Source organism: Protopterus annectens, chromosome 2.part1 (assembly GCF_019279795.1).
Source record: "Protopterus annectens isolate FY-2018-M chromosome 2.part1, PAN1.0, whole genome shotgun sequence".
Lineage (NCBI taxonomy): Eukaryota > Metazoa > Chordata > Ceratodontiformes > Protopteridae > Protopterus > Protopterus annectens.
The window spans coordinates 1,308,009,708-1,308,081,796 of record NC_056729.1 but is presented as its reverse complement, the minus strand read 5'-3'; the positions used below and the strand labels follow the sequence as shown (position 1 = coordinate 1,308,081,796).

The following is a 72,089-nucleotide window of genomic DNA, read 5'->3' as shown; positions in this document are numbered from 1 at the left end:
AGAATGCTTTATTACGTACAGTGGAGGTAGATGTCAACAATATCTGAATACTGTCTCCAGTAGCAGTGCTGATAAACTGAAATAGTCTGTAGTTCTGCACTTATATTCTTCATTTTCCTTTTTTCCTGAATAGTATAATTAATATTTTGGAAAGCTGGATATTTGACCTGACTTCTGTACTCATACTTGAGTGTCTGTACTGCAATGACTTTCTGCATATCAGTCCAAAATGAACTAACTTAACTGGCTGTGTTTGAAGTATTTCCTAATAATACCAAAACCCTGCAAATCTTTACATACCTCTTTAGCTTTGGTTCCCAAGCCTTGTACCATACAAGCAATGTGTTTGTACTAAATGTACTGCACATTCTGTTCTTATCAGTATTCTTCACTGAAGCTTTTCATTGATTGAAAGTGCATTCTCTGAAACTGTATGCACACTGTGAATGCCTGTTTTAATATGGTTCCATTTCTAACTTATGCAAAGAGAATGTTGTAATTTTGTACATGCAAATTATATTTAATCTTACAGAAATCATCGTAATTGGAAACCCCATCCATATATGTGCACAGCAGATAGCTGTTTGACAATATAATTACCTACCTGTACATTCACGGGTATAGTTGCAACAAGTGAGTCTAAGGAGGAATAGGTGGATTAGAACAGACTATCTAAAATCACAAGGTACAGAACACTGCCTCAATCACAAGCACCACAAGAGATGTTTTTTTTTTACAATTGACAGTCCACATTTGAATGGATGACATCAACATTTTTTCATACATTGATATTCTTGTAAATAGTATGAAGGTGGTTGATGTGCGCATTAACACTACACAGCTACACATACTAAATGCATTAAAAGCCTTCACTACACAACATGACAAACACACACAGACAGTAGTTCATGATTGTGGGATTCAAAACTCCTCCCTCTGTTCTTACACAGTATAGACAGCACAGTATCAACAGCCAGCACCACAAGGTAATTCATACAAGTACTTCAGTGTGATTTGTTTTTGATAGCATGATGGAAGCATTTTGTTTCCACAAATGTTTATTGCCTGGGGATAATACTAATCTATAGGGTAATCCTCTGGCAGGGAAAATATGTCACTAAAGTGCAACTATATTGTTGGTTTATTGAAGGATAAATGGTATTACTTGTGACAGAATGGCATGTTGGAAGTTGGGCACTAGTAAGATTGAGTAGTACCAGCTGAGAATCAAACCCAAGTGAAATAAAATAGATAAAATGCTAAACTTTACTGATTAGCTGTCAATGTCTCAGGACCACTTACATATTAACTTGGTAATTAGAGGTATAGTAATTTAAAAGTGATTGTACACATACCTAAGACATGCCTGGTACGTCTGTGACTTTACTTAATCATGTGACTGCATTTCTTTGTAAAAGGCACTTCTTGTATTTGTAAATAAATCTGAGATGCATGCAATTGCATGATCTAAGACTTGGTGGGTAAGGTTACGTACATACTTCATAACACATACTGTCATAAACATATACTTATGATATGTGAGAACTCAATAATTACAACAAAATATTGTGCACATCATACCTATTAAATATCATCAGTGTCATGTTTTACATAATTTACACATATGTAAAAGTATCTGTCAGCTGGATTCAAACCCTGCATCTGCTGTCTTTCCTCTTTATGATCACTGCACTTACAACTTGAGTCTCAGGGAAAGTTACCTGACAGGATGAATTTATTCACTGAGTACTGTCCAGAGTGCTGATGGCCATTTACTGCCACTGGGTTTGTTTGCATAACAGAAGGCATCCTAAATTAAATCTTTCACTTTTTGTCTTAGGCAATCAGCCATGTTTTCATGCTGCTGAGTGGAGCTAAAATGCAAAAGGCATTACAAAAAAAATATGAGAGTGAAAAAAGATGACACTAAAATGAAACAAATCACTGGGTATATCTAGCAATGAACAGAGCCAGAAGTGCATTCGAGTGACACATTCATCCTTCTCACATCTCCTTGCTAAATCAGAAATGTAGTTTGTGGGCACATTATCAGACTTGTACTTAATGGCAAGTAATATGAAAGTGGACAAACAACAGCTGTTGTTAGCAATACCCAAAATATTTGAGTTTTACACAAGACAGTGTTCTAAAAAGTGTGTAAATATGTATTCAGACCTCCCTGTTAAATGATCAGTTAAGAAAATTCAAACCCTGTATCACCTGTCTTATTTCTCTCTATTCACTTACTTCACTTATATCTTGTGACACAGGGATAGCTATTTTAGAGCTGCAATGTATTCATTAAATACTATCCTGAGTGCTGATGTCTACACACCAGCACTAGGCTTGTTTGTGCTACAGAAAGCAGCCCAAATTAAATATGTCACTTTTTTCCTGAGGAAATGAATTGTGTTTGTGCACCGCTGTGTGGAGAGAACAAATGCAAAAGGCATTAAAGAAAATTAATTGACAGACAGAAAAAGCTAAAAGGAAAACTTAACTCAAGCTTAGGATATACCTAGCAATAACCAGAGTAAGAAGTACATTACTGTAACGATATCATACTTGTCACATTTCCTTGACACATCACCAATTTAATTTTTGGCACAAATTATTTGAACTGCAGTTAATGCCAAATATTGTGAAAGTGGACAGACAACAGCTCACATGCTGTTAGCAACACAATGATATCACAAAATGTCTGTAAATATGTATTCAGACCCCTCTCAGTAAAACTACCAGGTAACTGGATTTGAACCTTGCATCAGCATTCCTTTTTTCTTTAAGCTCACTACACATATATCTTGTGCCACAGGGAAAAGTATGCAAGAGGTGCATTTTCTTCATTAAGTAGAATACACAGCATTGATGGCAGTGCTTGTTTGCACTAGATAAATCAGCCCATATTATGTTTCCCCTCTGGAAGTGACCTATAGTTAAATGCTGGGTAGCTCTGCCAGTCTGAATTATGTAATAACAAATGTCATGCAAAATATGAAGTGGAAAAAAATAAAGGTACTGAAATAGGGGAAACATTATACAAGTAGTTAAAAAGTGTAATTTTAAAATTTATTTAACTTTGTTGTTTTTTCAACATGAACATATTCTCACTAAACCTTATGTTCACACAAACAACACGATCTGCAGATTAGAACCCCAGGACACCAAGGCTTTCACAAGGCACAGATTTTAAACAATATTTTCTGCAATCAGTATACTGTGAAGGTAAAAAGAGTTTATCTATACTTGGTATGTAGCGTATTATTAATTGACATTACAGGCACAACACCAATTCCTGACCTTTGTTCAAGCACTTTGCAGTTAGATGTGTGGATGGCTGTCATACTGGAAACAGAGAAGATAAATCTTTCCTCACACAATATTACAAAATGTTTGAACAATGCACCTCTTTGCTTCTCTTTATTTTGTTAATATCATTCCCATATCTATGCTTCTCTAACAAGAAATGGCTCGCAAGGGCAGTTAGCCTAGTACTAATCTATGAACCTATGAACCTAAGACTGCTATGTGCTTTGGCTTGCAGATGACATATGTTTCAATGAGCAATCTACTTCCTTCGAATTGCAGACACAATTGTATTTAGAGTCAGAAACTGTTGTCAGAAACAATTGATATAAATGTTAGAAATGTTGCACTTCTAAGTCAGGTAATGGTAGCCCCTTCTCCCTGACACACCCTGACTGATACTGCAGTCAGACTAATCATTTACAAGTGCAAGCACTCAGCAGGTAAACTTCTCAGCACTCATCCTTGCAGAAGTAAAGTGTGTTCATGCAATTATGTAGGTTCTTATACCATATTTACATTCCCTGCACTTAGTGCAGACTGTGGAATTCATAAATGCTAATAAGTTCACACCTCATTTGTGTATTCACAGTGCTGAGAGGGCTGGATCTGCCCTATATAAAGGTAACTGTATAGTTAAGGAACTTGTATTGTACTAGAGGAGTCTGTTTGGATTTAGAGAATTCAATACTACTACTTACTGTTTCTTAATTTTGCAAACTGATTTCTACTTTCACAACAGACTTGATGCAAAGGTGGGTTGCTGTTATGAGCACATTTATGTATTTGAACCTTAGTTACAGTTTGCATTTCATACTACAAGTATTGCTGTACTGTCTACATTATTCTCAGCAGTTGTTGTCATGAGCATCTATCCCACAGTTGTTTCTTAACCATATGGTATTTTTCTGCACAATGGTGACATTATGAATGAGGGATTTGTTCATAAGATTGTTGTATTAATTGTTGCTAAAGTCATGGATTCTTGCATTATTATCAGTGACAATGTTGTTAAGACTTTCTGATGTCTACCTGTCTAAATTCCATGGAAGTGCATATCAGACCAGTAAGTGCATTAATTGTTCTTTCACAAGTGTATATTATTTTTTAATGCTGCGTTGTACTGTAGAGTGACAGAAATGTTTGTCTTGTTATGAATCTTTTGTCTAAGTTCTTTCTTTGATTTGCATTTTTGGAGGAAGAGAAAAATCTGTTATTAATTTATGTGTATTCATATGAAGCCTTCTCTTTTTTATGTATTTGTGTATGAAGGATAGATGGATGGAAGGATGGATGGATGGATGGATGAAAACAGTTATATGAACAAACTGATGTATTTGAACCTTACTTACGGATTACATTTCACAATACAATCATTGCTGTCCTGTCAGCATTAATCTCATTAGCTACTGCCATGGGCATGTATACCACAGTTATTTCTTGACCATTTGTTAAGGCTCTGATGTCTACATGACTGACTTCTACAGAAGTGCATATCAGACCAGAAAGTGTTAATCATTTTTCCTTGACAGGTGTATATGTATTTTTAATGCTGCAATGTACTATGGAGTGACTGAAATGTTAGCCCTGCTATGAATTTTTTATCAAGTTCTTTCTTTGTTTTGCAGTTGGGAGGGGCATACATTTACTGAATTGTGTGTACTCATATGAAGCATTACTTTTTCATGTATTTTGTGTATGATGGCTATATATTTTTTTATGTTCAATCAGCTTTCATTTTTGTAATTATGGATTTTATCTTTCCTATTATGTTTCCTCTCATGCAGGGCTATGGTGCCCAAGACATCTCCACACTATAAACTGCCATACATAGAAGTAGAGAATGATGTGATCATTCAGACCGTACATCACCATGGGTCATTCTTGTTAGAGAGATGCAGAAGGGACAAGTCTTCTGTGACTGCATCTTGGAGCAGGTGGTGAATGATGTTAATGCAGTTGGAGGCCATGGATGTACATATTCCAAAATAAGACATAGGACCAGTGATACAATCACAGTGGCCAGATGTCATGCAGCTGCAATTGCCTGTGAGTATATGGCTGTGGGGATGATCTCCCTACTGAGCTGCCACTGACTGAAACAGAGGAGTTCCTGTCCACTGTCAGAGATCCAGACTCAGCACAAGATTCACACAGATTCCTTGATGTTGGGGATGACATGGAAGACACTCCAAGTATGTCTGCTATAGAAATGGAAGGTATGTTATTCAAATAAGTAATTGGCATTATATATATATATATATATATATATACATATATATATATATATATATATATATATATATATATATATATATATATATATATATATATATATATATATCCGGCACCACAAATGAAACCAAAGTGATTTACTCTTAAGGTAAAGTGTCCAAAATGAACCACAATAGGCTGAAATTAAAGATTATTTTATTTAAAAATAATCCACAGTGTGTAGTTGGCCACCATGACACCGTGGGTTATTTTTAAATAAAATAATCTTTAATTTCAGCTGATTGTGGTTCATTTTGGGCACTTTTTTGTTTTTTCTGCATTTGGTTTGGTGCAATCACACAGCGTGCACCAGAAGGTTGTGTTGGGGTGTATGTATATATATATATATATATATATATATAACACACACACAATGGGATAGAAGAGACACAGATGAAGAGGGGAATGGGGGGTAGGCCACTGAACAGTAAAGATTTCTATGACATGAGTCTTATTCTGCAACTGTAAAAGCAATTATCTTCTGTTTATTCTGTCATTTGTTTGGGGGTGCTTATTATCACTGTTTCGTCTCTCTTTTTATATTTTAAAAACTACAAGAAAAACCTAGCCAATCTAGAGTTTTCACTGCATGATACCTTAAACCTCCTGTGATAGAGACCCATGGAACATATGACAATGACCCTTAAGGACATCGTGTTTCAGTTATATGGCTTCTAAATGTCCATGACTTTTACTTTTTCTGTGGACATGCATGTTTTAACCTTCTTATAACCTCATCAGCATAGTATAACTGGAGTGCTTGACTAAACTATAGAAACACAGTGTCTTTACACCCATTTGATATCCATTACCATTAAGGTGCCTGCAAAATATGCCAACTATCATCTAAAACCAAAATGTAAACAGATCACACAGACAAACCAATTAGTAAAAAACTACAAAAAAGACCTAGCCAAGCTAGAGTTTTCACTGTGTGGTATCTTAAACCTCCTGTGATAGGGGCCTATGGAATATATGCAAATGACCCTTAAAGACATCAAGTATTTCAGCTGTATGGCTTCTGAATGTCCATGACTTTTTACTTTTTCTTTTTAGGTCTTTGTGGATACATTCAGACCAATAAAGCCAAAACCCAGTAGCTGTGAACATGCATGTTTCTGCCTTTTTATGACCTGGTTAGTACAGCATAAGTGGACTGTTTGGTTATAATTCAGAAACATAAGGTGTCTGCAAAATATTCCAACTAACATCCAAAACCAAAAAGTACAAAAGGTTACACAGATAAACCAATTAGTAAAAACTACAAGAAAAGCCAAGCTAGAGTTTTCACTGTGTGATACCTTAAACCTCATCTGATAAGTTCCCATTGGATATGTGCAAATTGCCCATTAAGGACATCAAGTGTTTCAGCCATGTGCTTTCTGAATGTTCATGACTTTTTACTTTTCTTTTTTAAGTCTTTGTGGATACATTCAGGTCAATAAATGCAAGTCCCACTAGCTGTGGACATGCATGTTTCAGCCCTCTTACGATCCTGTCAGCACAGCATAAGTGGACTATTTGGCTATACTTCAGAAACACAGGGTTTTTACACCCAGCTCATATCCATAACCATTAAGGTGTCTGCAAAATAGTCCAACTACCAGCTAGCTGATCCTGCCAGTGACACTGTGGAATTCCTGACACCTGATGTCAGAATATCAGTAGGCTATGATGATGATGGTGGTGGTAACGAAGAGGCACAGTCTGGAGAACAAAGGGTTAGTTGAATATTGAGGCTGTGCCTCCAACATCTCCTGCCCTTATTTCAGGCATAGTTGCTATACCTACACATAACCATGACAAAGAGACCTTAGACATAGGACAGGTTGAGGGTGATGAGGGTAGCATGGTTACTTCAGTTGCAGAACTGGTTGTTTCTCCCAATATAAGTCATGAAGGCAAGGTGCCTCACAGGTGGGTTTTAGAAGTGCTGAGAGGAGACCTGCTGTCCACCACATTCCTAATGTTAGTGTGTCAGTATGTGCCACACAATGTATGTGTAGGGACATCAGAGAGGTACAGGCATGTTCCACAAGTGCCTCTGAAGATATAGTGTAAGTACTAAGCATTGTGCATTCTGATGAGTGGGACTGCCTGAACCATGTGGCTGACTCCTTGGACAGGATGACTGACATAATGGATTTAACAGTGTCTGTAACGGAACATTTGGTGAGGGAGGGTCATCATTCAAGTGGCCATAGAGCTGCTATATCATCCAGTGTTACCCAACATGATCATATAAAATCCCACTCCTGTAGTGGCACTACTTTCACTGCTCCATTAATGTGTGTGTGGTGTCCACATTTACCTGTGGTAGGCTACATTATCATGGTGGTGGATATAGACATGATGACAGCTTGTCCAGTAGACATCAGTCATGGTCAGGTAGCACCACAGATTCTAGCTAGGGCCATGGAACTAGCAGTTCAATTCCTGGAAGACATAGGTCTCAGCATAGGTCTCTTACCATGCATGGATCATACCTGTCAAAGATGCCAGGATGTAGTGCTAGCACAGTGCTTGATTGCGCTCATGCAGACACACACATACACACACACACACACTCTACATCTCTAAGCAGTGCTGTTGACTTCAAAACATACCTTACTACTTGCCCTGCAAATTGGACACTTAAAAAAATAGATGTTGTTCATGTTTCACTGTTGCAGTCATCACACTTGGGTTATCTGCCTGCAGGTAGCCCTCAGTCTTATCTGCCTGCAGGTAGCCCTCAGTCAGCCCGAATACCAGAGACTTATAGGTTCATAGGTTCATAGGTAGATACTAGGCTATCTGCCCTAGGGCATTTATAAGTCTAGCCAGAGTGTATTTGGCTTCCGCCTCCCTATTAGATTAGCCTACTGTGCCTCTGTAAAGTAGGTCACAGAAGGTACCCTTTTAAGATTAGTTTACTGTGCCTCTGTCTAGCAGGGAAACAGAAGAGATCCCAGGGGTGAATTTGTGATTTCCCATCCACGCGTCCAGATTTCGCTTGAAGAGGGTCAGCGAGGGGCTATGTCTAACATGAATTGGGATTCTATTCCAGAGTGAGGGGAGCCTCTGGGAAATGAATCTGTCCCTCCAGCATGTCCTATTTATTTTTGTGCTGAGGTTTAGGTCCCTGGACCATGTAGCTCTAAGGGACTTGGATTTTTTTGAGGTGGAGCATGTCCATTAATTCTGGGTTTGACATGGCTTTGTACATCAGGCATAGATTGCCTCTGAGTAGGCGGTAAGCAACTGAGTAGAGCTGGAGTTTCTTTAGTCGAGCTACATAGGACATCTGTTTGTAGCCCATGATCCTCTTGGTGAGGTAATTTTGGGGTCTCTCCAGTTGCTGCAGGTGTCGGGTAAGGTACATCCCAAAAGGGGCATTGTATTCAGTTATGGGCCTGATGAGTGACGAGTAGAGGGGCGCAATGACCTCTCTTGATCTAGATGCGAACCCTTTCGTGATAAGGTGGGCTATATAGAAGGTCTTTCTAACCACTTTGGCAATGTAATTATCAAAGGAGAGATTATTATCTACGTTGGTCCCCAAATCTCTAATTACTTCTTCCATACTTAATGGATTACCACCTATGTGGTAATTTGTGGGCACCTTGTTTTTCCCAAAGGGGATGACTATGCACTTTTTAGTATTTAGCTTGAGGCCATGGCTCTGGTACCAAGCATCCGTCTCTGTTAGACCCTTTTGTAGGATGCTTGTGTCAGCTGGAGATTCGATTATGGCCCCCAGTTTGCAGTCATCTGCAAACTTTGTCAGCCATAATCCCCCCGTGTTAGCCTGAACCTCAGAGAAGTATATACCGAAAAAAAGAGGTCCCAGAACTGAGCCCTGTGGGATGCCACTTGTAACTGGTTTGGATTCGGACATGGCACCTGCGATTCTGACCATGTGGGTTCTATTTCTGAGCCAGTTTGCAACCCATCTTGTGATATAGGGGTTAATATTTAAGCTGGTAAGCTTATTCATGATGCCTGAGTGGTGTATTGCGTCAAAGTCTTTTGCGAGGTCCAGGTAGGGTGTGTGGACTACCTTGCCCTCATCTATGGCTTTGGTGACTGTTTCAAAGAAATCATCTAGGTTTAAGAGGCAAGATCTACCCTTAACAAAGCTGAATTGGGTAGGGTCCAGTGTCTGGAGGCTCCCAATGTCTTTGTTTATGAGTTCTATGATAATACGCTCCATAGCTTTACAGACAAGACTAGTCAGGCTTATGGGGCGATAGCTTCCAGGGTCCGTTGTGGCACCACCTTTGTGGAGTGGGACCACTGTAGCTGTACCCCATTCTTTGGGTACATATCCTGTAGTAAGGCTAAGTTTGAACAGTGACTTAATGTGAGGGTTCAGTTCTTCTTGAAGCTCGTGTAAGACACAGCCTGGGACACCGTCCAGTCCCATAGATGCTGTGTTTTTTGCTTTGGAGAGGGCAGTTTTTACCTGTGCATCTGTGATGTCAGGGAGGTTACATTCAGTTGGGATAGGAATTTGCTTCTTTGGGGGGGAAGGGGGGAGAAGTTTGCACTGAATCTGTCTGCCAGGATGTTGGCTATGTCTGTAGGTTCGGTATATTTTGTACCATTATGCAACAATTCAGAGCATATCTGGGAGTTTCTGCCCATGTTCCTGACATAACTAAAGAAGGCCTTGTGATTATCTTTAGTGTCTAGGGCAATTTTTCTTTCAAAGCTGGCCTTTGATGATTTTATGAGGGATCAAAGTTTCTTGTTAATACTGATTAGAGATGCCTTCCCTTTTGGGATTTTGCTCTGTCATGTAGTAGCTTCTTCCTTCTGTTGTATAGCTTATTTATGGCCAGGGTCCACCAGACCGGTCTCCTGTTTTTGGAGGAGTGAGTCTTGGTTTTATTTGGGATAGCACGATCCATGCATTCCTGCAGGTGCTCATAGAATGCATTTGTAAAGGATTCTGTGGATTGGGCTGTATAATCCTCTGGCCCAGGGGCTTTGAAGGATTCCACCTCAGCCTTGAGAAATGCAAAGTTGGCTTTTGAGAAATTCTTTACAGTGATTTCCTTGTCTGGGGGTGGGGACGGGATATGGATGTCCAGGGAAATTTGTTTATGGTCTGATCTTACCAATGAGGGGTTTACCTCTAGTGTGGAACATAGAGTCCCCATGTTGGTGATGACCAGGTCCAATATGTTGTTCCCTCTTGTGGGAGTGGTGACCAGTTGTTCCATTGTGTTAGAGTTTATAAATTCAAGGAACTGTTGGGCGAGGGTGTTTGGGCTTGAGTAGTTTTCCCAGTCAATGCTTGGGTAGTTGAAGTCACCCAATAACATAGTGTTTGGAGAGACCTTCATATTCTCCAGTGTTCTCAGGAATGCCAAGTGGGGTTCCTGTAAGAGGGAGGGTGTTCTGTAGCAGGCTACAAACTGAAAGGCAGTTTTGCCCGCTGTTAGTTGCACATGGATGGTTTCCGGTGCTTCGTGCCGTGCCACTAACCTGGAGGTGTAATTATCTTTGATGAATATAGATACTCCCCCTCCTTTTGTGCTTCGGTCCAAGTTTTGGGGCCGAAGCGCATGGTATGAGTTATAACCTGGTAGTGCTGGGGTGCTCTCAGGAGCCTTGAACCAGGTTTCTGTTACTGTACAGACATCGATTTTCTCCATACTGAGGAGAGCCTCGAGTGCGTGCATCTTGAGGTTTAGACTTCTGGCATTGAGTAGCATTACCTTTAGTTTTTTTATCCTTGAGTTGTCCATGGAGGTGGGTTTGTCCTTTGAGCCTTGCCTAATAAAGGCATTATGGGGGTGGCAAGAGCCTTGGCCAATATACGAAAGCCTAAGGGTGACAGGTGCAAGCCGTCCCTAGCGAAGCAACGTGGCTTGTCGAGCATGTCATCCCAGGCTGACAGACACTGGATCCCCTTTGAATGACACCAATACTTTAGCCAATTGTTGAAACTGATCATTTGTCTTTATACTGTGGCATCATTCTTGGTGAGGGTAAGATGCTACTCAAGGTCAGGGTCATACCAGCCTGGGCTACATGGTCAGAGAGCTCCTCTATATCTCTTACTTAGTATTTCTGCGTCAGTTGCTGTCACTCCAGGTTGTCAGGGGTATAAAAACAGGCAGCTGACGCCATTACATCAGTCTTTCTTGCTGAGGTGCTCATAGCAGAAGCATTTTGCATGAGTGCCAGTTGGCTGCTACCTGAGTTTTTCATTTATGAATTGAATCATCCTGAAGTCTTCTAAAGCTAAGTACCCCATTGGGGATCCTTTTTTTCTTGCTCTAACCGATGTCAGAAAAAGTTAACAATTGTCTTGCCTGTGGAAAGCAAATACCTCATAAAGATTTTCATTCTTACTGCATCACCTGTTTAGGCCCAGACCACAATGTACCTCACTGTCAGTTTTGTGCCTTGCTCAATGCCTGAACCATCCATTGTCGGGCACTTTATGTCACTAAATACTTTCATTCTCGATATCTGTATTCTGAAATGGCTTTAGTAAGCCATCCGACTACTGATATTCTAAAAAAATGTAAGGATAAAGACAGAGACAGACTGCATTGGTCCAAAGCTGCTGACGATGCTTTTGTTAAGCTAGTCGCCAGTCTGCTGGTACTCAGTGAGGCACTTTCGCAGCCCCTGATGCCCACTTCAATGGATTTGCAGGCTCTACCGAGACCCATTCGGAGTGACTCTTCTTCGACTATGGAACCTACGGATGTCTCTACCTTGGATGGGTTTGGAGCTGCTGAGCAGGCACCAGCTTCTGAGGAAGTACTTCTCATTACTGATGTTCGACACAAACTGATGACTTCTTTCACATCTTCAGTTCTGTCTAAAACTACCAAGTTTCTAAGGCCAAGAGTACGCACTATGCCTAGAAAAAAGAAGACCCAAGCGCATGCACCTGCTCCCTTGCCACAACATCAAATGCTTAAAATGGCAGAAGACCTTATTATGCTGATTAGGGGAAGCCAGCATTCCCCTGCTAAGAGGAAAAGAGACCAGTCCCCAGCTGCCTCAACAGGCCAAGAGTCCAATGACTCTGAGGCATCTGATTATGAAGACATGCCCTTATCTGCTTATGAGGATTCAGATGCAGAGGAATCCATTCCCTCTGCCTCTCCTCCAGAGGACTTTTCTTTTGGTGAGACCCTACATACTTTAAGAGGGCATTTCCATTGGGAATACCAAGACTATCCTCAATCCAAAAAGAGACTCAGAGAATTTCAAGATTTGCCACAATATAGGCCTTTAGCAATACCCCCAGTCCTAGATGTTGTGGATGATGTCTTTATGGAATCCAGTTTAACTCCTGAAACTTTACCCCCTGCTCCTAGGAAACAAGACAGGTACTACAGAGTACCTGACTCTCACAAATTCCTTTTCAAAAATCCTACTGCTGACCCAGAGGTCATCTCCCTGGGGCCTAAAGGTATCAAAGCAACTGCAGCTAAGAATCCCATCCCTTCAGACAGGGATTCAAGAGCTTTGGACAAATGGGGTAAGAAAGTATATACCTCTGCAACTCTCACCATTAGGGTTTTGAATTGTCAATTTCACATGCTGAAGTACCAACAACATGTTATGGAACTTATTAAGCAAAAAATAGCTACCTTTACAGACTGTGCAGAAAATAAAGAATTGCAAGAGCTTATGCATTCTGCAAGCCAAGTCAGGAAGCATACATTGCAGTGTAGTTTTGACACCCTAGAAGCTTCTTGAAGGGCAGCAGTCACTGGATCTGTACTGAGAAGGCATGCCTGGTTTAAGGAGCAGACCTTGCCAGACCATGTCAAATCAAAGTTACTAGACGTTCCTTTGAACAAGGACAATCTGTTTGGCACCAAAGCAGAAGAGGTTCTAAAAAAGATGGAAGAAAAAGCTAAATCTATGCAGACAGTCAAAGAATTTTTGCAAGTACAGCCTCCTAGATTCAGTAGGTTCATAGGTTCATAGGTTGGTACTAGGCTATCAGCCCTAGGGCCTATACAAGCCTAGCCATAACAATTCCTTGGCTATTTCTTCCCACATTATTTACTTTCCTGGACCCCTGTCTAGCAGGGCAACTGACATGATCCCTGGGGTGAATTTCGTTTCTCCCATCCAATCGTCAAGCTTCCTCTTGAAGAGGTCCAAAGAGGCACTCTGCTTGACATGTATGGGCAATCTGTTCCAGAGTCTGGGGAGTCTCTGGGTCAGGAACCTATCCCTCCAGCATGTTTTGTTTATTGTGATGACAAGATTTAGATCCCTGGAGCGTGTAGCTCTGAGGGATTGGGATTTCTTTAAGTGTAGCATGTCCAACAGCTCTGGGTTTGACATGGCCTTGTATGTTAAGCAGAGATCGCCTCTGAGTAGACGATATGCGACAGAGTATAGCTGGAGAAGGCGGTCAGCGTAGGGCATCTGCTTTAGGCCTGTGATTCTTTTAGTGAGGTATTTCTGAGGCCCTTCCAGTTGTTGCAGATGTCTTGAGAGGTACATACCAAATGGGGCGTTGTATTCTATAATGGGTCTAATGAGGGATGAGTACAGTGGGACAATGACCTCCTTTTTCTGGATGAAAAGCCCTTCGTGATGAGGTGTGCCACATAGAAGGATTTCCTGACTGTTGTGGCGATATGGTTATCGAAGGTGAGACCACTGTCCACCTGTGCCCCTAAGTCTCTTATCACACTTTCTGTGTTTAGTGTACTGCCACCTATATGGTAATTCATGGATACATGTTTTTTTCCCAAAGGGGATAACAATACATTTCTTGGCATTGAGCTTGAGCCCATGGCTCTGGCACCAGGCATCTGTTTCTGTAAGGCCCTTTTGTAGAATATCCACATCATTTGGGGATTCAATAATGGCTCCCAGTTTGCAGTCATCTGCAAACTTTGTTAGCCAGAGTCCCTTAGTGTTGACCTGTACTTCAGAGAAGTAGATGCCAAACAAGAGCGGCCCCAGGACTGAACCCTGAGGTACTCCACTTGTCACTTGTCTGGAGCTGGATTTGGAGTCGGCTACTTTTACAGTGTGGGTTCTATCAGTAAGCCATTTAGCAACCCATTGGGTGACATAGGGATTAATGCCCAACTTAGTAAGTTTATCTATGATTCCAGAGTGGGGGATGGTGTCAAAGGCCTTGGCAAGGTCTAGATAGACTGTGTGGACCACCTTACCCTTGTCCATGGCTCTGGAGACTGACTCAAAGAAGTCAATCAGGTTCAGGAGACAAGATCGGCCCTTCACAAACCCAAACTGGGTGGGGTCCAGTGTTTGAAGGTTGCCAATGTCTTTGTTTATAAGTTCCATGATAATACGCTCCATGGCCTTGCAGATAAGGCTTGTCAAACTGATGGGACGGTAGTTTCCGGGATCCAAGGTGGATCCCCCCTTGTGGATTGGGATAACTGTAGCTCTGCGCCACTCAGTGGGCACGAAACCTGAGGTGAGGCTATGATTAAACATGACACTTAGGTGAGGTGCCAGTTCATATTGTAGTTCATGTAGTACACAGCCCGGGATGTCATCTGGTCCCATGGATGCTGTATTCTTGGCTTTAGATAGTGCGTTTTGTACCTGTGTGGCCATTATTACTGGAATTTGGCAATCTTCCAGTACTGAGATGGGCCATTTAGGGGGTGAGAGGGGGGTGAAGTTGGCACTGAATCGATCTGCCAGGATATTGGCAATATCCTTCGGATCAGTATATTTAATGCCATTCTGTTTTAGCTCAGAGCAGATCTGAGCATTGCCATTTAGATTCTTGACATAGTTATAGAATGCTTTGTGGTTGTCTTTGGAATCTTTGGCAATTTTATTTTCGTAACTAGCTTTGGAGGATTTTATGAGGCATCTCAGTTTCTTACTGAGGCTAGTAAGGGACTTTTTTGCATCCTGGGATTTTCCTCTTTTCTGCAAAAGTTTCTTCCTTTTGTTGTAAAGTTTGTTTATGGCAGGGGGCCACCAGATTGCCTTCCTTTTTGGATGAGAGCATTTTGGTTCTATTTGGGATGGCACGATTCATGCATGAGTGGATGTGCTCGTACAGTGCCTTAGTGTAGGATTCAGCAGTTGAACTTTCAGTTCCCGTCTGCATGAGTGTCATGAAGTTTGCCACTTCTGACTTGAGTAGCATGAAGTTGGCTTTGGAGAAGTTTTTTATGGTGGTTTCTTTACTGTGTGTGGCGGTGGGATGTGGATCTTAAGGGTGATTAGCTTATGGTCAGACCTGACTAACGAGGGGGTGACCATAGGTATGGAGCATTGATTTCCCATGTTGGTAATGACCAGGTCTAGGATATTGGAGCCCCTGGTGGGACTATGGATTAGTTGATCCAGGGCGTTGGAATTTATGAATTCCAAGAACCGTTGCGCAAAGGTGTTGGGACATGAGTAGTTTTCCCAGTTAATGGCAGGGTAGTCAAAATCACCCAGTATTAGGGTGTTTGGTTCTATCTTAATATTTTCCAGTATGTTTAGAAAGGTGTAGTGAGAATCTTGGGGTATGGTGGGGGATCTGTAGCAAGCTACAGTTTGGATTGCAGTCTTACCTAGTGTTAGTTGCACTTGAAGAATTTCAGACACATTGTGTTGGCCAACTAGCCTGGTGGTGTGAATATCCTTGGTGAATATTGACACTCCTCCACCTTTAGTGTTTCGGTCCTGGTTTGGTGGCCGAAAAGTGTGGTAAGAGTTGTAGCCTGGTATTGCAGGGGTGCTCTCTGGAGCCTTGAACCAGGTCTCAGTTACTGCACAGATATCAATGTTCTCCATTTTTAGGAGTGCCTTGAGAGAGTGCATTTTGAGGTTTAGACTTCTAGCATTGAGTAGCATTACCTTCAGATTTTGCATGCTTGTACCTGTTACGGTGGTGGTTTTGTCTTTGAGGTTTGCCTAAAAAAGGCACTATAGGGGTGGCAAGAGCCTCAGCCAGTAACCTGAATCCCAGGGGCGACAGGTGCAGACCATCTCTGGCAAAGCATCGTGGTCTGTCAATCATGTCATCCCAGGCAGACAGATACTGCATCCCCTTTGAATGACACCATAAGCTTAGCCAATTGTTGAAGTCAATCATTTTATCCTTATATTGTGGTATCATTCTGGGCAAAGGCAGGATGCTACTCAGGGCTAGGGTCATACCTGCCTGGGCCACATGATCCGAGAGCTCTTCCATGTCTCTTTTCATGTAGTCCAGGGAGGTACGTCTCAAGTCATTCACTCCAACATGGACAATGACAGAGTCATATTTGTACTTGTTGTGGAGTGACTTGAGTGCATGCGTTATGTGGCGGATCCTGGCACCCGACAGGCAGCTGACTGTAATTTTCTCCTTATTCAACCTGGTGAGAGGGATATCAGTGTGCCGGACTATAGAGTCACCTATGACTAAAGTGTTAGGTACATTGTCTTGCCTTAGGTGCTGTTGCTGGGTGGCACACTGGTGTTGTGAACTATGTGACACATTGGTTGTGATTGGTGTTTGTTTGCATTTCAGCTTCAGAGGTCTTTGTTGCTTGGGCAGGTTACAGTTAAGGGCCTCTGCATATGTGGATTTAGTGTTGCTATATGTGGGTGTTGGTGGTGCGGGTTTAGAAGGGCTATGTGTTGCTTGAGGTGTAGTGTGAGTGTTAACCTTCTCCTCTTGACTGTTTAGCACAATCTTGGGTGGAGAGAGCTTTGCTTCCATTTTGGTTATGTAAGTGCATCTCTCACAGGTTGTAGTGTTGGGTGGTAGGAGGAGAGGGTTGTCTGTGTACATGAGGCAATTGCTGCATTGCCCCAGTATGCCCAGATTCACCAGGTGGACAGGAGAAATCACCAGAAGCTGACCCTTGGACATGCCTGGTTTGGGGCTTTTTTTTTTCTTTGTAAAGTATAGGAGCTGTTTCCTTAGCAAGGTACTTTGTAATTATAGGCTGTTTAGTGCCTACTATTAATTTCTCCTTGTTAACAAGGAGAGTTCAGTGTTTGTATGAGTTTAAGGCTTCCTAGTGCTTTCCAGCAGGTATTAGAGAAAGTGCTAGTCACAGGGATGCTTAAAGGTAAGATTGAAAAGAATGCACTCTGCAGTGTGCACTAGAGAAGTTAGATGTGAAAGTGGGTAACTTGAGTTTTACCTGTTTAAAAAGTTAAGGTTTAGTGGAGAGTTACTATTTTTAAAACAGCAAGATGGATTGAAAGGGGTGGTCACTTTTGTATTTTGGTACTATGAAATACTGTAGGATGGCCAATAAATTTAAATAATTGAAGGGGTGGGATTTTAAAAATGATGATTTTGTGATTACTCACATAAGCCAGTGAAAGTAGAGAGAAATGAGATATATGGTCAGATTAACATAAGAGGCGGGCAACTAGAAAGACAGTGGTATTTAACAAGACAACTTAAATGGGTGGGAGGGCAGGAAAATTTCTGCCTGACTCAGAACAGAGAGAGCTGTGATCTCTTTTGAAGTTTTAATATGCTGTTAAAACAGAATGCAAGCAAAACACAAGGTAAAGAAAACAAACCACAGTATTCAAAATATAGAAAGGCAATACAGTAATACAAAAAATAAAAGCAAACTAACCTTTCCTTCACAGCAAAGTGTAGCAGAGTCTGGATGAGCCTATCAAAACATTGGTCTTTCCAGCCCCCTCCAGGCCATCTCAAACTAGACCCAGGGGAAACAGAACCCCCCAGACTACAGTCTCAGGGTATGCAGAGATCTAAGCAATGGAGTGCCTCCCCCTCTAAAGCAGGGAGTGCTAAGCCACCACCTTATGGAAAGAATTCCCAATGACTTCTCTACTGCACTACCCACCTATGCCCAACTGCTCGTGCCCCTAGGAGGAAATCTTGCCCAGCATACAAAAAACTGGACCTCCATCACTAAAGACCGATGGGTCCTCAACATTGTATCCTAGGGGTACAAATTTTACTTCCACTCACTGCCAACCCGAAAAAGGTTCCCAGACCTTCCTCCAAACCAGTGGGCAGAGACACAAAACCAAGTTCAATTCCTGCTGTCATAAGGGCAATTCATCCTGTCCCTGCAGAACAGATAGGTCAAGAGTTCTATTCCAGACTTTTCTTGGTACCCAGAAAAGAGGGCACTTGGCACCCAATCCTAGATCTTTCCATTCTAAACACCTTCCTGGTGGTACCAAAATTCAAAATGCTCACTCTTCAGCAGCTTCTGCCTATGCTGTCCAAAGATGCCTGGTTAGCCACCCTAGACCTAAAAGAAGCCTATCTGCACATCCCTATCAGGGACTCATGCAGGACATACCTACATTTCAGGGCAGGGTGTATGCATTATCAGTTCTCTGCACTTCCCTTTGGCTTATCCACTGCTCCCAGAGTATTCACAAAATGCCTGACTCCAGCCATTGCCTTTTGCAGATAGAAAAAAATTCAAATTTACCCAAACTTGCATGATTGCCTGATTCAGGCAGGCAGTCAGGAACAGCTGTTGCAGCACTTGACATTTGTAAATAAGCTTCTAACCTCTGTGGGGTACACTGTCAATGAAAAGAAATCAAAACTAGTCCCCAGTCAAAAGATTGTATTCCTGGGAGCAAGCTTGGACACAGCTTCCCAGGTGGCATTCCTTACTCCAGAAAAACAAGTCTATCCGACAGGCTACTTCACTCAAATGGCCACAAGAACCCAGCTTTCCACAAGGAAAATCCTGCAGGCCCTAGGGTTCATGGCCTCTTGCATCCTACTAATTAAATATGCCAGACTGCATATGAGAAAACTTCAATGGTACTTAAAAAGTCTTTGGTGCCAACATTCTCAGAACCTGGAAACAGTCATGCCTATCATACCTTGTCTAAGGATAGAGTTTCTCTGGTGGGCAGCAGCATGCAACCACAACAAGGGACTTCCCTTTACTCAACCCCTCGCAGCCCAGACACTAACCACAGATGCATCAGACTATGCCTGGGGGGCACACCTGGATGACAAGTGCATTCAGGGCCACTGGAACCCAAGTCAAATTCATCTGCACATCAACCAAAAAGAGATGCTAGCTGTTCAGCATGCTCTGACAGCTTTCAGGTCCTTACTCTCACCAGGACCCCTGCTAATAAAAACAGACATCGCCACAGTTTTGTGGTACATCAACAAGCAGGGGGGAACCCACTCTTACCCTCTATGCAGGCTAGCCATGGCCCTGTGGAACATGGCCTTGGGCATGCATATTCATCTGCAAGCTCAATTCCTGCCAGGCAAACAAAACTCTCTGGCAGACAATTTAAGCAGAAATATCCTAGACCCACATGAGTGGCAATAAAGACCCTAGCACCTTCAGCCTTCTAATCCAGAAATGGGGACCCCAGAGGTGGTCCTCTTTGCCTCCCCCTGCAATCACCAGCTCAGCAAATTCTGCAATAGGACACCTCACAGCAGGGCCTGGAAGGTGGATGCCCTATCCTTCCAGTGGGAATACCTCTCAATCTATGCATTCTCCCCTTTGCCTCTTCTCTCAAGAATATTACTCAAGATAAGACAGGACAGACCAAGGAAAATCCTGATTGCCCCGGACTGGCCACACCAGCACTGGTACCCACTGTCTGTCACTGGTGTCACCCTGGCACCTACCCCAGATCCCAACCCTCCTCACTCAACGGGGGGGGGGCAGATCTTGCATCCACAACTGCAAACCATGAATCTTGCAGCCTGGCTTATTCCTTAAATTCTCCCCCCGGGACAAGCTTAAGCAATCAGGTGCTGGACATCATTCTTGAAGTCAGAAGACCCAGTACAAGGAAATCCTATGCTGATAAGTGGAAAATGTATTGTTCCTGGTCTCAATCTAAAGGAGAGGATACAGCACTGCCCTCCTTACCTTTAATCCTGGATTATCTAGCAGATCTACTCCACAGAGGCCTATCCTTTTCCTCCATTAAGATCCATGCCTCTGCCATCTTAGCTCATTACAACATTGAGCCATCTCTCTCATTCTCTCGTCAAACAGTTCCTGAGAGGGGCAAACAACTTAAGGCCACCAATGAAAGCACCCACCCCTGCTTGGGACCTTAACTTTGTACTGGAAAAGCTCACGCTACCCCCCCCCCTTGTGTCTGCAGCATCAGCAGAGTTAAATTCCTTTCTTGGAAAACAGCCTTCCTTCTGGCCATCACTTCAGCTAGAAGAGTGTCTGAGCTACAAGCACTTATGGCTGTGGAACCCTTCATTATTTTCCATGCTGACAGGTTTTCCCTCAGGACTAACCCTTCCTTTATACCTAAAGTGGTGTCCAGTGTGGCTCTCAACCAATCTATCCATTTGCCAACCTTCTTCCCTAATCCTCAAAATAAATGGGAAAGGATCCTGCACTCCATGGACATGCACAGACAGCTCAGATTCTACCTTGATAAGACTAAGCCCTTCAGGAAATCTGACTAGTTACTAGTCAGCCTTGCAACAGGGGCAGAGGGCAAGGCCATTTCAAAACAAACAATTTCCAAATGGATAGCATACTGTATCCATTTCTGCTGCAAGCACCATGGGAAACCAATCCCTCAGGGGGTCAGAACACATTTCACTAGGGCAACTTCTACCTCTACAGCATTCCTCGGGGCAGTCCCTACCAGGGACATTCTGGAAGCTGCTACCTCAAGTTCTGTACACACCTTTTCCAAGCATTACCACCTACCTATCTTTTCCAAATCCAGGGTGGGTTTTGCAACAGCAGTCCTGCAGGGAATACTAGCCAGCCCCAACTTTTCTTGACTACCTCCACCCTTTCTTCAGCTTTGGGAATCAACCCAGGTGATGACTGCAACAGTGAAACACGAAGAACATAGTACAGGTGCGTACACTTACCATAACTCTGACAGCTTTCAGGTCCCTACTCTCTCTCTCTCACCACTAACACCAGGAAGGTCATCTCCTAGAGGAGGAAAGGATAACTAATACACACAGTAAAGTACAATTTCCCTTAAGTGCACACAGAGATTACAGTCAGTCTGGGGCTGGCTGCTCCCTTGCTCACCAGGTCCCCAATAAGACTCCCCAATGACACAGCTATACGGTCCAGGTCTCAGCCTAACTGGGCAAGCTAGAACCTCCAGTACCCTCTCTGTCCAACCAGCATTTTGTGTCCCTGCCCAAGTAGCTGATACAACACACACACTTTGAGATAAGTATTTAGACTTCACAGACTCTCCTGGGAAAGACTGACACAGATTCTCCAGCTCTGCCCCTTTACCCAGACTATAGGTAGTAATTACTGCCACCACCCAGTTAATAATATCAGCTACTAAAAGGCCCTTAAAAGGGTGTCCAATTATTACTGTGCCGTATTACTATCCAATGGTAATGTGACTATACAGTCTAAGGTTTATTGGAAGGACTTAGACAGTAAACTCTATAAATATATAATGTTCTCTAAAGCATACTTCATCTCTACACAAACCAGCCACAAGTAGAAGGTTTTAAAAATATTTAATAATAAATAATTAAAACACAAGACAAATCTACTACACCACAGAGATATCTAAGAGTTCACAGATCACACAGAAACTTAAAATAATACAGTAGGATATGTCTAGTTTCAAAGAAAAATACCTAATTAATCTTTACTAGCTTTAACTATTCCTACAAGATATCACAGTGCTAAAAACTTATATGTGAGCATAAGCAGAATGCTGATAAGTTAGATGTCCAGATCAAAAATGCTCTAGGTCTCTTGTGAGAAATAGAATCTAAACATTACTAACAAACATGTCTCTAAGGCCCTCCCACAATTACATCATTTTTGACACTTTGGTTTTCCCAGTATTCATATTCCATCATCTTAACACCTGGTCTGAGTTCTCAGGCCAGAAACTGCATTATTTAGCAATCTAACACCTGCACAGAAACTTACAACGATATAAGACATTTCACATGTATATGCTAACAGAACCTAAAGCAATAAATCACCTTCCATATCTAAATTCTAGTCATAAACTTTAGCCTAAAACAATGGGCATGAAATCTTCATCCAGCCGCCCTCAGGCCAAATTATAACATGAAAGAATGCAACATGCTTCACTGGGCCAGTAGAGTGCAATGTTGTCACATATTTTGCAGTTCCACATTTCACAGTGTTTTCTTACATTTAAAAACACAAGCCTGTATTTTACATTTATTTATACAGTTGATAGAAATATATATTAAATTCTATTTGACTAGGCTGGCAGCCTTTGCTCATATCTCCTCAATCTATGCATTCCCTCTTCTGCCTCTTCTCTCAAGAATATTACTCAAGATAAGACAGGACAGACCAAGGACAATCCTGATTGCCCCAGACTGGCCATGCCAGCACTGGTACCCACTACTGCGTAGCCTGTCACCGGTGCCACCCTGGCACCTACCCCAGATCCCAACCCTCCTCAGTCAGCGGGGGGACAGATCTTGCATCCACAACTGCAAACCATGAATCTTGCAACTTGGCTTATTCCTTAAATTCTCCCCCAGGGACCAGCCTAAGCAAGCAGGTGCTGGACATCATTCTTAAAGCCAGAAGACCCAGTACAAGGAAATCCTATGCTGATAAGTGGAAAAGGTATTGTTCCTGGACTCAATCTAAAGGAGAGGACACAGCACTGCCCTTCTTACCTCTAATCCTGATTACCTAGCAGATCTACTCCACAGAGGCCTATCCTTCTCCTCCATTAAGATCCAGGCCTCTGTCATCTTGGCTCATTACAACACTGAGCCATCTCTCTCTCTCACTCTCTCTCATCAAACAGTTCCTCAGAGGGGCAAACAACTTAAAGCCACCAAGGAGAGCACCCACCCCTGCTTGGGACCTTAACTTTGTACTGGAAAAGCTCACGCTATCCCCCTTTGAGCCTGCAGCATCAGCAGAGTTAAAATTCCTCTTTTGGAAAACAGCCTTCATTCTGGCCATCACTTCAGCTAGAAGAGTGTCTGAGCTACAAGCACTTATGGCTGTAGAACCCCTCATTATTTTCCATGCTGACAGGGTCTCCCTCAGGGCTACCCCTTCCTTTATGTCTAAAGTGGTGCCCAGTGTGGCTCTCAACCAATCTATCCATTTGTCAACCTACTTCCCTAATCCTCAAAATAAAGGGGAAAGGGTCCTGCACTCCTTGGACATGCACAGACAGCTCAGATTCTACCTTGATAAGACTAAGCCCTTCAAAACATCTGACCAGTTACTAGTCAGCTTTGCACCAGGGGCAGAGGGCAAGGCCATTTCAAAACAAACAATTTCCAAATTGATAGCACACTGTACCCATTTCTGCTACAAGCACCATGGGAAACCAACCCCTCAGGGGATCAGAACACATTCCAATAGGGCAACGTCTACCTCTACAGCATTCCTCAGGGGAGTCCCTACCAGGGACATTCTGGAAGCTGCTACCTGGAGTTCTGTACACACCTTCACCAAGCATTACCACCTGCCTATCTTTTCCAAATCCAGGGTGGGCTTTGCAACAGCAGTCTTGCAGGGCATACTAACAGCCCCAACTCTTCTTAACTGCCTCCACCCTTTCTTCAACTTTGGGAATCAACCCAAGTGTGATGACTGCAACAGTGAATCATGAAGAACATAGTACAGTTGTGTACACTTACCATAAATGTAGATGTTCGAGTGTATTCACTGTTGCAGTCCTGGTTTCCCTCCCTCCAGCCCCCTTGTCTCTCTCTCTCTCTCCTCTCTATGTCTATTACTCACCCCTTACAGGGGTATTGGTAATGGTATTTACTTTTTACTGGTGGTGTTTTCCCCACCATAACTTAGCTCCCTATTTTATGGGGGCTCCTGACATTTGGGGCAAGAAAAACTGATGTAATGGTGTTGGCTGCCTGTTTTTATACCCCTGATGACCTGACGTCAGTCCTGGAGCAACAGCAACTGACACAGAAATACTAAGTCTTTGGTATTCAGGACGACTGAGGGATACCTGCAGGCAGATAAGACTGAGGGCTACCTGCAGGCAGATAACCCAAGTGTGATGACTGCAACAGTGAATACACTCGAACATCTACATTTATGGTAAGTGTACACAACTGTACTATTTTGTTTTACTTGTACACACTCACATCTTTGCTGTCAGGTTTTTCCTCCTGTCCCTCCCCCCACCCTGTGCAAATGATGATGACTGTGCCCTACCTTTTGGACATTTCTTTGTGACATTGGGTTGCCCACATATCTGATGCACAGAGTGGATAGCTAGTGCATGCTTACTCAGAACCTTCCTTTAAAGAAACAGTATTGTAGTCCCCTCCCCCTATTTTATTCATAGTTCATAATCAGTTTTGCATGATTGCTTCTGTAATTGTTGACACACAGTATCTGTGTTACTGTTGTTACTCATGCAGTCAAAGTAGGTGTTTAAATTTTGCTTACTGTTATACTTGTGCAAATGATGCTACCCTTGACCTGCTCACTGGTTTATGTACAATTGCCAACTAAAAGGCTTGATGCACATTAGTGGGCAAAAACCATAGCAGTGTATTGCAAACATCAGTCATAAGCTTTTACTGACATTACTGTACACCTGGGACATGTATCAACCTAGGAACATGTGAGGGTTTGCATAACACGGTGATCATTCATACAACTGTACTGCTTCTTCTATACAGGTTACAGACTTATCTTGGCAACAGTGCTAATGTGAGAAGTTTCCTTGTGGGATTGCCTATATCTGATGCTAATGAAATACAACCATTACATGGATAAGTAAAGGCTGTGCATTTTGTCAGGCATATTTTTTTATATTTGTGTGTGCTACTGCTGTTATTCTTACTTTTGGGTATTTGTGTGTGCTACTGCTGTTATTCTTACTTTTGGGTATTTGTGTGTGCTACTGCTGTTATTCTTACTTTTGGGTATTTGTGTGTGCTACTGCTGTTATTCTTACTTTTGGGTATTTGTGTGTGCTACTGCTGTTATTCTTACTTTTGGGTATTTGTGTGTGCTACTGCTTTTATTCTTACTTTTGAGTATTTGTGTGTGCTACTGCTGTTATTCTTACTTTTGGGTATTTGTGTGTGCTACTGCTTTTATTCTTACTTTTGAGTATTTGTGTGTGCTACTGCTGTTATTCTTTCTTTTGAGTATTTGTGTGTGCTACTGCTGTTATTCTTACTTTTGAGTATTTGTGTGTGCTACTGCTGTTATTCTTTCTTTTGGGTACTCAGTGTGTGTTAGCCTTTGCCTCTTAGCCAGCGCTATGGTATAATATGCATGCCTATATCTGCCAGCATGTGTGACTGGTGGTTTCCCTCAGATTCCTCATTAGTATCTTCTGAACCTGCTGGCCCAGCCTTCGTTGCTGGGAGCTGTAGTCCTCCCCCATTTGTCCTTGTTGAAGCTGTCTCCTGAGAATAATATTGTGCAACATGGAATGGACTGTACATTTTTCAGCAGAAGTGGCTGGGTCATACTGCAGGGCAATTCCTGAGGTGTCTAGACACAGGAACCTTGATTTGTGCAAGCCAAATACACATTCTATGACTTATCTAATTTGAGTGTTGGCATCATTGTATCCTTGTTCTGTGGGGCTGTGTGAGTTACTCCTGGGTGTCATGAGCAATGGACAGGTTATTAGGATGCAAATGTTGGACATCATAACCTGCATTGTTCTAGATGCCCTTGTGAAAAGTAATCCCCTAGCAAACCTTGTGTACAACTCACAGATGTGCCATAGGTGTGAGTCATGAAAACTGCCTGGGTTACCTGCACAGACACTGCAGATGACCCTTGGGCATTACAGACAGCCTGACAGTTTACAGAGTGGTATTCTCGATGTACCTCCTTTCCTGTTCACTGAGTGGGGCTCTTATTTCTATGTGTGTGCAATCTATGACACCTAAGACATCAGGGAAGTGTACTATTGCATAAAATTCCTGCATGATTCTTGTTCTCTCCTGCGGCGTTCATGGGAAACAATATGCTCCCTTGCCTGTTAAAGCATTGCCTGTAGAAACTGATGTCATATTCTGGAATCTGAGGCCTGTCACACCCCTAATATAGCCACTGTAGGTCTTTGAAATATACCTGTAGTTAATATACATAATGCTATACATGCCTTTGATTCTATTGGACTTGGTTCTCCACGATTTCCCTGAGGCCTCAGGTGCGGGTTGCAGAGGTTGTATATTTCCTCTACTGTTTCCTTATATACCTGGTATGTGTCATGTAGTTCATGATAAGTCAAATAGGGTCTAAACAACATCTTTCTTCTTGGCCAAGGTCTGACAGCAGCAGCACCTTAAATTAAAGCCTGTTGCACATACAGGTTAATGATGACAGCAGCAACATCTAATATTTTTTCTGAGAGTAATTGTGGCTATAAACCAGTGTTTTGCATTTCAGGAAAAGTGGCTACACTGAGTATATACAATTGCTTTATAGTTTCTTGAATAGCTCCATCATGTTATATTGGCTAATTGGCATATAATTCAGCCACTTATACTATCAGTAGCATACTCTGACATTTACCTTTGTTTTGCAGCTTTACGCTAAGTATAGATCTGTTTAATGAATACCAAACAGCACTCTATTGTGTGTATGGCACGTCACACCATGTTCATGATAGCTGCACTTAGTGTAGCTGTTAATAAATCCAGAAAATGAAAATAACAGAGGAGTGCACCACGAGCTGCTTGTTCAATGAGGACACCACAAATCCATAAAATCCAACATTTAATATGGCTAGAAAGACAAAAGTATAAAAACTGCAGTAAGGTAAGCGCTTTCACGTTTACAACAACATGATGTCTGAAGAAGAAGCGTTGTTTTAAACGTGAAAGCGCTTACCTTACTGCAGTTTTTATACTTTTGTCTTTCTAGCCATATTAAATGTTGGATTTTATGGATTTGTGGTGTCCTCATTGAACAAGCAGCTCGTGGTGCACTCCTCTGTTATTTTCATTTTCTTTAGTGCTTTTGTGAACTGAGGGTGCCTTACCTAGCAGTATTTGTTTTTTCCTTGTTAATAAATCCAGACCAGGGTATTAATATTACAGCATTATTCATTTACTCAGATTTTTTAAGAAACAAATGAGGAAAACCCAGATGAATTTGTATCCTAATATCTTGTCACTAATAAAAATGAACAATGAGCATGACTACAGCAGGTGCTGTGAAACAGGTGGAAAAAATGTTAATTCTGTAGTGCAACTTACACTTTCCAACGTTTTCCATTCTCCGCAGGCTCTGACTCAGCCTTTACCCTCCCCTTCCCTCCTCACGCAGTCTCTCTGACCTGGTGTAACATGCTTAACTACCTCACTTCATCTTAACTCCAAATACATATCCAACTGACTTACACCTAGCTCCCTCTCACTGCTACGAATACTACTCACTCAGTCTCCTCTCTTACTGCTCTATCTTCCCCTTCCATCCCATTAGACCTTCTAGCTTGTTTCACCTTCATGTGGAGCATCTGCTTTATATCTGCTTGAGTTTAGTGCAATATTTGTATATAAGATTTAACTTTATGAGTTTAGAACAGTATCCTTTTGAGATTAGTAATATCTGTATATACATCATATCTTTATTCCTAGCCTGTAGCTAGATATTGGCATATCTGTTCATTACTTTGTTTCATATTCATATTGTATGTATATCTAATGTTTGCTGCAGTATGTATTATTTGCTATTGTATGTATTTTCAATTGTTCTTCATGTACTCTGCTGCTCATTTATTGTTCTGTGGAGCTTTTCTTCCAGGGCCTCCATTGAAAAACAACCTGTGTCCAGTTGGTATTTCCCAGTAAACAAATGTAAATAAATAAATAAATAAATTTAGCATGATAAGAAGTTCAAAAAGATATTAGTAAAGATTTCAGTTTTGCAAAATGTAAAAGAATTACATCAGACTGGCACAGATCAGAGTACAAGTGAAGTTCCTCATGCTTCTATTTTGGGAAAATTTGCCCATCACCAGCATGACCCTGCAGTTTCACCAGCTGGCAAGTTCATATTAAAAGGGATTAGATCAGTGATACATACTTTATTGGAGACACATTCCCTACATGACTGCACATAAAACACACATACCTCTCAATTGCACAGATTTTCACAGAATGTCCTGAAATTTGCCTGATATTTTTGTTCCATTTTTCACAAAATTGTGTTTTTTTTAGAAATCATTGTCAAATCATTGAAGAATGAAGTCAGAAAATAATGACAGCTATTTGAGTTCCAGATTTCATACCCTTCAGAGAATTCATACTAATGCAAACCCTGTCATTCTATCAACTTTCTAAGTTTGTAAGAGTGATATTTAAAAATTGTCCCTATTGTTGGGCCTTTGTCCCCCCATTATTTATGGCTCTGTCCAGATTTCTTGCTCTAAGGGGTTGAGAGGTATAAAAACACCAACAAATCAGAATAAAAGCATTGCTGGGAGAGACAATAGAATTTACAGATATATATCAATACATTAAAATCTTGCTTCATAGTACTCTGCTCTGTCAAGCAAGTTTGCCAAGCAAAAATTCAGTTCCTGTAAAAAATGTCAGAACTTCCAATAAAAATAAAGCACTGGAATTAAAATGGATTATGCTGGTTAAGGAACATGGCTGATTAGATAATATATCTTTTTGGGCCATTCATTTATTCTCATCCTTTGTTCTCACCCAATGATTCCCCTTCCCCTACCCAATAAGTCCATTCATTCCTTTCTTGGGAGTGATTGCCAGGTACAATTGAACCCAGGCAAGAGCCCTACACCACTTTCAGAGAAGTAATCATAGGTGGTAGGGACCAGGCCAGATTGTCTGACACAGTGATCTCCTTTTCCCTTCCCTTGGATCTTCTAACCCCTGTGGTGGTTAATTAGTACTCAGCTAGTACTGCCATCTGCAGAGGAATATGCTTACCTCCACACTCTTTCCAACCCATCATTTAAGCAGTACATTCTCTGCAGGCTCATACTCTATGTGTCCTGTATGTAGTGATCCCTTTAAGTGACACAAGTGAGTCAGCCCTACTTCCCTTGCTCCCATCATCCCACCCACTAATCAATACAGGTTATGTGGTTTCCAATGAAGTCTTCATCCCTCTACCCTACAGGAGGGGAATTCTGGAAATATCATTTGATAATAAATGATTATGTTAACATGTTCCTAGTAGCTGAATCTGTTGCATCTACATCTGCTATATCTTCATTCCTATAACAGACAAAGTTGTTTCATTATTTGAAATACAATATGAACTCAGAACTGACAAATGGCTTCCATTGAATGGGCGGCAATTTTCATATGCTCCTCAATGTTTAGATTGTTAACATAAAAAGATACAACCATTGTGGCATCAGGCAAATGGTCCTGTCAAAAGGTTTATGCATACTGCCCACGTATTTTGTTCAATCAATGAGAACAACTAGTGAAAGGGAAGTGCTTTGTGTAAAACATATCACCATTCCTGAGAGAGTACAGAGCAATGCCACACTCTACGATAAAGAAATAGTCTGTAGATTCATTATTGAGATATTTTTTCAGTTCTAAAAATTCAGTCATTAGAATACACCAAAACTACCTTTAATGACACTTTCTAAGACATGATTGTATGAAGATTGTAAGTTCACATGACAGTAAGAATATTACCTACTGTAAATGTTTGCTTGTTGAATGTATTGTAAATATACATAAAACTTTCTTTGTCTGTCTATGGTTGCACTGAAATTAAAAGAAGCATCCCAAATACCGATGTTTGCAAAGTTGGCAACAATATGTGCACTTTTCAAATGTCACCATGCTACTATGCATGTGCAGATCAACAATCTCAGTACATGCAAAATTTCAAATTAAAAAATTATAATAAAATTAAATGTTTTGTGGTGGGGGCCATGCAACTTCCACACCTCCTGCTAATTAAATATATTAACTCCAAGAACCCACAGTCTTAGGGAAAGGGCATATTTCCATATTCTACTAATTATGCAGTCTGGCACACCTGTCAAACATCTGTACAATCGACTAAATTTTGTTGGCTAAACATAAATCAACCAAAGGAAGAGTCTACAAATATTAAGTGACTCATATTACACACACATATTAGGTATAGATATATCTATCAATATAGCTATAGAGAGCTATATGTATATCTATCTATATAGATAGATATAGATATATAGATATAGATATATAAATAAATATATCTATTGATAGATTTAGATAATTATCTATTTATATAAATAGATATAGATACAGATTCAGATATAAATATAGATATCTATCTCCATCTATATCTCTTTCTATGTATGTGTGTGTACATATATATATATATATATATATATATATATATATATATATATATATATATAGCTGATTTATATTAGCTCCTATTTCCCCTCAGCCCTATCTAGTCCAGGGACTGCCCAGGTGGGTTACAAGCTGCATTTCTGCATTTGTCCACTAGATGGCACTCTCTTACCACTAATCCTGACTAATTCTTTCACTACTGGTTCTCTCTTTAAGCTATAACTTTTCCTGTTTTATTCTGTCTCAAATATTTTTACCACCTCTATCCTTCTGACTATATGTTCCCCTACTCACCTTTCAGCAACTTCACACTCTGCTGATTGTTCTTGCTCTTTTCCTGCTCTCCTTGTTTCTACCCGCTCCGTTCGCCCTGCAGGCTCACTCCGCTCCCCTACCCTGCCCACAAATCCCACCTGCCCCCAGCACCTCTACCTTTATTCTACCATAACCACACCCACTGTCTTCCCAAACCAATCAGTCTCCTCCTCACTAGTAACACCCACTCCCTTTTTCCCGCTCAAATTTTCCAACCCTCATCATCTATCTGATCCCACCTATCCAATTAGGCCTTATCATCCACTCCACAACCACTCCCCAGCATACCCACACTAATCCCTCACTTACTGTTCACCCCTCCCCCTCCTTTATAAACTTACTAGCTACTCTATATATATCCCTCTCTTGTAACTACCAACACTGCACAAAAATAGTACCTCTAAATAGCCTATTCCACCATGTTATCTAAACACTCACAAATCTCCTATCTACTACTTTTACTTCTCAACCTATCCTACTTTCACTACCTCACCCAGCCCCACACTCCATACCATCAACATTCCTCCCATGTAACTAACCATCTTTCCTTCTCTCCCCCACATTCTTGGACCCCAACCCCCCCACCTTTATCCTATAACAAACATCCTACTTTTTCCCTACAAACTTATTACCTCATTTAAAACTCCTACCCCACTAATAACTAACAAACCCTTAATAATTTCACCTGAATCCAACCTACACTCCAAACTGTGCTATTACATCTCTAACTCAATCTCATATATGATCTGCAGTCTACTATCAGGTGACATCCATCCCAACCCTGGCCCATCCAACTCATCCACCACAGACAAGTCCATATTCCTTACTTCTTTAAATTCTCAGAGCATAGTTAATAAAATCCCAAACCTTCATGCCTGGATAAATCATAATAAACCTGACATCCTATCCATCTCAGAAACGTGGCTAAAACCCCACATAAAAGACTCTGAAATTATACCACCAAATTACTCTATCATTAGAAAAGATAGATCCCACAAAAAAGGGGGAGGAGTAGCACTCATATACTCATCCTGCTTATCAGTCACTCCCTATAATAAGCCTACCCCACCCTTTAATAACGCCGAACTACTCCTTGCAATACTTCAAATTAACAAACATAAGCACATATGTATAGCTTCCCTCTACATCCCCCCAGGGGATAATATTTCTACTCTTGAACACATCCTCTCCTGGCTCTCCACCAACATCAGTAATGAAGCAATAATCCTAGGAGATGTGAATATTAACTGGGCTTCCATTCAATCTCCTACAAACCCACTTAACACCAACCTCTACAACTTTTCACAACTAATTAACTCTATAACACATCCCTCAAAAAAACTCTCCAGTGGCAGTATTTTGGACTGGATTCTAGTCTCACATCCTCAATACTTCTCTGACAAGAGTACTCTTCCTGATCCTCTTAGTGACCATCTTCCCATCTTTACATACCGACTCCATTTATCCTTACATCGTTCCCACAACTATATTACCGTACGTAACCAAAAAAACTTTAACACAGCAGCCTTCACTAACTCCCTAAAAGCTATAAACTGGAACTGTCTAAAAACATTACCTCTCGACAACGCAGTTGCTCACTTTAACACCTCATTCCTAAAAATTCTAGACTACCATGCTCCCATAAGGACAAAGAGAATAAAAACTAAAACAGCCACTTGGCTTACTAAAAACACACTAACTATTATGAGGCAAAGAGATAAAGCCTGGGCTCATTACCTAAAAAATAGGTCCCCCCTCACCCTTCTTAAATACAAAACACTTCGAAATAAAGTAAAAAAATTAATCATTTCCGACAGACAAAACTTTTTTTCCACACTACAAAACAACAACAAAACTAACCCTCAGAAATTCTGGAAAGGTATCTCCACTCTCCTTAACCCTGGCAAACTAGACACCCCCTCCCCTGACCCAAATGCTACTGACACTGACTTAGCAACCCAATTTAACACTTTTTTCATTGACTCTATCTCTAAACTTACTTCATCTTTCTCTAATACCACCACAATCTCCACATCACCTCCTCCCTCCTCCACCATTACTCTTCCCTGTTCTTCCACCACTCCTTCACTCTCCCCCACTAACTCACAATCCTTCACCCCTTCCTCTACTATCACTCACCCCTCTCCATCTCCTTCCCCTACTTCCCACACTTCCCAATGTCCTCCCTTCTCATTAAAACCAATTCCCACTTTTACTATAAAAAAACTCCTCCAGAAATTGAAGCCATGCTCCAATGCTCCAGATAATATCCCTGCTTATTTTCTCAGTCTAGCCACTGAAGCAGTCACCTACCCCATTAGCATTCTAATTAACCGTTCAATACAGGAATGCATAGTACCCAAAATTTGGAAAAAGGCCTTCATTATACCATTACATAAAGGAGGCAACAATAATAATATTACCAACTTCTGTCCCATTGCTATCCTGTCTCCTATATCTAAACTCTTAGAAAAATGCATACAACAACAACAACTTCTTCCACACCTCTTAGATAATCAGCTTCTAACACCCACACAACATGGATTCAGGCCAAATCACAGTACTATGACTGCCCTTCTCTCCTTCCTTGAAACTGTTAATAAAGCCCGGGATTCTGGCCTTATTGTTTCCACCCTACTACTTGACCTTTCTAAAGCCTTTGATACTATCTCTCATAGCCTGCTTTTAACTAAACTCTCTAAACTTAACCTATCACCTTCTTCCTTGAATTGGTTCTCCAGCTACTTATCTAACCGATATCAAGCAGTAAAATGGAAAAAGGCCACCTTCTCATTTCTTAATACAGCAACCGGAGTCCCCCAAGGATCCATATTAGGTCCTCTTCTTTTTAATATATTTATAAATGATTTCCAGAACTCTATTCCTTTCTCAAATATCATCCAATATGCAGATGATTCAACTATCATCTGCTCTGCCACATCTACCCCTGTACTCCTAAAACTTACTCAAGAAGCTTTTTCAACCACTGAGCAATGGATGAAAAGAAACCACCTTGTATTAAATGCCTCTAAAACCAAACTAATGGTATTTACTCCCTCTAAAACTACATCATTCAACTTTAACTCCTTCACTATCACTAGCCAAAACAATATACCTCTGGAACTGGTATCAGAGACCAAATTATTTGGGGTCCAAATTGACAACCAGCTTAAATTCCATTCCCACTTACAACTAAACATCAAAAAGACCCATCAAAAACTAGGCATGCTCTACCGACAAAATCATCATCTTACCCCTGCCACTAAAGTAACTCTCTCTACTTCCTTTCTTATCCCCTCCCTTCTCTACGGAACTCCTCTTCTCACTGACCTACAATCCTCTCTTAAATCTCAACTTTCCTTCTGCTACAACAAAATTGCCAAATTTGCTACCAGCCATAAGTCATCCTCCCATCACTGCTCTTCTCTCCAAAAACTAAAATGGCTAGAACTACCAAATCAACTCATCTATACACAACTAACTCTTGCACATAACTCATTTTTAACCCCACCCTCTGTCCTTCCCTCTCTTCTACCTTTAAGATGTACCTTCCTGATCGAGTACTAAGGTCCAATAATCAAAGTATAATAGAAGTGTACAAACCATCCCGTCTACCAGGCAAAAATCTTCTATCTTATGGTTTAGCACGTCTCTGGAACTCCCTACCACCTTCCATTCGTACCACTTCTAACCATTACTCTTTCAAAAATCTCTTCACTCACACCTAATATCCCAATGGGAATGCTCCTGCTCTCTCCCCACATAACAAATGATATCAAACTCCTGTTCCCTTCATTCTATGGAAAACAAACTCCTTTTTCCCTTCATTCAATGCCTTAGATTCCTTCTCTCTCTCTTTCTCTCTTCTCTTTCGATCTTATTCTCATCAAAAACTTTCTCCTTCTATCATCTTTCCATATACTTTTATTCCAGTACTTATATGTTAGTTGTAAATAATGCATCAGACTGTTACTACTTATATGCAATTTGTAAACAATGAGTCAGACTGTAACTATGAACTGTATGTTCCTAAGAAGAAATGCCTCTCAGCTGTACAATGCAATGTTCCATTGCCAGTCAGTTTTAACTCCAACCTCATCACTAGTGTGTATTATTTGCAATGTTTGCTGTATTAATTGTAAATGTCTTGCTCAAAACTGCAACCCTTGTATAAATATAATCTTTAAACTACTGTAACCTAAATTGCTATTGGAGCTTTTCTCCCCAGGACTCCATTGAAAACGGGTTCAAATGGCCCAATGGACTATCCTGGTAAACCAACTGCAAACAAATAAATAAATAAAATAAATATATATATATATGCAAGACCCGACAATTAAGACGCGACATCCGAAGCCGGAAGAACCGACATCCGAAAGAAGACATCGATGGACTGAAGGCGAAGTGGCAGAAAGACGACAGCGAATGGACGAAGAGCGACCTCGACGGATACCGACCGAGGATGAAGACCGGGGGAAATCGCGGTGGTGGGGTGCCTTGTGTGACGGGAAGGAGATGATGAGGACTGAGGTAGGTGTGGGGGTGTGTGGTGGGTGGGGATAGGGGGTGGGGGTGGGGGTTAGGGGGTTAGAGGGTTAGTTAGTGGTGTTATAGGGGTAGGGGGTTAGGTGGGGGTAGGGTGAGTTAGGGTAGAAGGAGTTAGGGGGTGGGTGGGTTAGGTGTTAGGGTGAGGGTTAGGATAGGAGGCGAGGTTAGAGGAGTTAGGGTTAGGGAGTTAGGTAAGAGTAGTGTATGTAGGTAATGGAGGTAGGTTAGGGGAAGGCTTAGTGTGTGTTTGTAAGTAGGTTTGTGCTTGTGTTGTGTGTGTGTGTGTTGTGTTGTTTGTTTTTGATTTTTGTTTTTGTGTTTATTGTGGTGTGTGCAGTGTGTGTATTGTGTAGTCGTGTTGTGTGTATTTGTTATATTTTCGTTTATTGTTGTGGGGGGGTTGTGTTTATGGACTGTCGAATAATATGTGTGGGTGGTGATGTGTGGTTTGGGGTGTTGTGTGGTTTCGACTATGTCAGGTAGAACCATATATATATATATATATATATATATATATATATACATATATATATATATATATATATATATATATATATATATATATATATATATATATATATATATGTGTGTGTGTGTGTGTGTGTGTGTGCACACACACACACACACACACATGACACACACCTGCTGACACACACACGCTGCCACACACACACACGTGTGCATGCATATCCATTTGGTTATGCTGTGGTCTGTTAAACCTGCAACTTCAGTGGCTCAAACTTGACTTGAAGTAGAGCCCTTCAAGCTAAGGAAAAAAGAACATCCATGCAAAGTGTCCAGGATTGTGGAAAGGAGAAGTAATTGACATGCTCTAGTTACAAAGGCAAGATTTATGCTTGTTTCCTTGCTTCACAGAAATACATTTTGATTGTGTTTGTTCAACAAGTTATGGGCTGGTGGTCATTCAGCTCAACAAAGTAACAAAAATTGTATCTAGATAGATAGATAGATAGATAGAAAGATAGATAGATGAACAGATCAGGTGATATGTATTAATTTCAGTGTGCATAAACATCAATACACTTACTGATATCTACGAGCAGAAATGAACTAATCTCCCAAAATACAAAAATATTGAAACTACACTGAACAAAAAAGGAACGCAAAGGCTTTCATTTTCTGAATGGTAAAAAAAATAAGTATAACAGTACCTTCAAGCACACATTATCTAAATACAGATGCTGTTAGAAAAAGGACTGGGGGCTCTGGTAGCATCAGAGTTAAGGTTACAGTAAACAGACATGAGTAAGAATGGAGGGTGAATCTCTTCTATACCACCTTACTCATATGTGTTAACCCTAACCATGCCACTGAACCTAACCCCAACCCTACACATGAACATAAAATAATCCCTTTCTCTAATAGTACCACTACACAAGAGACGCAATCACACACTTCAAGTAAACACATACTGCACTACAGCTATCACTTTACCTAACCCTTACTTGAACTTTAGCCCACAAACACACATGTATACACACACACACATACACTTACACTCACTCCTACCCTAATAACAACACTTCTGGTGTATCTGAAAGTTTTGGTATTAACAAAAAGAAAAAAAAAACTCCTTCATGTAGGCATACCTCACTGACCAAAGGGAATGTTAATGCTCCCGTATTGACATTTCCAGCAGTCAAACACAACTGCCCTCAATCAAAAAGCTACATTAATTAGTTTTATTGTACAACAAGGTTATCTGCAACCATATCACATATATAAATGTAGATTAGCTGTAATTAATGTTCTGTTACTTAATGTACCATGAGCATATATACGTAAGAATGCAAATATTTCTGTTTTTTTTTTGTCCGTGTATATTTATCTAGTTTTTGTTAGCAATTCTTCCTTTTAGAGCCTTCCTTCCAGGTCTCCCTAATAACGGGTTAGATCCCACTGAGACCAACCTCATAAACAGTTATGCTGATGGTTAAATATTTTCCAGTTACAATAATTTAAAAATAGAAGACAATTATGCATTACTTTTTCATGAGAACACTGTACTGTTTTATTGCTTTACAGATAAAATAATATCAAATGTTAAAATGCAACGAAGTTTAAGCAGAGTTAAATAAAGCCTGTAATCTTAAAAGATTATATCGCTTATTAAATTACATTTTAAATGGTATACAATCTTAGCTTTCCAAGAGTTTAGGTTCACAGGCTAATGGCCCTGGAACCTTTACAAGCCTAGCCCAAAAAGTTGCCCAGGCACCGTGCCACCCGATGTTAGTTCACAGTACCCCTATCCAGTAGGGCAACTGGAATGATCCCTGGACTGAACTTTCTGTTATATGTTCATAGCAGAACATATAAAATCCAAAAGCTGTAGATTAATAGACATTTAAATGCAAACACAGTATGTAGGGGTCCAGGGAAGTAAATATTGTGGTAAGAAATATCCAGGGAATTGTTATGGCTAGGCTTGTACAGGCCCTAGGGCTCATAGCCTAGTACCAACCTATGAACCTATGAACCTATGGTATGCACAAATATTTCATTGTGAGATTCAGAAAAGTACTATTATATAAAGTTTATATAAGGAGTAGAATGTATGTCTCAAGCACTGGTATTTTTGATATATGAATTTCTAAAATGCTGGTATTTTAAAATTCTGTAGCAAAAACACTACTTTCACAAGAACAGACTAGCATGCATATGTTTTGTACAGTTGTCTCATAAAATGTATAAAATTGCAGGAAAAAAATGTTCTATAAGAAGAAAATCTCAAAGTTTTACTGACTTGCTAAACTCCTTTGCCCCATGGAAAACTAAACCCACAAAAAGCAACCCCGTCCCATGGTTAACTAAGAATACTTTAATCATTATGTGACTCCGAGATAAAGCTTGGAAATGCTACCACAAGACTAAAACTACCACTACCCTCAATGAATACAAAACTCTCCGCAATAAAGTAATAAAGCATATTATCTCAGACCACAAAGCCTATTTTACAACACTCCAAACCAACCATAATACTAACCCAAAAAAATTCTGGGATGGACTCTCCCCTCTCCTTAACCCAGGTAAAAAAGAAAACCCCTGTCCTGACCCTCAAGCCTCTAACCTGACTTTAGCATCTGACTTTAACTCATTCTTCATCAATTTCATAGCCAAACTTATATCATCCTTCACTAAAGATAATTCATCCCCACCCCCACAAACACATCCACTCAGCCCTCCTTCGTCTAGTAACTCCAGCCCCCAACCTCCTTCCTTCTCCATGAATCCTATCCCCATGTCTACTATAAAAAGTACTCCTAAAAATAAAACCATGTTCTAATGCTCCTGATGAAATACCCTCCTATTTCTTAAAAATAGCAGCAGAAGCCATTGCCTTCCCTATCTGCATTCTAATAAATCGATCAATTTCAGAATGCCATGTTCCCCATCTTTGGAAAAAGGCCTTTATTATTCCACTCCATAAAGATGGTAACAACAATGACATCCCAAACTTCCAACCTATCGCTATCCTATCCCCTATTTCTAAACTCCTCAAAAAATGTGCCCACCTTCAACTCCTACCTTATCTTTTAAGCAATAACCTCCTTACTCCCACTCAGCATGGATTCTGACCAGGCCATAGTACCCACCACTGCCCTTCTCTCCTTCCTAGAGACCATTAACAAGACCCGTGGCACCGGTCATATTATATCCGCCCTCCTCTTAGACCTGCCAAAGGCTTTTGACACCATCTCTCATGGTCTTCTCATTACCAAACTTTCAAAACTAAACCTATCCCCCTCCTCCATTAACTGGTTCACCAATTACCTATCAAATAGGCAACAAGCAATCAAGTGGAAAAAAGCTATTTCACCTTTCCTAGATACTCCCACAGGTGTCCCCCCAAGGCTCAATCCTAGGTCCCCTTCTATTCAATATCTTCATAAATGACTTCTATCATGCCATCCCCAACACTAACCTCATCCAATATGCTGATGACTCCACTATAATCTGTTCTGCCACCTCTACTTCCTCACTAGCACAATTAACTCAGGAAACCTTCCATTCTACAGAACAATGGATGCTAGACAACCATCTGGCACTCAATGCAAACAAGACTAAAATAATATTTGCCCCTTCTAAAACCACCACCTTAGATAAAAACTCATTCTCTATCACCAGTCAAAATAACACAACTCTCAAAATAGTCTCTACTGCAAAACGCTTTGGAATTTTCATTGACGATAAGCTAAAGTTTGATAGTTACCTACAAGTAAATATAAAAAAAAACACATAAAAAATTAGGCATGCTTTACCGTCACAACCACTATATCTCTCCCTCTACCAGGCTTCTTCTCACTTCTGCTAAAGTCCACAAGGCTGTATTTTTATTTCTGAAGTATTCCAAAAGTCACAGATAAAATCACACAAGCGCTTTCGCTCAGGCAATCCTGAGCTTTATCAAGTGAAAACAAATTGCAGTGTGCAGTAACCTCCATTAAATAGCCTGGCAGTTATACAATTAATTAATTAGTAAATCTAGTACTAAGGTGTGGTGCTTTAGAGTTGGGTGTTAAAAAAGTTAGTCATTATATCAACTCAAAAAATGAAATGTTTGCAATAACATCTGCACTTAAATAAAAATGACTAACCATAAAAAACATTTTAAAATGCCAGTTTCCTAGGTTTCAGAACATAAAAGTCTGAAGTCTGATTGGGGTTGTAGATTGTTAAAGAATATGCTTAAAGATGTGTTTAGATTGTCAGTGAATTGTTAAAAATTTTTTTTCATTATTACTTTACACTGATAAAAACATGCAATAAAATATGCGTGAGATATTTTTAATGCCCATCCATATAACATTTCATATAGAATTTGATTTATGGGATGATCAGCATTAAACCGGTCCTCAAGCTTAGGAGGGCTAGGTTATAACTCTCACACTTGACCCCCTTCATACCACAGCATCCCCACACAGCATATTAAATTATTGAACATCCACGGTTATAGGATTCCGACTAATAAATCAAATTCTATATGAAATGTTATATGGATGGGCATTAAAAATATCTCACGCATATTTTATTGCATGTTTTTATCAGTGTAAAGTAATAATGAAAAAAAATTTTTAACAATTCACTGACAATCTAAACACATCTTTAAGCATATTCTTTAACAATCTACAACCCCAATCAGACTTCAGACTTTTATGTTCTGAAACCTAGGAAACTGGCATTTTAAAATGTATTTTCTGGTTAGTCATTTTTATTTAAGTGCATATGTTATTGCAAACATTTCATTTTTTGAGTTGATATAATGTTAAACACCCAACTCCAAAGCACCACACCTTAGTACTAGATTTACTAATTAATTAATTGTATAATTGCCAGGCTATTTAATGGAGGTTACTGCACACTGCAATTTGTTTTCACTTGATAAAGCTCAGGATTGCCTGAGCGAAAGCGCTTGTGTGATTTTATCTGTGACTTTTGGAATACTTCAGAAATAAAAATATAGCCTTGTGGACTTTAGCAGAGTTCCAGTTCCTTTCTTCAAGGTCATGGATTATTCTTTGCTTGTCTTTGTTTTTTTGTGCATTACTTCACTTCTTCTCACTTCTACTAACCTCATCCCTTCCCTCCTATATGGTGCCTCTCTTGTTATCAATCTGCAATCTTCCCTCAAGTCAAAGCTCTCCTCCTGCTACTATAAAATTTCAAAATTTGCAACTGGCCATAGATCCAATACCCATCACTGTATTTGCTACATCAACTGAAATGGCTAGAACTACCCAACTATCTTACCTATATCCAACTTATCAAAGTGCACAAACTTATTTTTAACCCCTCTCTTGCCTCCACCTTCAAAATCCATCTCCCTGATAGGTGTCTCAGATCTAACTCCCAGAACCTAATAGAACTACATAAACCATCCCGTCCACCAGGCAACCACCTCCTATCTTTCTCACTAGCAAGCCCCCTCCCATCCATAGCACAAACAGACTGTCTTCAAAACCCTACTTCACTCACACCTAACGTCACAATGGGAATGCTCTAGCTCCCACCCTTCATAATTTCCTTGTCCATGATTACTCTTCACTAGCCGCCATATCTGTAAAAGTCTCCTACAGGCTAATAACTTGCAATAATGATGGTAGGAATCATGGTATTTGTATAGGAACTGTAATGAAGTTAATTCAGTATACTCACTAGGATCTCATAATGCCACTCTATTGGCAACGTGTTACTTTGTTTTTAAATTCCCTCTTAATTGTGTAATGTTTTATTTTGTATTCCTGTGACTTCTTGCATTTATATTGCATATTTGTATTTTTGTTTTCTTGTATTTTCTGGAGCTTTTATCCCCAGGACTCCATTGAAAATTAGTTCTTTGAGGCCCAACTGGACTATCCTGGCAAACAAACTGCAAATAAGTAAAAATAAATACTGATGCATGAAACCATGCTTATGCTAAGATCCCATGTGCATATAGCTCTCTAGCCTGCTTAACAAGTGTGCCAAGGAAAAATTCAGCTCCCCTAAAAATGTTGGAAATGCAAAAACATGGCACACATCCCACAGAGACATACTTTCTAGTACAGGGTTGATGTTCTTTCTAATACACAATATAAACTGCCACTTATACACTGCAATTTTGATGCTTACCAGTTGCTATTCTAATGTCAGCATTTAGCGCCTTAGCAATGGTTTCTGAGGCTGTACTGTTTACATCATTCCTCTGAAAATATAACTTGTCTTCAAGACAGTTTCAGATAGATGTATTAGACTCTGGGTGCAACAAGTCTCACCAGATTCGTCAGCTCTTTGGAGTGAGAAATTATCATTGGCCTTTTTTCATATTTGCTGTTATTAAATCCCCTGCTCTTCTTACCTGTAGCATGTGGCACTATGCACATGTTAACATATGTATAAACACTCATGCATATATGTAGATTACTGCTTGGCATTTGTCAGAAAACTGTCACATTTTCTGGAGATGCCTCAACACACATTTATTTAAGAACTTTATTTACTTTTTTTCATACTTTTTTCAAGAATCAGTACTAACTTTTTAATATTTTCTTAATCAGTTATGTGCTGACAGCAGTACTTAAAAGTTCTATATGTATGAATAATTCAAAGTACAGTGAAAGCAGCAATATAACGGCATTGGTGGAGTGACCTACTCAAACAAAAAAGAAAACTGCTCAGAGATATATGTGGAGTGTGCAGAAGATGGGATTTACACAAGAAGTCTAAGAGAGAACAAAATGTATGTTCTTATCAAACCCTATATTTCAGAATCTGCAGATTCTAATTGAACAAAATCTAGTAAATTATGACAGAAAGGAAAAAAGACCAACAGTAGATTCACTTTAATTAGTAATAATAATCCTAGCAATTTCTGGTCATCATTTTACTGACCTGAATCAGTTGCCTTGACCCATGGCAGCAAACAACAAACTCACATTTTCAAACTGTGCCTTTTGCATTTTAGTGTTAGCTTATGTCAACCATGTTTCACAATCTGTCTGCTTCCAAAAAAATCAATGTATCTTTAGGACATCCTTAGTGAAAAAAATAAAACTGAACTGCAACAGATGGGGGAAAGTTGCAGAAATGTGTTAGTGTATTGTTCACTATATTCCTATAGTAGTTATTGAGTTTAAAAAGAAATATATATTTATTATTAAGTAGTTATTCACAATTTTCCCAATGAATTACTTAACAAAATGTATATGCCTGATCTGAGTTTTAAAAGGAGATTGAGGGGTAGGAATGTGGAATAGAAATGAAGATTCTGGAGTGTGAGTAGAAATTGCAGAAAACTCTGTTTATTGTTTGTACGTTTTGTTGCTCTGTAAAACTTTTATGAAACAATTTAAAAAATAGGAGACATCTTAAGTGGTTACTTTAACACATTGGGTAACCTTGTGCAAAGCTTCGGTGTATTTTGTCTGCTGCCACTTTTGCTGCTCGCTGTTTCATACACTGAGGTGTCCTAGTTTTCAATGCTACGTGTAGATTTGCCTCACGGTCTTGCTGTCACTAATTTTTCTTGTGATTTTGTGAAACAAAATGAGAAGGTCTGAATTTTTAGTCGTCCCAATGTGTGAAGTTTTCCCTTTTAGCAGTATTAATACGCACTCTTATTTGGGAAGTGCCTAAATATATATATATATATATATATATATATATATATATATATATATATATTTAATTATCCATGATTTTGTTTATAATTCATGATTAAGTTTCACTTTCCTTGTCAGGTCAGACGTTGACACCATTATAAATATACCTCGTTTCGGGGAATGTTCCTCATTTTTGACTCTTAAAAGTCCAAGTTCCTCATTGTTCACATTGAAATGCTCTACAACGTTAAGAACCTTTTTAACTGATATCCGTGTTAAATAATATTGAATCGTTAATGAATCAAAAGAACGTTTTGCAGGTGTATAAATAACATATTTTAACGGTCCTATGTGCTTACTGTTTGAAGTTATTATTGAGCTATTAGTACGTTTTCCACATGTTGTCCTTTTGTTCTACATCATGAGAGATAGTGTTCCACATTCTGGAGATCGAGGGTTGGGAGCTATGGTTGACAGCTAGTGTAATCTTCGAGTCTGGCACAGAGGTCAAAGCTGCAAACTACAGATCTTCTGGTGCAGGGTTTGCTTTCCACTGCCCTTAGTTACCTACTATGTGTCCTTGAGCAAGTCACGTAAACCAAACATTGCTTCTCGATAACTCCAAAAAAGGGGCTGAGCCCACCTGGTAAACAAGTAAATATATATTTATCGATCCGTTATTTAATGGCTGGGTTTCGATGATGCAAACAAACTTGAGTAAACGATTTTGTAAAAGAAGGAGCATTCATTTATTTGTGAATTTATTGATTGGTAACCGCTACCAACGCAACTGACTAAAGGCAATCACATTTCCACATTACCTGAAAATACTTGAACTACATAAACAGTGTATAAAGTGGTTTTTAATCTGCTTGAAAACTGGAAAAGGCCGTGCAAAATGTGCAAGAAGACAATTTCAGGGCTGCCTTTTAAAGATTCCAGACCACGGAAGCAACTTGCATAAAAATATAACTAACTGACAAATAAAAGTACGTCTGCTTGACATTTTTCCGTGGTCTAATGCAGTAGATAACTTATGCATTCTACAAATCCTGCGAAAGAGTAAACGATGGCATTCTTTCGTCCCCAGGATCCAATGATATTGGGGAAGAGGCGCTTTGTCGACTAACTCTTGTTAAAAAGAAGTTTTTAGGGTGGTTTCATATATTATTAGGGTTACCACCTGTCCCACTTTGCGAGGGACAGTCCCTCTTTGGGCAGTTGTATCCTGACAAAAAATATTAAAAATGGCAAATGTCCTGAGATTGTAGGACATAATTATGTCCCATATTTTATGTAATAGTTGCATAAAATAGTTATTTCTGCATCTAAAGTGAGAAACAGAATAAGCAACTAAACTGCTACAAGAATAAGCTTTTATTTAGGTAAAAAAGTTAAGTTCTATCCTTTGTACTGACCGTGGGCATGTGTCGGCCAGTGAAATCTGATGTGTGTCCCGAAAATGTCCCACTTTGGCCATTTGAAAAGGTGGCAACCCTATAAATATTATTGTATTAGTTACTTTCGTATGTAAGAAGAAATGTGTTCTCCTTTGGTTGCTCTCGGGCAAATAGTTTGGATATTTAGTGCATTTATTTACAATAAAAATAGAGTGATGATAAATACCAACAGGAGAAGAGAAACTGCAAGTAGTTAATAAACGAATAGTTAACCTGCTGCTGTTACATCCCAGGTGCCATGATGACTACATCTTATCTAGTGCAAATTTGCCTGCTACCATGATGATGATTCATAACTATTAAGACAAAATTAATGTCCACCTTAATATTACAATAACATACAGCAAACTGAAACTATGAACACCTGTATGTTGAATTAACGTACAGGAGAAACATAATCCTTGTCTTTTCGTTACCCTCATCCAACTGAACTTCTTCCCGGTAAGATTTTGCACCCACAACCCCTATTTTCCATTTTTGCACATGTGGTCAGGGTGTCACTCCAAGTCCAACCGTGGCAATCATCTAGGGCAGCCGTGCAGCAGTAGCTCTTCCAAACCACACACGAGCACTCACGCCAATGGCCAATTTAGAGTGTCCAACCCACCTCCTGCATGTCTTTGGAATGTGAGAGGAAACCAGAGCATCCAGAGGGTACCCATGTAAACACAGGGAGAACGTGCAGACTTCGCATGGAAGTAACCCCGAAGATTGCTGAAAGACTACAACGTTATCTGATGTGCCAATATATATGCACTCATTATACGTAGGTAAATTACATAACATGTATATTTTTAATTTGGACACATACAATCTGAAAAACGGTTGTACACAAAATCGTGTCACTGAGATTCTGTTTTTTAAAGCACACCCTTAACCAGTGAACGTTTAGGTCATGACACCGGGCTTCAGAAATTATGACATGCTCAAAGTAGTGTAGGATATCAGACTCTAATGACCACTGTAGGAGTAGCAAACTTAGGCAACGATCCCTGTCTCCAAGACAGGAAGAAATTGTGCCAATATAGTCTAAAAAGGTAGTTTAGTCATATCTTTTATATATAATTATACTCCTATGAGGGGTTCTGTTTGAGGTCCGAGGGTTGTGAAGTTTGACACATTTGGTTTACACGATAATGTGTGCATTAAGTAGAACAACACCAGCGTAGTTGGTGCTAAGTCGTGACTCATGGATTTAGTTTTGTGATTTACTGGTGAAGCTGCTGATGAAAGACAGCACTTAGAAGCGCGACATTTTAATAGTTGTGGTATTACAAAGAGCAAACATAATTTGAAATGCATTTTTAAATATGAAGAACACATGGAAATATTATCTTTGTGTGTCATACCTCTCGACTGTCCAGATTTTCGCAGAATGTCCAAAAGTTTGTTTTATGTTTTTGGTCTGGTCCCCACAAAACTTGTGGTTTTCTGGCAAATCACTGATGCTTGAAGCCACTAAATAATGGAATACGTTTGAATGTCAGACTTCATATCTTTTTAGAAAATACATACTGATACAAATCGTGTAATTGTAGCAACTTTCTAAGTTTATAACAGCAATATTTAAAATGTGTCCCTATTTCGGGGCCTTTGTCCCCCGTTTTTTTAGGCTTTGTCCAGATTTCTTGCTCTAAGAGGTTGAGGTGTGTGTGTGTTTCAAATGCAGTGTTTAAAGCAGCATTCGGTTAACTGTACCTCTCAACCGTCCAGATTTCCGCAGAATGTCCAGATTTTTGTTTATATTTTAAGTCTGTTCCTCACAAAATTTGTGATTTTCTGGAAAATCTTTGAGGACTGAAGTCATTAAATAATAACAGACATTTGAGTTTTGGGCTTCGTATCCTTCAGAAAATTCATGCTAAGGTAAATCCTATTAGCAAATTTCTAAGTTTATAAGAGCAATATTTAAAACATGTCCCTATTTTGGGAGATTGTTATCCCCATTATTATTAGATTTGACAAGATTTATTGTGCTAAGAGGTTGAGAAGAATATTCAGGAATAAGATCTCTATCTCATGGCCTACTTCCGGTCACTGGTTATGTGAAATGTGTATGATATATCCATGTACTCTGGTTTCCTGAGTTTCTAAAAACTTACTGACTGATATGTCTGCACTAACTTTGTCTGCATATATATTACATTTATTCTTGACCCCGTGGCCCATGCTGTGGCGTTAAGGGGTATAGGGACCAGCCGACTTACCTGGTTAGCACCTGTCAAATAAATTATTTTAAACCACCTAATAGCACTGCTGATTTGCTGTTGATAAACGACAGCTGGGGACATAAAGCAATCCCTATATGCAAGTTGCAGTGAGGTAGGTTTGCCACCTGTCCCCAAACCTCTCAGCCTATGGGGGGATGGGGGGGGGGTTACAGAGGCCCAAACTCATGGAAAACTTTTAAAGATTGCCCTTGTAAACGGAGAAAGTTGCTAGAATAACGGCTGTTGCGTTAGCGTGCATTTTCTGAAGGATATGAAATCTGAAACTCAAATGTCTGTCAGTATTTACATATTTAATTGATAAATTCCTTGGAAACCATGCATTTTATGAGGGGACACTCAAAAATATGCAGCAAAAAACTGTAAATTCTGGAGAGTTGAGATACATGCTTGTCCCTCATTACTGCAGTAGAAAGAAAATTGGAAATTATTTTAAGAAGAAAATGTTTCCTAAGTTTCCTGTCATAGTTTCATAAAACAACTATTTTGTATCTAAAACACCTCCAAGCTGTTATACGAGACATCATAAATAATTCATATTCTACACGACTAAGTTTTTACGTTTGACAAAAACTGAAGTTCAGTCCTTTACATTTTTCCTTCAAATTCCCACAGCTCAATAAAAGTGTCTCATTTTCGTCCCTCGAAAAGGTGACATCCCCGTGGTGCTCACATTTATTTTTAAAAAGCAATGCTTCTTAACTGGGTAAGTGGATAGACACCGCATTAAAAGCACAGGGGGCTGGGCGGCTATCCGCGCCCCTGACCGTGAGCAGAGTCAGCCAATGGGAGCAGCTTGTGTCCGCCTCTACCTAATCTCAGTCTTGCAGTAGAATTTGAGCCGGGATGCTCCTTACAGCGTTTTGATTTGTTCTCTAATTGACCTAAATAAAACCTGTGATTGACAGTGCTCTTTGAGGCCCCCAGGGCCCACTACCAAACAGACATCCCTGCAACTATTTCTCATATTTTCTTGAGTAATCTCATTTGCTATTGTGCTCGTCCAATCGCTGTACACTCCCTTGCTCGCAAAACGTTTAACTTCCCTGACATTTTTATTTCACCATTATCGTTTTTTCACACGTCTTGGCGCCAGGAATCTTTTGGTGTTCATGTTTTATTTTGGGACTACACTTCGCTATGGTTATTCAGAAAAGGTGGCCCGCGAATACAGCAGTAGGATTTGAATGAAGCGAAGACAGGCGTTGAGGAAGTATCGAACCTGGTACCCGCTTTCCCCCTTTCTAAAGCTTGCCTTAAACTACAATGCCGGATAAGGCTACCGAGAATCAGAATCCTTCGTCTGGAAGGGTCACTTCCTTTTTAATCGAACATTTGTTGGGATCTGAAAACAAGGAAGGCAAACAGCAGAAAACGGACAGGACTGTAGATGATGACCCCGAGGAGTCACCCTTACAAAGCGCCCTGTGTAGCGGCCATTGCGCTGCAGTTTGCTGCCAGGTCTCAGCAGTGGCATTCAGCACTGCCCAGCTGTACCCTCTCAGGGAAAATAGCCGAACATTGGAGTGGTACAGAGCCAAGGCTCCACCGACTTATATACGATGCACCACTATTCCATACAGTACGTACAGTGCTTTTTGTGTAAATATTTTGGTGAGGTGACTAATTACTGCAAACCGTACCCAATGCTATATAAACCTTGGGCATGTTTATGAACTTTTAGAATTAAGGAGTATCCTTATATTTGGCACGTAACTAACGTTTGAATATGAGCTGAATTTGTTGTATTTTCAACGAGCTAATTGTTTTTCCGGGGATCTTTACGAAAGAAGGCCGCCGTTACAGTAAGACACACTGGTTGGACTCAGATAAAGATATTATCTAGAACTGTCTCAAACTTGCAACCTACCATCATGCCTAGAGTAGAGATACTCATATTAAATAGACTTTGTTATAGCTGAGAGGAGAAAGTGTACATTTAGGTGTAAGGAGCAGCAATGCAGTGTTTGATTACAAGACAGAAAATTGTAGGTACACCCATGCATTATAGACAACAAGCCTTTTAAATGAAAATATGCAACTACTAATATTATGCTCCACCGCGATTTTTAGATGCATGTTACTGGGACAATTATTTACTTTAAATTATTAACCTGAATTGCTCATTTTAATCACTTCTATACCATATGACATGCATAAATGTTCATCAGTGTTTGTTGCAGAAGGTCTGAACGCGCAAATACTACAAGTGTGTATTATTAGTAGCATTACTGTTATTGGTATTATTAGTATCATCATTCAGGATTTTCTTTAGTTTTGCTGTATGCAAATATATTGGTATATGAAAGTCACGGATTTTGCGAGTCTATTGTTCAAGAAACAGGCGTTTGGCGAGATGAGAAAATTGATGTTAAAAATGGCAAGATCAAGTTTGTCATTTAGTGCTCACATTTGCAAGAGAAAACATACACTGTAACAAGAATGGATGAAGTTTTTTCAGTTATTTTGTCATCTACGTTCTGAAAACCTAAACCTAGTACGTTTTATTAATAACATACTTGTAAAGCTTAATCATTAGTATCTTTATGCAGCATAAAACGGTCGTCCCTCCTAAACGAGGTTAATTTTTTTTACATTACAATGGTTTGTCGGGTCCAGTATATAAATGTACCTTGAATAAACCTAGAATATGTGAATGAAGTAATTTTTGTTTCTCAATTACACTCATACGTCTCAACATTTTAGTGCAAGAAATCTGCACAAAGACGGGGGGGGGGGTGCAAAGGCCCCAGAAATAAGTACATATTTTAAATATTGCTCTTATAAACGTAGAAAGTTGCTTGAATAACTGATTTGTGTTAGCATGCATTTTCTGAAGGGTACGAACTCTGAAACCCAAATGTATACCATTATTTATAGACATCACTCTTCAGTGATTGCCAGAAAACCATTTTTTTTTCTAAAATCTGGACAGTTGAGAGGTATGGCTACACTGATTTGCATTTTACAACACACGGGGTTAGGAATCACAGTTTTTGTTACACGAGCTCGCCTTCCCCTAACAAGTACCGCAAATGTACTGCTCATCGCAGGCATTTTCCAACTGTTCTGGTTCTTAGATGCATATAATCTGTATTTGTAGGATGTTGTCACCGTGTCCCCCAAATTCCACCCAGAACACCATATTTATTTATTTTTTATTGAGTTTAACTGTGCTAATAAATTGATTGACCCAACAAAAATATTTCATCCACAGAGTGGGTACTACTTGCATGCACATAACCATGCGCAGATACAGTAAATATAAACAGTAACATACAAATATGGCTTGTAGACAAAATACATCAGAAAAAAAGAAAACACATGGGACAGAAAAGTAACGTGCACTACTAACAGTTTGACACTTTTCGATAAGAATGTCAGCTAAAATTATTTACAGTACTTACCTTGTATCACTGATCCATTTGACGACTTCAGTTATTAATACTATGTGTGCAAGCCTGAAGACTAAAGTTGTGGAAAGCTAGATTATTTTAGTTTGTGTAAAGCATGCGGCCGTTCTTATAGGTACTCTAGTAGCATAACCTGAATTCATTCTCTGACATTTTTCTAATGCAGTACAGAAGTTAATGCTACAATGTTGGGCTTATGAAGGAGTAAGCATAGTCAGTGGATAATAAGAAAGTATTTTGTCTCTGAGGTATTGTAGCATTGAGTTCAAATGTAATTGGCACATAATTTGTTTTATTCACAACCTTTAATATGAGAAATGTAGCAAGGTAACATCACCAAGAGTTCGAATGTAGTTGGCAGTGGATTTGGTTTTATTCACTATTTCGACTGGAGAATCCGTGGATTGTTGTTGATTAGGATTTTATGACTGAGTGTCAATTAGTGAAGGTCAGCCCACTGTTGTTCTGGAAGGTTCCACAATGAAACTTCAAATGACAAAAAGCCGACGTACCACATGGCTGAACACAAATGCTTGAAAAACACAAGGGCAAAAACTAAAACTGTAATAAAGCCCCCTCCCCCAACACACACACCGTACAAACACAAAGAAGGGAGAAGTTTCTCAAAGCAAAGGAGTTATACTGCCGGCGCATACCTACTGCACCTGCAATGATTTCCAAAGATGTTTCAAACAGTCGTCAGTATTGCGATCACCCATATCTTGTGACTTGGGTCCCTGGCGTAGTGTAGCCAGATAATATAATTTTGTACTCCTGTGCTGTTATTGCTGCCCCCCCCCCCCAACACACCTGTCAGTTAAAAACTTAAAATGTCACCCCGGACTTGACAAATGTTTGCATCACTTTCCTTCTAAAATATATTACAAATATGTATTTTTCAATATATGAAACTCTTATCTTGACAGTTGTGGACATGGCACGGCCTAAAACAGCAGTGGTTTCTCTAAGTAATGTATAGACAATTGTACTCAGTAGAGTGCAAAGAGTATGCCTAGCTACACCCTTGCCTGGCCCTCGGTGAATGTGCCCTTGCTGACCTGTAACAGACAGTCTGCAAGCTTAAGGTGATACATTACTGTTCTGTCAGAGGAGAGAAGAAAACAACACTTCCCATTAGGTAATAGTTGTAAGTCATTAATATGTTTTTCTTTGAAGAATGAGCAGTAAGGAGAAGACTGTATTTCTGTTGTGGTTGCAGGATATTTTACCTGTTGAAATTCTTTCAGGAGCAAGGAAGTCAAGAGATTTTGTGTCTGGCATATATAGCAGAGTTTATTGTTTTTAAATTATGGATGTGACTGACAATAAATAATGCAAAATCCAGAGAAAGGCCTAGATATTTAATAGGTTATCTGTTCAATTATTTTAATACTGTTGATAACAGGGGTAGTAAGAATAGGTAGTTGTTTTAAGTTTTGGCTGAGTACCGAAAAACATAATTTTGGTTTTCTTAGTTAGCAGTTAGTGTAAGATGATAACCTTTTGACCAGACATTTTGCCATACCAACATATTGTTCTGTTTTGATAGGAGGATGCAGAGAACACAAGCTCACATACATACAGCATTAGTTTGCATAGTTAAATGTCAAATGGAAAATGGTTGATGAAAAGATCGAACAGAGAAGGAGCTAAGACTGAACAGTGAGCGGTACCAACTGAAATGGTCTGATGGGGTAACAAACATTGTTACATCTGACAACAGAAGACCAGTCAAAAGGTTCGCTTAAGTACTTGGAAACTAACTGTTCAAATATGTTACATGCTTACATTTGCCACTATGTACAAACTATTTCAGGTGAGATTCCAGGAGCTGGGACTCTAGGGATATTGACCTCAGTTTAATGTCTTATATGAAGCAGAACAACATCTTAGGAGAACAGTACTCCTTAGTGCTGTAGTGTCACTACTGGATCATGAATCTAAACAGCTATTGAGGGGATAGGTAAAAAGACATGTTCATAACTTGAGAGGCATATACAGGTGAAGTGTATACCCCCTTCCCTACAGGTGTTTGACTGCAAAGTGAGTGAAGCAAAAGCATGCACGCCCAAAAGAATGTTTAGTAAACAAAGACAATTAGACAAAATTATTTTTCTTTACACAACTATTTAAGCAAAAATTAATTCAAATTAAGAATGCCAAAACTTTGAATTACTCTCACTTTATCAGTTTTCTTACACTGCACGATAATAAATAAATAGTATAAACCATTTATTGTCTTTTATCTGTAAATGCCATTCACTTAGGCAGGAACGTTTTGTGGTGCGGTGGGGATTATACCTGGATGCATGAGTGCAGGCACAAGGCGCGCACACGCGCACGCACGCACACACGCACGCACCAATTAATAGTACACCTTCAAAAAGAAACCAGAGTTTGAGTTAATTATTTTCTGATATTCCTTTAAAGTTAGGCACGTTTATCATAACGTGGATCATATCATAACTTGGAAGTTCAGGTCTATTGAGTCATTATTCATTATAAATCAACCAAGGTATTTTTTCCATTTTCTGTACAGGGTCTAGAGTGTCTTTTTTCTTCTCAAACACAAATAGAAGTATGGGCATAATCTTTTGATTATTTTTCTTTAAAGTATTTATCTTGTTGAGTAATTACCATGCCTGGGTGATTATATCAATTAAAAGGGGGTGCAGGAAGAAGGGATAGCCAACCACATGAACATAAATGAAGTTTAGATCCACATAAAACTCTTCTAGCTTTCCAAAGTGAATCTTCCATATTCTGGGGAAGATCTATTATCAGTGAAGGCTATTATTTTTAATACTCACTCACAGTCTTAGAGGTATAATCTGTATCCCTTGCTCTTTGCGTCAAAAGATTTTCAAGTCTATGTCATTCAGTAAAAATAAAAATAAATAAATAAATTAAAAACAAAAATAGAGGTATGTTAAGGATCATTCTTCTTTTCCCAAGTCACAGTAACAACCACCTCAGAAAACAAATTTTATAAATCAGAACGTTTTCTTGATTACATTTCGTAAAGAACAGTTTATTGGCAAATTACATCCAACAATATGTTCCCGGTCTTCTAATAATATGCCCTGCTCTTTCCTTTCTTTTATTTCTAAGTCTACAATGTCAATAATAACTAGGGCAGAGCCTGTTTTCAACAGAGACACGGGGAGAAACGCTCGAGACGCATGTCTTTGTAATGTGGGAGGAAACCGGAGTTTGTGTGTGTCTATATATATATATATATATATATATATATATATATATATATATATATATATATAATATATATATATATCTATATATATATATATATATATATATATATATATGTGTGTGTGTGTGTGTGTGTGTGTGTGTGTGTGTGTAGAGAGAGAGAGAGAACTTGTAAAACATCTTTTATCTCGTTTATGTTGTTTCTGCAAGCTCGCTACACCAAACTGGTTTCCCTTTTGAAAATACCATACTATTGTATTCTAATCATACCTGTTAGTATACGTCTGAAAATTTCCATATGTATTACTATATACATGTCTGCATTTTTCATACATGTAACTTAAATTAAACTTGCACAATGTAATTATATTTTCATGCTTATTTATACCGTTTTTTTTGGAGTTTATCTTACTTGTTTTCGTTTAAAAGGGGAAGCGTTTGTCTGTCTATCTGGAAAAAAAAAACAGGGGAGTATGGGGGCTACCCTCTTGCGAACTCCATTCACTTTTCTTCTCAGTCTCCCTTGGTTAGTACACTGTAAGGTAAACGGATAGAGTTCCTGGTAGCAATAACAAGCTATAGTAGTAATTAACACTGCTGCTTTGCAGGTGTTTATAATCACATCTTCGCCCAGAGCTATTTGAAGTCCTACAATGCCAATGAAGTGTCGTCGAGGTTTAGATTTTGCAAATTAGCGGATGTTCACTTAGTTCCTGAAGAATTAGCTTATCTGTATTATTTAAATAAAAAAAAATATATAAATACGCTTCCTTTAGGTATTGACAATGAAAGAAGAGTTGTGATTAATAGTTTAAACAATCCATTCCGGGTGGTCGTTATCGAGAGTGTGTAACAACCGACGCATCAGCCATATTTTCAACATAACATTAAAGCAATTAGACACAAACCCTCGACACCCTTAACGAGAAAGATTGTAAGGTCCCTATGAGTGCATACATTTTACAACTAAACATTGCTGATACCGGGGAGTGCTGGCAAAGTGTGATAAAATGGCAGTTCTTTGCGTCATGTACTATTTTTGTATATTAATACAGACACACACACATACACACAGAGTCATAAATAACTGGGAAAACACATGCCAACTCACTGTCCTGCCAACCAAGGTTTCGTCAGGGAAACGGTAGCGTTGCCAACAATAATTTCCCTAGAAACGGAAGTATTCATTCATGTCCTCTACTGCTGCCTCCCCCACCTCAAGTTATCATTAAAATGTGCATATGTGCACATTTCTCCAAAATTCTCCAAATGCTGTCCCCCACCACGCAGCAGGTGTGTGCACAGGCTGTTGTCCACCTCTAACTACAATTGTTAAGTACTGCTTGTATGCATGGTTTTTATGCTTATGCAAGCAGTATACGGATCAATATCTTAAGCAGTTATTTTTTTTGGTTATGGTTATCTTCCGATACTATGTGCCAACATGTTTCTGTAATGTGCTCTGGAGAAACAAATGTGCAGATTGTTAATCTAGTCTTTTATATGAACTATGCTGTTTTTAATGGCCTGCAATCTGTGTGAGGCTGCTTAGAAGCAGATGCGTGATTTTATGTATTTATTTGTTTATTGAAGATGCAGTCATGCAGCTTTCAATCACAATTAACTTGCCTAGTTGCCTATTTTAATCAGTGCATTGTTTTGGCCTGTGTTTGGAGTTTGCAGCGTGTTATTTTTGTTTGTCTACTAATTATAGCTCTCAACCTCTTAGCACACAAATCTGGACACAGCCAAACATAATGAGGGGCAAAACCGCAAAAATAAGAGCTTTTTTAAAATATTGCTCTTATAAAGTTAGAAAGTTGCTAGAATAAAAGGACTTGCGCTACCATGCATTTTCTGAAGGACATAAAGTCTGAAACCCAAATGCCTGTCATTGTTTAGTGAATTCAGTCTTCACTGATTTGCTGCAAGAATTCAGAAAATCGCACATTTTATGAGGAACAGACCAAAATATGAGGCAAAAATATAGACATTCTGCGAAAATCTGGACAGTTGAGGGGTATGCGTGCAAATCTCAAAACAATTTAAAGGGGGGGGGGGGTTCTTAAATCCCAGAAGTGGAATCAAAGATCTGGACCACCTCACCAAACAAGAAATTAGTTCTTTCAGTTACTACCAGAAAAACAAAGAGCATACTTAATTAGCTGAATTTCATCGAAGTATATTACATTTAAGATATTCATATTCATTAGTAAGCAGAACATTTCGCCAACCACTATAAATTCGGTTACTCTAAGATATTTGCGGCTGGGTGGCAAAGTGATACAAATTAGAGTGCATGTAGCCTGACTTCTCTGTACCTTTATGTTGTGTGTGTGCTTAAGAAGATTATTATTATTATTATTATTATTATTATTATTACTGCTAATCATTGTATTCTGTTGCAGGTAATGATCGCGATTCCCCCTTCCCTCTAGAATCGTCCGAAAGACAAGAGAGTGCCTGTAGCAATGAAGAAGACAACCTCAGCCCTACGGACCAGAAGGAGGAACCTAGTAATAGAGAAGATGGTGCTGCAGATCTCGACTCCTCGGACCCCAAATCTGCCAGAAAGAAAAAGACCCGTACTGTATTTAGCAGGAGCCAGGTATTTCAGCTCGAATCGACCTTTGACATGAAGAGATACCTGAGCAGCTCGGAAAGGGCGGGACTAGCAGCTTCCCTTCATCTTACAGAAACTCAGGTGAAGATTTGGTTCCAGAACCGCAGAAACAAATGGAAAAGGCAGTTGGCTGCAGATCTTGAAGCAGCAAACATTTCCCACGCTGCGCAAAGAATAGTGCGGGTCCCCATTTTATATCATGAGAACTCAGCACCCTGTACTAGTGCCATAGGATTCCCCCTGCCTCACATGTCACCACCACTGGTGGGCTACTCTAGTTCTGTGACCTACCCCATCACCACCTTTCCTAATTCCGTTCCAGTTCTCAGATCTCAGATGACCGGTCTAGTGTGACTGAAGTGACTAGGAAAATATTGTGGACCGAAAAACTCCTTGATATGCAATGCTTAATTTTTTTGTTACAAGTGTTAAGTGCAATAGAACTCTCAGGTGATAGCAAATTACATTTTAATGGTAAGATCAGAAATCCATAAGGACAAGGATGGTGTAGTCACATCCAATTTAACCGGATTAATGTATTCTGTGAACGCTTCCCGAAATATCACAAGGCGATTGTTTATTGGTATAGGTATATCACTGCGTTTAATAATCTGTAGTTTTATAATGCACAGCAAGGGGCCAACGCAAGGTAATGCATCAACAGGGGTTTGCTTCGCGCATTTATTAATGCTGGGATATTCCATCATATCAATAATACTCCTTTCACATATCTACATTTTCAATTTTCTACTTATAACAATACTTATGGTTGAAAATAAAAACATGTAAGAGAAATCTTTGTGGTTTGTTTTGCAAGTACTGAAACTGTGTATTTATGCTATTTTGAATATTCCTAATTTGATAAAGAAACAAACATTTATTCCTGATTTATAGTTAGAAAATATATAAATTTCCACCAACACATGCTTCTCTTTGTTTATGCCTAAAATTTAAAGTGCCTGACCATCCAAACAGCAAAAATACAAAAACATCTATCAACTTGCTTCTGATGAAAACTTACAATTAGACATATTTTTTTAATAACAGATCAAATACAACATAATCACTTTTTGCTTTTTAGGCAGTAAAATGTTTCCTTGTTTTTTGTCTTTACTATCTTATGTACACAATAAAGATTTTGCAGGTAGTTGCTATACTTGGCAGTCTGATTGGTAGAACAGGCCTGGTCAATTACACTTCACAGACTATTTCCTTCAATTAAAAAAAATAATAATATGTACTTGATTTAGACATTCTGACCTATTTGCCTACCCTGTAATAGACAGATGGACCTCATTTTTCTACAGGAAGCATATTTCTACAATGCAGATGTTGAGTTTGAACAAGGATATACAAAAAGATCAGCTTCTACATACATTGTCTTTATTTTTAACTAGGTCTGTATTTATTTTGATTGAGCTTTACATCTGTAATGCATGTCTATAATTCTATGTCAACAGAAAAAACTTAAGTAATGAATATCTCATCACACATTAAAGTCATAGTGTCACACATTTTACAGAAAATTTAAAAGAAATGCCTCAAGTTTTTCCATATAAATATTTTTATAATATTATCCAATAAAATAACCACATCTGCAATCAAATTAAAATCACTGCATTACTGTTGTAAGAAAAAGCCTGCATAACATGTGGGTGTCCAGAACATATTCAAATATAATTTCAGACTTGGTTTTAGAAGTGACGATTAAGCATAAACGTTTTAAAACTGGAAGAGTACTAAACAGAATAAACCCATATGCCTAAACCAGGAAGCTCAGTATTTTATAAAACATAGAAAGGCAGTTATTTTGTGTATTCTAGATCTGTGTACATAGAACTGCTAAAAACTGAGCTCAAGTAATAGCAATCCACTACTGCAATCAGTCCTAATATCACGAAAATCTGGCATAGTGCTATAAATGTTAATTTCATTCATTTCCAGTGATTGGTACATAAAAGGCCAGCTTGAATGGTCTGCTGTCATACCTTAACTGTCCTTTCCTCTTTTTCCCTGTGACACATGAGGACCACACAGATATGTAGTTTTCCATATTTGTTACATTACTGTTAAAATACAACCTATGCAGTAAACTCCTTTTGATATCTCTGGCTAGAAAGTACTTAATGAATATTTTACATTGACTTGCCGGGGTTCAAAGATTTTCTGATGTTTATTTAAGTCAAAAACACATAATCTTTGTGTGATTTATTTAACCTGCACATATGAGAGGTAGAAAACAAGGCTTGTTTGAATGAGGTGTTAGGAATTAATAACAGTGGAATGACGCTTTTCAAACCATGACAATAAATACAGTGGAGCAAAAGTTGTTGATAGTGCAGAAAGGCCTGGATTGGCTGGGGTGGGGGTTGCATCAATATTCGCTATCATTGCACTTCATGACAGACTTTTCTCTTTCTGTGATAATTGCATAATTGTCTTGAGAATACTATATCGGGAATATCATAATGCTCACTACTCATAATGTCCAACTTTGTTGTGAAGTATTTTGAATGGATCTAGTCAGGGTTATGAAAAGTGGCACATCAACCTGCAACCCTTTGAAGAATAATACCAAAAGGTCATGTCACCTATACTAAGTAAATAAGTAAATAAATACATAAATAAATAAATGGGGCACAAGCCCCCTGCACACCCCGAACTAGAAGGGTATATTGTCTTTCCCTCCTACTTATTTGTTCCCACTTTGAGGTCATGATACATACAACAATGTCACAACTCCAAACCTGCATGACCCCCACTTAGTTAAAGCAAATAAGCACTGAATGCAAAATTGCTATACCCAATACATATTACTCATTTTTAAATAAACATATTGAATGATACGTGTTTCATGTAACTGTGATTCAATGAAACACAGTTTCTAGTTACATAAAAAAAAATCACTGTTTCCTACATTGTTTATGGAGTTACAAAACAGATTTAATTTTTGAAAAAGTATAACATTGATCACTGGCAGTTGTATGTTATTTTTCAAGCTATGTAAAGAAATGGTAGGGATGAAGAAGTATAAAAACTCTGATAACCTTATAAATTTATTGTAAATACTAGCATTTTATGGCACTATAATTTTTATGGAACTTAAAATGCAGTCTTAAACATTAGTTCAGTGAGTCACTATTATTCTTAAGTCAGTATTCATGAGTAAAAAACTTGTTTTCTTTGTTTTTTTAAGCAGAGCTATTTTCAACTAAAACATTTAGTATTATTATTTTTTTGAAAATAAAAGCAAACTATACACATAGTATAGTGAAGATAATAATTTTAAAAAGTACAGACATTACAACTAAACCAGTGTAGAAAACATTACCAAAAAACAGAAATTTCCAGTTAATTCATATTTTCCATAACACCACATCATAGTCTGTAGATTTTTACCACACTCTACATGTAGAAATACCATAGGATACGTCATGTATTGCATTTAGTATTTCTTGCCATGTAAGGCAAAAAAGAGTATCCCAGCTCAGGGATATATGGAACATTAACTTCTCTATAACTAGACCTACACTCCAAATTCCTTTTAATTCTTGCAGTGTGGAGCTGTGCATATTAGCTTTGCAGATCACACTCAGATAAGCCAGGAGATTTCAGATTTTGTTGATTTCAGGTGGCCAGGGGATATACTGCTATTCTTTAAATAATGATTTTCAATTTAACATACATCAATTGTTTTTTTGTGGATTTAAATCGTGTTCAAATAATATCCCATGCATTCTATTCAATCTGAAATGTCATATCTTATTTTATATTTACTGATAGCAATAGAAGGATATAATATACAAGACCAGATTCTAAAATCATGCAGGCTTTCATTCAACCAGCACTTTATTCATTGTGGCATTTGAAAGAACCTCAGTATAAGAAGGAATACCTTTTGTGATAGAGAAATCTGTCTCCTCTCTGGGTTCAAATGTGAGAGGAATTTGGTAGAACATCTTGATTAAATCTAGGGTGGTGAATGAACTTACTTGGACTAGTCTGCCTGTGAAGTCATCCATTCTGGGCTTTGGATACATGTCAAATTTGTATATGTCATTCCGTTTTTGGAAAGCTATAGAAAGTCTTATGGAGCTGTCATCTTGGGCACCAATGCAATTGAACTGTTTTGTTCATCTTGGGATTCCATACCAAGTAACCATTTAAGCATTTTGTGTCACTTCTCTTATTGAAGTACTGAACCAAACTTGGAATAGCACAACAAGTCCCAAATCACCACACCCATAGCAATAAGTCACTGCCGTATAGAATGGCAATAAAAAAGGATTTATTGAATGAAGTGCTTTTCATCCCACACAATTGTGGGACTTCCTCAGATAAAAACAATAAACACACCACTTCAATATATACAAATCACCCCTAGTCACATGTTCACAACTACAATCACTGATAGGCTATCACATCCTGTCAGGTATTTAAAATCCTGAAAATATGAGTGTGGTGGTTTTGGACTTAGTGTTCACTTCTCTTATTGCTTTTCTTTGAGACCCTAGTATCCTATACAAGCTTAGGTTTGACTTCTTCCCAGCAAACTTTCAGTATGATGATGTATTAAATGTATTATAACGGATATCTTAAAAAAATGTGTTTTCAGCAAAATCTCTCTTACTTATTTATTCTGGGCCCTAGACAATGTTTTGTCTATTTGAACAGCAGGGAGAGAATTCCATCTTACCCTGCTATTGGTATATATATCAGCTCCAGGGCTGACTCCAGGAGCATCAGCTTCACTCCATGGATTTATCACATTTATGAGATTTCCTCTTTCCAGTCTGCCTTATGTTTACAGTTTACTTCATTAGTTTTTCCTAACTTCTCATAGAATCCTTACCATTTTGCAAGGAACTTATCTTCAGCAAAGAGGATGAATATTGCCATTTGCCCCATGTTATAAACTCCTTAGGCCTGGCATTTTTATTATTTCTTATGCCCTTTGAACTTCTCCTGAGATATAGACATAAACATTTCTTTAATTTATCCTGCAGGTTTATAAAGTGTGCTATCACACCTTTAAAGGAGGCCCTTTTTTTCTCCAATATCTCATTTGGTATATCCAGTAAGCCACCAGAATGTCTCATACATAGTTACTTAAATAAGGTAAATCTCATCAAAATGTTAAGTATTTCTACAACAAAAATGAGGTAGTGGTGTAGCTGAGCCATTTTATTACCATCTTGCTCTATAATTCATTAGTTAAGTCTGTTAACTAAATTTTTTAGCTGTTTTACTTTAAAACACTGTCAAAGCAAGTTAATTTCCATGGAAATAAATGGGGTTCCCTGATATGTAATCATTTTTGGGAATCCCTACCCTGAGAAATACAGTAGCACAATGTCTGTGATTATTGACTTGGTGTTGTTTGTTTTTTCTTTCAGGAGTGCTGCTTCAAGAAACTTAGAAGCATAGTTAATCACTAGAATATTTAGGCAACTATTACTAGGTGATTTTACAAGATCCATGATTATCCACACAAATGGGACCTCAGTAATGCATACAGGTATCAAGGGACCTCGGATTCCAATTAATGGTGCCATATTTTGACATAGGAGATAAGCTTTATGGATGTTTTCAATGTGTTTCATTTTACTAGGCCAATAAAGCATAGCTAACATCCTAACTTTTCATTTGTCCACCCTAATATGTTGTACCATCTTCTGACATTCTGGACAACCTGCACAGAAGTTTTAAATGTATTTCATTACATTTTGATAAAATTCTAGCTTTGTTTTTGTCCTTCCCTAAGTGTTGTCTGAAACATGGATATGTACCATTTTTCAAGATGGGCTGTAAAATGTTTTGGAGCTAATGATGCAGTATTTTTAATTTATTTTTGTTTAAATCACAAAGCAAATCATTCTTAATCTCAAAGTATGGATATTGAATGGGGCCATTTGGTTCATTTTTTCTCCCCCCCCACTATATTTTCTGCCACCATTTTTAAAGTATCATACTCCTTCTATGCTTTTTTAATAACATTCACATCTGCCAATTCAGGAATATTTTCATAAGTACACCAAAAATGAAATAGTGATTATAGTCCTTTACCTAAGCAAACAGGTATAAGGGACTTTTCTTCTTCTTCTTTCTTGCTCTACATAAGACAATTCATACCAGTAATTTACATACTCTTGGTTTATACAATTCCTCTGCATTTACCTCAGTAACATATATACGTCTAAGTACTGTACCTATTGCTGTGAATCTTGTTTCTGATTATCCCTATGTTTTATCATTATGGCAGGAAACCGAGGACTCTGTTAAGGTTTCCTTTGTGGATTTATTGCGATGTATCTCTCTTTATCCTTCTCCACACAGACTACCACCAATGCTTTAAAAGCAGGAGTCCTCTAACAGTGTTCCATATCATGTCTTTCCTTTTCTGCTTCTGTACTGACTTCTTTCACTAACTTAACAGCTAAGGTTTTGGTAAGACTCTGTAACAAGTTTCTGATAACACAAAGGTTCTTCTATCTCTTCTAGCCTATGTCATATTCGGGTTCCTTGTGAAGTTTCTGCATCTATCCCCTTTTCTTTATCAGAACTGTCTATTTTCACAATATATCAGACTGCTGCTGCCTATCCCCACACCACTCCCATTTTTTTTTTACTAGGAGTATATTCAGGCCAAAGAGGACCTAAATTACTTCCCCCGTAATTTCCACAGTATCGTGAACCGACAGAAATCTTGGCTAATAATGACCTATGTTAAATCAGTTACAAAACTACAGTATGCAGTTGTACTTTGCCCTACAGATTTTGAATTTCTACATTTGTTGTTACATAAGATACTTTTTCCTGTCTCCATGGGCATACATTTCCTCCACCTTCCTCTTGTCATTTGTTTTATGTCTGCAGACATACAGCATATTAATAAGCATGACCATGCTTCCAGAATCTAATAGTCCTTTAATTCTGTCCCATCTACCAATATTAGATATTTGGCTGACTTGGTAGTGGAACTGATATAATATGCTGTTTCTGTTATTCTAGTAATTCTTTTCTTACACTGCATTGATACATTTTTATAATCAGAATGTTGGTCATGGTCAGAAATTACATTTTTGATAGGTACACCTTTCCTATTACTAGTTAAAAATGTTTACCAATGTACCAGGACTGGAATGTAATTTGCAACAGTGAAGATGCGTCTGGGGGCCCAGAAGGGGAAGTATAACAAAAGAGGGTAGATTTTTGATGAAAGTTATGAAAATATTTGGCATGGAAGATATGAATTCAGTAATAGGAGTTCAGAGTGAATTTACATATTATTCCCCAAGATATAAAAATTGGGCTAGGCTAGACAGAATTTACATTTCACAGGAACATGTGCATTCAATTGACAGTCTTGATATGTACCCAATAACTATGTCAGATCATGTGCCAGTAATAACTAAAATAAAAACACAGGGTAATGAAATAAAAATAGCACAAGCAGAAAACTGTAATTCAAAGTGGAAAGGGATGATGTTGAAATGGGAAGAGCTCAATAAACAAGGAGAGACTGGGATTTTGGATGCAGGCCTTTAAGGAGAATAACAATAATCATACAGAATATTATATCCATAAAGTAGCAGAAAGTATCCTAAGAACTAAGCCACCACGAGAATGGAGAAAGGAAATTCTGTTGATAGGGGTGACTGCAATTAGGGATATAGACAATTGGCAAGAGGGGGCTGGAATTTATTTGGAAAGCTGGCAAAGGAACCAATATATTGGGAGCAAATAACTACACAGGGAAAGGTAATAGAATGGGAAGAGGCCAAGAATTTATTTTGACTGCAGATTAGAGATTGCCTTCTCTATCAAGGAATGTACCTCATATTCCCAGATCTAAAACATATTTCTTTTGTTTACAAACTTTATCTTTTATCAGACATCTGCACATTCTTTAATTACAAGCTTAGGTTGCTCAGTTTTAAACAATGATTAATTAGCAAGGAACCTTTCAATCGGCATAACCAGCATTTAAGTACGCTTCAGTTTAATCTGAAAAAAAAAAACATTTATGTAAATAACTTTGGAGTACCTTTATAAATTAATCAACTGAAAAACATTTGCCATTTTACTTTTACTGTGAACTTCTGATTCTAACCATATGTCTAAACAGGTGTAATATCAAATGACTGAAAATCAAAAGATTGAATCCCAAAAAGACTGAAAATTCAAAATATTGAATGAAGGAATTTGCCCTTTTGCCCTTGCCCCTTCTCCACTGTTGTGCGATCTTGGAGTTGGTATACATATATATATATATATATATATATATATATATATATATATATATATCTATATATATATATTTAACATGGGGTGTGGGGGTTACAGCCCCCCACATGAGGGGAGCAGGGGCTTGCCCCTTGCATTAAAAATGTATTCAATATTTTGAATTTTCAGTCTTTTTGGGATTCAGTCTTTTGATTTTCAGTCATTTGATAGTAAACCATCTAAACATGATTTACAACAGACATTTGAGATATTGTTATTTTACTTGAATTAAATATCCACTTATGAAATGTTGTTGCTTGTTTCTCAGAAGACACACTGATTCTATGCAGAGTTTGTTTTTTAGTTTGGATAGTCCATATGATCAATGCCTTCCATGTGCATACATAGATTCCATGTAAATTATGAAGGCAAAATTTTAGCCTAGACTGATCATTTGATGTATTTTTATACCATCCTTGCTCATTTTCATCAGTTATGGAGTAGTCTGAACAGTGGTTATTATAGTCATCTGCTTCTGGAAACTGAGTAAATGTTTGTCACTAGCCTCACTCCTCTCCTGAAGAGGCATTAATTTGCTAATCCAGATTTGTTCCTGTCTGCACCAAAGTCTCAATGTATAAGTTTCATTATTGTTGGCAACATATCACAGGCACAGTTTACTTACTCTATCTATCTCTCTATAATCAGCACAAATATTTATGCACCTGCAGTCTGTGATGCAGGAGTGGAATAATGGGTTTAATGTCCTATATATTTAGAGCAAGCTGTGCTTGCATTCTCCAACAGTGTAGCAAGCATGATGAAGCTGAAAGTACTTTGATTCAGTGCAGTTTATTTACACTGAAAATTCAAATTAAAGTCCATTTCCCAAAACAAACATAAAATCATAAATACGGTTTTGCATGATGCAATCAGCTCAGAATAAAGAGCCTAGAAACTTACAGCTTTGTTTAAGCCAAATTCTCATAAGTGGAACAGAACAATTCTATATCAGTAAGTCAAATCAAACTGCTATAAATTGATATGTGTGTAACTTACTTGTTCTTCGAGTACATCCACAGGACTTTCTTTTCTGGTAATCAACAACTTCACAGCTTTCTCTGGTCATGGCCTGCATAAAGTCTTCATTCTGGATGACATATATAATATGCAAAAAGGCATGAGGGGTGTCCATGGTGCAGATATTACTGCAAACCCCAATATATTATGAGAGATGAGAGTGAAAAAAAAAGAATTGTTTACAGTCTATATGCATGTAGTAATATCTGTACATGCACTCTACCATGTACCTTATAAAATGAGCATCAGTATTTTTTGGTAGTTAAATTTTACTTTAGTAGTTTATGTGTGATAGTTATATGTTTTGTGAGCATGTAAAATCAATATAGTTCATTTGTCCATTTTCTGTCTGATATTTAGCACAGAGAATTAAGGTTCTGCTACTTCCGTAGTAAAGGGTGTAGTGTTCCTTCCATCACTCTTTGCTTACTGTGTGATTCCGAGCAAGTCACTTGATCAGACAGTGCTCCTGGATTACCTCTGAAAAGTGACATCTGTGTCCTATGGGCTTACCCAATTAACACATTTAAAAAAATGTATATACAATTAAAATTATAGTATAAGGCTATAACTATAGTTGCTGTGATGCTAGTATGATATTTTCAGGGTAGCCATTTAAAGGGCCCTTCCATCAAACTACCACGTTTCTTGTATGACATTTTCAGGGTAGTCATTTAAAGGGCCCTTCCATCACACTACCATGTTTTTTTGTGTAAAATTTTTGTTAATTTCAGATGACAGTTGCTTTCACAAATTATATTCTGGGCCCGAGTTTCACAAATTTAGTGTCACAGTTCAGGTGGTAGTAGTACATAGAGAGAATGTTGAAAATTTAGCCTCAAAGTTATAGGCATTTGTTAAAAATAATATTAAATGGTGTGCTGCCAATGTTAATTAACTGATAGGTTTACAGGATTATAACTTCTTAACTGTGAAATTTTGGAAATTAATTTTTGGGGTCATCATTTTAGTGATTGTTCTGTAAAACTCTTGTGTGTTTATAAATTTTGACTCACATGCATTTTCACAAATCACATTTTGAGCAATTTGCACAAATTTAGTATCATATTTCTGGTGTTGATGTTTTCTAGATGGTATGCTGAATATAAGAGCATAAACTGTAAAGGTTTGGCAGAATTATAAGCATTTATAATGCATGCTTAAGGAAAAAAGTTACATTGTCCGTTTTAATTAAATGGTAACAGTATAGGGATATATCTGTTTAACTAAATAGTATTTTGGTATGAAATTTTCATGGTAGCTCTTTATGAATCCTTTTGTCTTAGTCATTGTTTTAATGTATGATTTCATTTGCAACTGTGGTTTCACTGCCATTTTCATATATTGCAGTCTGACTCAGGTGCTCTGTTTAAAAAAAAACTGAAATTGAGATGTTAAGGTTTAGCAGAACTATGGACATACGTATCATCATTCTAGTTCATAGGTTAGTATTAGGCTAACTGTTCTTGTGGGTCATTTTAAGGCTAGCCAATTACCCCTGTGAGAATCAAACCCTGCACCTTGTGCCTATAAGGTAAATACCTTAATGATTATGACAATCTCCCAATAATAACTGCCTTTTCCCTATTTTTCTACATGGGACCATGGTGTTTGTCAGTTGTCACCATCTATCACAATTCAGTGTCACTGTTCTACCTTCTTGGATGGTCATGCCTAATTTTCACAGGTTTTCTGTCACACAAACCATCCATCTCTTTGTTCGATGCCCTAGTCTCCTCTTGCCTTCTACATGACTGTTCCAAGTTTTTCTATACCAAATTGTGTTGTGCTTAAAGCACCATAATTTGTTCACTTGGGCATCCACACTGATATCCTCATTTCTTAATCTGCCCCACAAGGTGCATTCTGCCACATATGTCAGGCACTTCATCTCCATCACATTTAGCTTCCTCAATTGCTCTACCTTCAATGCTCAAGTTTTTGTACTATAAAGTAGTACTGGTTGGGCCACTTTACTTTTCAGCTTCTTTGGCATACTTCTGTCACACGTTACTTCTGACACTGTGCCAGCTGGCTGCTGTCCTTCTGACTCTGGCTTTGACCTCTTCATTCAGACTTCCCTTTTCCTCAGCCACCCCTCAGATACTTGAAGCTACTACATTTTTCCACAGTTTTCCATTCTCAGTTCTCAACTTTCAGAATTCCTCCATTTGCTGCCATTACAGCTGCCATTTATATATATTATGTTCTATGCCATGTGCCTTCAGCTTTGTATTACATTAAGTTTTTGTTCATAGTCTGACTGGAATGCCATACAAATCTTTCAGCTGTTCCTATTTTGGTGGAACATCTATATTTTCATGTCTGATATAGGATGTCCCTATTTTTGTATGTATATCCCTATTTTCAGCTTTGATTTGCTTCTTCTCACAATTTTATGAATTTTTCTCATCACATGCACTTTTTGAAGCTGTCTGCTACACAGAAAAAAATGCACTATATGACCAACATAGTAGCAGTAACAAAAATTTAAAGAAATAAGTCATACATTTCACAACTCCCTTTTTCTGAAGCAAAAATAAATGACCTTGTGAGGTACAATGTTGTGACACATTTCACTGAAGTCTACAGTTTGTGTTTTGGTATGTTACTGTGCTTTTATGTTTCCATCATTTTTGTCACTGTTTTTTTAAACACATTTCTGAGTAGCATCCCACATCCGTACTGGAAGCTGGAAGTTATGTGCTATTTGGTATTCAACATTTTATGTTAAGTTAGCTGTCTGGATTTTTAGCTGGCTATTCCTATTTTTTCCACAACCTTTGTTCCTATTTTCTAGGTCTGCAGGTTGAGAGTTATGAAACATTGTCTGCATACAGCAGCTTTGTTGATCTGTCCCCACTGACCTGTTTGTCCATCACCATTACAAACAGCAGTGGACAGACAGGTGAACTCTGATGCACACCCATTTCCTTTTTGAGTCTGAAGTCTGTACTTGTGTCATCGGGTCCTTCTACATAGCATGCACTAATTCTACCTATGTTCCTGGCACTTTGTGCCATCACAGGACTCCCCAAATCAGCTTTCTTGGGACATTTTCATATGCTTTCTCTAAGTCTAGGAATGCCCAGTTGAACTCTTTCCTCAAATCTAGCTTCTTATCAAATATTTATCTCACTGCAAATATTGTGTCAGTCATGCTGCATCGTGATCCGAATCCATACTGCTTATCTTCCATCTTACTTTGTACTATTCTGTGCATTCATTTATTAATCACCCTCTCCATAAGTTTCATGCAATGTGCCATGAGTATAACTGCACACAGTTGTGAATGCCCCCTTTGTTTTTCTTCACTGCCACTAGAATGCTTATTCTCCAGTCATCTGAGAAACACCTTTCCCTCCATACTGCTATGAGTACTTTCTGGAGCCATTTCTCCCCTAAGTCACTCAACATCTTCATTATATCTATCATGATCTAATCTGCGCATGCCACTTTTCCTGACTTCATTTTCCTTAGTGTTGTTCTTACTTCTTTTAGGGTGGGCTCCTCTTCTTCTCTCATCATAGGTTGTGTCTGAAGCAGTACAGCTTCTGTGGAATTCTCTTCATTCAGAAGCCACTGGAAGTACTCCTTCCATATGCCTTAGATGTCCTGTAGACTGGTGAGACAGTTGTTGCTGACACCCTTTATAAAAAGGTTATAATGACTATCTTTATCTTTCTGTCTTTGCTTTGCTACCTGATAGAGTTTCATTATGGCATCTGATGAGTCTCTTTCTGGAATTTGATAGAGTGCCTCCGATGCCTTGTTCTTTGCTTTCACAACTGTTTCTTAGCCCCTTTGTTAACCAACCCATAATACTTCTTAGCCTCATTTATCTTTTCTGTCTCCCACTTTTTCCTGTGTTCTTTCTTTTGATGAATTCTGGGATTTATGCATTCCACCAACAGCTTTCCTTATGTACCTTATTTCCTTACCTGGATCAGCCACATATCTGTTCTGTAGTCCTCACACATGCTGTTTTGAGGCACTACCATTCTTCTTCAACTCCACCTATTTCTTCACCTTCCTAGGTGCTGGGTCTTGAGTATTTCATTGAACTCTTGTGCTTTCTCCAAAATTAACTTCGAGGTCTTCAGCCTTCTGTCTTTTCAACCTCTCACTTTTAAATGCATTCCTTCTTTCTTTTGATGACTTTTCGGACTTCTGCATTCCACTGCCAGCTTTCCATATGTACCTTATTTCTACACCTGGTTTAAGCATATATCTGTTCTATAGTCCTCACACATGTTGTTTTAAAGTGCTACCATTCATCTTCAACTCTACCCATTTCTTCATTTTCCTGTGTATTTCCCTGAACTCTTATTCTTTATCTCCAGTCAACTTCCAGGTCTTCAGTGTAGTCTCCATTGACCTTAGAGCCTTCTCTGACCACTTTTTGCAGCTGATTATGGCAACCAGTGGTTCATGCTGTGGGCCAACTATTTCACTAAGTATGTCTTTGTAGTCACTAAGTCTACCCCAGTGCCCTTTCCATAGTAGGAGGAAGTCCACCTAAATTGCATGTTGGCCACTGTTGTATGTCATCTTATGACTGTCTCACTTGCTGAACCATGTGTTGACCACCATCAAGCCATTTGCCAGACAGACGTCTATAATGGCTTTTCCTTTTTTATTCCTGTTGCCAGACCCATGTGGACCCAGGCAGTCCTCATATCCTGTTCTATCTATCCTGATATGTGCACACAGTTTTCCCATTGCCAACACCAACTCTTGTTGCCCTTCTTTATCTAATAAATCCTGCAGCTGCTGCCTGAATGTACTTTTTTTCATTGCTATCACAACCCTGTTGTGGGGCATGGGCTATGATTATGAATACTGTTCCATCCTTACAATGGAGTCTGAGTTCCAGAAGCCTTTCACTAATTCTGATGACATCCCTCATTGTCTTTTGACGCCTTTCCCTCACCACAATTCCCATGCCATTTTTAGACTGTCCCATCTCTGAGTAGTACATTCTGGATCACAAGACAAGTGGCTTTGCTGCACTGCCCTTCCAATTTGCCTCCTGGATACAGAGGATGTCCAGCCTCCCTCTCACCATTATGTCATCAACTTCCAAGCTATGTCCTGTCAGTGAACCTATATTTTGTCTAGCAATCCTTAGTTTATGTTTGGCAGGCTGATTTTTTTTTACATCAAAACAGGATAAACACTTGTTTAAAATTTAGAGGATTCTGAGCAGTTCACCAGTGTTAGTGATGTTATTATGTGTTTAAGATATGGATGTCAAGGAATTCACCTTGAGCAAAGCTTTCAAGGTGAATCCTGGCATTCATGTCAAGAACACATAATATTAGGTTAGCATCAGCTAACTGCTCATAATTCATTGTAGTGCATGGAGCTTTATCTGCTCCGTGTACTACAAGTTACAGTAAAAATGAAAAAAAAAAATGCTAAGTGTGTCACCATCTTTCAAAGCCATAAAACACTTACTAGTGTTTTCAGAAAGGTATTGTAACACAGTCCTTTATGTTTACACCCGCCTTCAGTACCTCTCAACTGTCCATATTTTCACAGAATGTCCAGATTTCTGCCAAATATGTTGGGTGTGTTCCTCATATACTCCCTGTTTTTTTTGGACAAATTACTGAGGATTGAAGATACTAAATAACATCATACATTTATGTTTCAGACTTTGTATCCTTCAGAAAATCAGGCTAATGCACACTCTCTTATTCTTTCTAGTTACATTCTAAGTTTAAAACAGAAAGTCAGGTTAGTGTTGCTGACAGACAGCAGGCAGAAACAAATCTTTTATTCTTCCTCTGCCATTTGTACTAGCAGATTTTACAGCCTAGCCAGAGACCCAACCTTAACAACTTTAGCAGGGGGAACTTAACATTTACGTTTGGGTATTGCACCACTCAAGAGCTTAACTGATTTGTCTTTTTTCCAAATATTGAAGCCTAATCAGCATGCTGCATGTATTACAATACATTTAAGGAAGTCAGTTTTTACAAGTTTTATCTACTTTCTGGTCATGTCCATGTGTTAAGTTTCCTTTGGAAAAGTTCTTACATTTTGTCTCTTTTCCAGTTTTTTGCGTTGTCTATTAAAGTTATGTGGAGGTTTA

The 72,089-nt window shown here is 38.9% G+C and overlaps 1 protein-coding gene across 1 annotated transcript; it reads left to right on the top strand.

Moving 5' to 3' along the window:
• The first annotated feature begins 48,342 nt into the window (after nt 1-48,342).
• HMX1 (H6 family homeobox 1) lies at nt 48,343-57,637 on the top strand. Its single transcript, XM_044063397.1, has 2 exons — nt 48,343-49,019; nt 56,469-57,637. The coding sequence occupies exons 1-2, from the start codon at nt 48,704-48,706 to the stop codon at nt 57,035-57,037; spliced, it is 885 nt and encodes a 294-aa protein (XP_043919332.1). The 5' UTR covers nt 48,343-48,703; the 3' UTR covers nt 57,038-57,637.
• Nucleotides 57,638-72,089: the final 14,452 nt, after the last annotated feature.

Excerpts from the sequence above, each read along its gene's own strand:
- HMX1 (XM_044063397.1), top strand. The coding sequence starts at position 48,704 with ATGCCGGATAAGGCTACCGAGAATCAGAATCCTTCGTCTGGAAGGGTC. Across the intron at positions 49,020-56,468 it reads ATGCACCACTATTCCATACA|GTAATGATCGCGATTCCCCC; the intron begins GTACGTACAGTG and ends ATTCTGTTGCAG.